The sequence below is a fragment of the Arachis hypogaea genome, chromosome 20 (genome assembly GCF_003086295.3).
Source record: "Arachis hypogaea cultivar Tifrunner chromosome 20, arahy.Tifrunner.gnm2.J5K5, whole genome shotgun sequence".
Lineage (NCBI taxonomy): Eukaryota > Viridiplantae > Streptophyta > Magnoliopsida > Fabales > Fabaceae > Arachis > Arachis hypogaea.
In genome coordinates this window covers 131,712,147-131,784,235 of record NC_092055.1, presented here as the reverse complement: position 1 = coordinate 131,784,235, position 72,089 = coordinate 131,712,147, and the positions used below count along the sequence as shown (strand labels likewise).

The 72,089-nt window shown below is 33.8% G+C and overlaps 3 protein-coding genes across 4 annotated transcripts; 1 reads left to right on the top strand and 2 right to left on the bottom strand.

Moving 5' to 3' along the window:
• Positions 1–37,850: 37,850 nt before the first annotated feature.
• Positions 37,851–38,991, bottom strand: LOC112785233 (UDP-galactose/UDP-glucose transporter 3-like). The gene is made up of 2 exons (XM_029296359.2): positions 38,876–38,991; positions 37,851–38,532 (listed from the first exon to the last, which is right to left on the bottom strand). Exons 1-2 carry the CDS (start codon positions 38,980–38,982, stop codon positions 38,127–38,129), a joined length of 513 nt encoding a protein of 170 aa, XP_029152192.1. The 5' UTR covers positions 38,983–38,991; the 3' UTR covers positions 37,851–38,126.
• A 16,870-nt stretch (positions 38,992–55,861) lies between these two features.
• LOC112785202 (transcription factor MYB88-like) lies at positions 55,862–59,074 on the top strand. 2 transcript variants are annotated; one of them, XM_072230252.1, is made up of 8 exons: positions 55,862–56,312; positions 56,610–56,675; positions 56,875–57,137; positions 57,215–57,381; positions 57,556–57,701; positions 58,076–58,210; positions 58,277–58,479; positions 58,615–59,074. In XM_072230252.1, exons 6-8 carry the CDS (start codon positions 58,164–58,166, stop codon positions 58,785–58,787), a joined length of 423 nt encoding a protein of 140 aa, XP_072086353.1. In that variant the 5' UTR covers positions 55,862–56,312; positions 56,610–56,675; positions 56,875–57,137; positions 57,215–57,381; positions 57,556–57,701; positions 58,076–58,163; the 3' UTR covers positions 58,788–59,074. The 2 variants fall into 2 exon arrangements, with proteins under 2 accessions (XP_072086353.1, XP_072086354.1); XM_072230253.1 differs by having other exon boundaries at positions 55,961–56,312; positions 57,787–58,210.
• A 2,036-nt stretch (positions 59,075–61,110) lies between these two features.
• Positions 61,111–62,515, bottom strand: LOC112784031 (uncharacterized). The gene is made up of 4 exons (XM_025827118.3): positions 62,316–62,515; positions 61,909–62,232; positions 61,740–61,841; positions 61,111–61,665 (listed from the first exon to the last, which is right to left on the bottom strand). The coding sequence occupies exons 1-4, from the start codon at positions 62,424–62,426 to the stop codon at positions 61,309–61,311; spliced, it is 894 nt and encodes a 297-aa protein (XP_025682903.1). The 5' UTR covers positions 62,427–62,515; the 3' UTR covers positions 61,111–61,308.
• Between the last annotated feature and the right edge of the window lie 9,574 nt (positions 62,516–72,089).

Genomic DNA, 72,089 nt, shown 5'->3' with positions numbered 1-72,089 from the left:
TAATGTGGTAGGAAATACTTAGGCTAGAGGCCCTAAGATAGGTATTGAATTGTTGATGTTATTGAATGGTTGAGATATATGATGTGATCATATATGTGATTATAAATATTGATGCCTTGATTGTGTGATATATGAGAAATGCATGTTGTGATATATGCTTGATGGATGATTGAGGTTGAATTGATGGGTGATACCATGTTGATGGTGAGTATGATGTTGATTATGTATAATGATGGTTGATTGGAAATGGTATTATTGGAAATTGGGATGAGGGAGGATGTATGACATGATGTTGTGTTTGTCCTTTAGCCATTTGATTGAGAAGTGTTAAAAGGGTTGGATGGTGATTTTGGAAATTTGGTAAAATGTCAATGTGTGAGTTGAGGATGGCTTGTTGTTGATTTTGGTACATTTTGAACGATTTCAAAGAAAAGGGTTGAAATTGGCATGTTTTGATTGATTTTGAAAAGAGTTGAAAGTGGCTTGTTTTGAAAATGGCACTTTGTGGTTTTGTATGAAAACATGGTTTTTGGGCATACTTTGACGGGACATAACCTGGACTACGGATCTCTGATTTGTGCCAAATCTGATTAGAAATGAAATTGGATCCAGGATGTCCATGCCGTTCAAAGAACGGGTGAAAAATGATTTAAAATGAGAGAGTTATGACCGTCGGAAGATTGGGGGTTGAATCTGTGAATTCTGCAGCTTTTAACTTAGAAAATTTTTAGCAGAATAACCCTCCGCGCGTAGGCGCACTTGGCGCGTGCGCGCCATTCTTCCAGGAAGCACCATCCACGCATGTGCGTGGTGTGCGCGGGCACGTCGATGCGTTGCGCCATATGCCCAGCTATTTTCCAGAGAGTTGTGCCAGAATTGTGCCAGTTTTGTGCCTGGGCGCAAGAGCACCCACGCGTACGCGTGGCTGACGCTTGCGCGCCGTTTGGATATTTTTCAACCCGCGCGTTTGCACGTATGACGCTTGCGCGTCGATGAGTTTTTGGCCATCCGCGCGTGCGCGTGGAGTGCGCGTACGCGTGGCCCTGTTTTCATCCCAAAGTTGATTTTTGAGTTTTAAAAGCCAAATTTCATGCTTCTAAGCCTCCGATCTCACCACTTATATCTTAAATCATTATGATATGCCTAGCATGAGGAAAAGGGCTAGTGAATGTGGTAACTTGCGAGTGAAGCAAGGGAAAAATGAATGATCAATGAGGATCAAAGATGATTATGTGAGATGCGGAGAATGGCGGTGGAAGTGCTTGTTGTGCCATGGGCCGAAGGGTCGTAATTGTTAATGAATTGGCTGGTTATGGATTTAACTGTGAGCCGGATGGCTAGATTATTGTCGTGTTACGGCGGAGCCATGATTATGGCTAAGTATAAATGCATATATGCTGTTGAATGAATTGTGAATGTTTGCACTTCCACCATCGGAGATGAGGGTTTCCCTGGGAGGAAGCAGTGGCTAGCCACCACGTGCTCCAGGTCGAGACTCGAAGCTCTTTTGACCCTATGTCGTAAGTGTGGCCGGGCACTGTGAAAGACCCGGATGAGCTCGCCCCCGTAAATATTCACCAGTGAGGGTGATGGATATGGATCATGATTATGATCAAGTTTATGATGAGTATAACTCGAGTTGGGGATGCGCGACAGAGGGACAGTCCAATGGTTAGCTACCAGGACTTGTCGGGTTGGCTCTATAACCGACAGATGATATCATCAGCCACTAGGGACAGGCATGCATCATAAGCATACTACATGAATTGTTTGAGATTGCCTATTTGACTGCATATTACTTGCTAATTGTCTAAATGCCTTATCTGTTCCTATTTGTAAATTTCTTGTCTGATATAACTGTGTTTGCTATATTATACTCCTACTGGTGGTTGGGAGGTCTGAAGGAATTGGAAAGGGAAGTATTAGTTAGACTGAAGAATCTTTAGTCAGTTGCCACTTACGGTTTAGCTTGTTTATAAGCTTTGATATTATCTGGAGGAAGTTCTAGGATTGCCTTCGGCTTTCCTCTATTATTATGTATTATATATGTGGAAGCTGTTACCGTGCTGGGGACCTCTGGTTCTCACCCATGCGGATTTTGTGGTTTTCAGATGCAGGACGTGAGGCTTCTCGTTGAGGCATGCTGGAGACTTCTGGATTAGCGAAGATCCTTTGTTCTCGGGACTCTGTTTTGGGTTATATATCTTGTTTAGACACTTTTATCTCCATTAAATAATACAAACTGTGATGACTTCTCTTATAGGAGGTTTTGGAGAATAGGTTTCTGTATTTGTATCCCTTTGGGTTTTTCTTGGGGTTTTCCTTATTTTATTATATGTATATATTGCTATGCTCGGACCGGTTATCTTCGCAGCCGGATTTTGAGTCTTGATATTCCTGTTTTTGACACTCTTTATATATATGATCTCGCGTTAGCTTATCCCTGTTCGTTACGTTATCGATCGGAGTGTTGCGCTTTCGAGTTACGGTTTTTTGTTTACCCCCTTTTCCTACAAAGGCTCCTAGTTATAATCAATCATTCATACTACTATACGTACTAAATTTTTATTTTAGAGGTCGTAATACCTTGCCATCTTTGAATTATGACTTAAGCATAAGACTCTGTATGGTGGGGTGTTACACTCTGTAGATAAAAAATTAAACAATAAGTTTTTAGGTATTATTTTCATGTGAAAGAGTTTAATTTCTTACTAATAATTAATTTTAATATTCATTATCTAAAACTTAAAAGAATTTACTGTGTATATTTTTATATTTGATTAGGTATTAAGTCTATTGCACAAAAAATAATTAATTTTCATACTTGTTATTTAAAAATGATATATTTTCTCTCTTTCTCTCTCTATATATAATTAAGTATTAGTATAAAAAATTATATTAATAGTTATAAAATTAACTCAAAATTAATTTTTTTAAATAATTAAATCTTGATTCTAATTATTAATTATAACATTAGTATTTTCTCTAAATTATATATAATAAATATTTAAAAAAAATAAAAAGATAATTAAAAAGATAAGCAGTGAAAATTTAAAATTAAATAAAAAATTATATATAATAATATTTTTTATGTGAATAATATTATGAAATTATTTTTAATTATATTTAATTATAAATTTAATATATTTTTTATAATTTTATAAATTTATTTGGATTATATTATTTTATTAATTTTATTTTTTGTAGAAATGAAAGGTAGAGAGATAGAGAATGAGAGAGAAAAATAAAAAAAATAGAGAGAGAATTTATTAATTTTGCAGAAAAAAATTATTTTAAATGGAATAAAAGAATATTTTATGATATATTTTACTTTGTCAAATTAATAATAAAAAATATAAATTATAAGTTATATATAGAGTGGAAAGAGTATAGAGAAATAGAGAGGGGGAGAAAGATAGATAAAAAAATGGAGGAACGAAATTTATTAATTTTAGAGAAAAATATTTCATCTCAATTTTAATAAGAGAAAGTCATGTGACACATTTTAGAAAAAAATGTTTCTGCCTCATCAAGAGTGGAGTTTGGTTCCCCTGTTCAAGTAACTCTGATATTCAGATCTTTGGCTGCAGGGATTCCCAGCTCACAATTTTCGGAAAGTGTAAGTTACCCAAACACCTTGGGATTAAACAATTTTAAGACCAACAGAAATACTATCACAGTAATAGTAACAACTAACAAGTATTAATATACTGTTAATAACATTATATATTTGGAAACCCCACTGAACCAATGTTCCTACAATATCAATAATCAATATGAATCAGAAGCAGGACTTCGAGAAAGCTATTAAATTATCCATTCCAGCAGTAACATGATAATGCAGTGCAATTTAGGTGTGGTGTTGGATCAGTGGAATCAAATCATATTTTAACTGCAGTAAGCAAATTATAGATCCAAAGTTATCAATAAAGAATAAATTGCTACTTTCTAGTTTCTAGGTCCGTTCCGATGCAGATGAAGACAGCATCCAAAACATAGGTCAACTACATAGCCATGAAGCATATTTTGTTATCTCCTCCTAATTAGTTTCATCTGTATACTTGCTATGAGCAATTAGCCAATTAGTCGTGACCCTTTTTCTTGTCATGCATTCCAATTTATCAAAGTTTGAAGCTAGACTAACCATTTGTTCTTGAACTTCTTTCAGGAAAGGAACTTCTTAAGGAAAACACTAGGAGTGGAGTCTCCATCTCTCAACCCAAGTGCTCAACCATCACAACCGACACCCTGCAAAAGAGCCCTACTAGACAGTTTACAATCATAGATCCCAATATCCATAGGTTATTTTCCCCTTTCTGAATCCTTGACATCCTTCTTTGCCTAGTTTGAGAAACATTTCAATTTTATCCTGCCCTAAAACTTTGAAAGGCATACCCTTGGTAAGAATGTAATGGTATGTTCTTGCCATCTTCAACATATCTAACAATATCCTTCCCTTCACTCAAGGGTTACCTCCTAGATAATGGCACCAAAAATCAGTGTGCTTTTAGAGTCTGATTCTTTGGTTTGTTTTTCTCCAATCCAGCATTTTGCCTTTTTTATGTACAGAGCCTGGTGTGTTATCATTAGTCATCTTGCGCATATGTATACATTGGCATATCGCCTTTCCTACTACATATAATGAACAAAACATAAAGAGAAAAGTTGCAAAAAAAGGGGGGAAAAGAAGTGTGTAATAGAGGATTTTCATTAATTAGTTGGAACCTAGATTCTTATTTGTTTGTTTTTGGTGTACATAGATTATAGAATAAATTATCTTCCCCTTTTTTTTGTTTCTGATGTACTGAAACTTAAGTATAATTGAGTGGTATTTTGGTTTTGGTGTGCTCAATGTTGTGTATCTATTTCTTACACAACCAAATCTAGAGAATTCTTCAAAAAAGTAATCCCAATTAGGCATAAACAAATTCTCTCACTCTCTGAACATGAAAACAGACATGTACATTGTGCTTTCATACAGAAGAAGAAAAAAGGATTCTAGACAAAATTATGTACTTACATAAGATAGAAGGACCCTGTGTTGTGTTGTGGCAAATTCATGCTGCATGCAGATTGCAGAGCTTTCCTTCATGGAGTGCTTGTTGTGCTGTGTGGAACAAGAGTTCATCTTAATGAGTTAGTTCCATGGCTGTTGATGGTGGTTGTGAAGTGGAATCCAGAAGGCATTACATAACATAATATGAAAAAGGCATTAGCTCATAAAGAAGGAGGGAACAATCTACAAAATAAAGCGCTTTCCTTTACTCTTAACTTTCTTCATTAAAGGCAAACTGCACCTATGACTCTTTTGATTACACAGTCAACATTTTTAGTGAGTTTTTTGAAAATCTGTAGTGCTCTTCATATAATTCCATGCAAGTATGCAATTTCAAGGGTGAGAAATTTAGATAAGATTTTTAACTTTTAGTATAAAATAAGTGCTTTTTCAATCAATCCTGCAGCACTCTCTATCCAACAAAAATGTCTTTTTAGCAACATATTTGTCATCTAAGAATTCTAAAGTGATGCTACTAGCTAATTCTATCTAATTGTTATTTTCATTGACTTGCAATTACTATTATTTACAATTTTCAATAGATTTTCTTTTGGTGTCACAGATTCAAAGTCTAGATTTAAGTTACAGTTACACAATCATATGTTTTCATAGAACTTTATGAGACCCTTATCTTAGGGGACTGTGTTTTAGTTTAACTGTTGTAAAAGAATTAAAGAAATGATCTTTTATATATTTAATTTAATACCACAAATAAGTAATAACACAAATAAATATTTTTTTTTGAGTTTGTATTTCCATAAAAGATTTTAGTGTATTTAAAGGTGAATATGTATATAATAGCATAACGCATCCCAACTATAACAATCATAGGCTTCTCCATTTTTACATACATAGAGATGGTAAACAATAAGGAAACATTTTCCCCCAAACTTCACCGAATATATATCTTTCATGTCCTATAAGTGAAAATGTGAAATGATGTGAAACAAAAATAGAAAGCTTAAACACAGTGCATCTCATAAATGCAACTTAATATGCCATTGGTAATAACATGGTGTTCCGCCTAATCTGATTCTATTTGAACCCAAATAGACATAAAAAAAAAAATAACTCTATACCACTTTGAATTGATTCGATATATATATATATATATATATATATATATATATATATATATATATATATATATATATATATATATATATATATATATATATATATATATATATATATATATTTATTGTGGTATTGAAACGATTTGATTTATCTTAAATAAAATTCAGCTTTCCTGGAGCATGAAATAGTGCTGGTGATATACATATACTGACCTGGAATCAGTTTTTGAAGATTTTGCCAGTACCTCCAAGCAGACAAGAAAACAAAAATAACCGCACTTAAAAACCAGTAAGACACAGAAATAAACAAATAAATCACAGCCATGCACTGGAAGATAGGCCCAAAATCTCTAAAAAAAGCTTCTTTCCAGAATGAAGAACCCATATAATGAAAAAAGCATAGTAACAAACTTGGGATGGTTGTGTCCAAAAAATAAAAAATTAATGGTTAGTTTATTAATCCGTTTAAGCAAGTGTTAGGATTTGAATTTGCCTTGTGCGTAAAGCAACTCATTGACCTTAAATGGAACTTCGTTCGGCAATGAATTAGTTCTTAACTTGATGGACGAAGGATAAAGTCACCAACGGAAAAAAAAACAGATAATCATAAAATTGATAACTTTAGTATCAAGCTTAGTCATCATGATTAGAAAAAAAAAAGCTTAGTCATGAATTTTAAGGCTACATAATCGAGGGAACAGTCCCGTTAAGACAACAAGTAACATACTTGAATGCTTCAATTCCCATAGTTGGACCAATAGTGTTGGTAATTCCACAACTCCAGTAAAACCACCAAGGGAATTGTAAGATCTCGAATTTTCATAAACTAAATATTGTTATTTAATGATTTATTTTATTTATTCAAGAATATAATTTTCAGAAATTTATATATTAATTGAGATTTTCTTATTATTAATTTAAAAAAAAAATAGTGATTGAAAAATAATGAGAGTTTTATCTGCTTTAGTTTGAATAATGAGATTTTGAATTTTATTTTATGATTTAAAGGAAATTAATTTAATTATCTCTAGTCATTGAGTTAGAATATCTATTTGAAAATAAATTTGTAAATTAATAATTAAATAGTAATTTTAAATATATTATTGTTGGATTAAAATTTGGTTTTTAATTACTCTATTATCCTAATTTTATTAAAATTACTAAATTACTAAATTACCCAAAATCTCTAAAACCCACACTCTCCTAACCCTAATTTTATTACATTTCCCCCTTTCCTCCTTGTTTCAGCGCCGCCATACCCTTTCCCTTAGCATTCAGTAAACCACCCTTTCTTTAGCTTCAGTAAATTAGGAAAAATAAAAGAAAGAAAGAAAAAAAAAAAGAAAGAAAGGAGAAGAGAAACGAAGAGAGCAGAAGAGGGAAGAGAGGGCTTGAGAAAGAGAAAGGGAGAAGAGGAAGGAACAGTGGCGCCTGAGGAGAGGGAGACCGCCGCTGCAGCTGCGCGCCGCCACCGCGTCCCGCTGCTCGAGCCACCACCGCGCCGTTCGTCACCATCGCGAGGAAGCTCAGAACCGAGGGAGAGAGCTGCGCGAGGAGGAAAGGGCTTGCGCCAGCCACGTGAACCACCGCCACGTCACGTTTGTCGCCGTCTTTGAGGGTTCCCGTCGCCGCCGTTGTCCTCGCCGTGAAGCCGTCGCTGTTGATGCAGCTATCCGTGCCGTTGTCATCGCCGAAAGGAGCTAGCATCGTCGCCGTCCATGGATGAAGCAGAGGAGAGAGATCCGTGAAGAGGGGAGGACCGCGACCTGTCCAGCCGCCGTGCTCAGTCGCCAGCGCCGTCCTCGTCCGAACCATCATCAGATCCGCCGCTGCTGAAGCTTCTGGCCGCGGCTCTGCGTCGCTGGAGCTCCACGCTGCCGCCACTGCCACCAAAAACCACCACTGAGGTCTAAATCTGTTTGGGTAAGCGATGCGTTCTGAAATCTTTTAAATTAGTATTTCTGTTTTAAATTGTTTGAGGATCTGAGGTCTTGGTATCGTAGGATCGAGTTACGGGTCTTGATTGCTGAGTTCTATGGCATCGGGGCTGCTGTTGCTCCGTTTTCTCGATCATTCGTAAGCCCAGTAAGTCGTTCCTTGTTCCAAACTCCTTTTAGTTGATGTTCTGTTATAGATTAATGAGTTTTACGCAACATTAATGTTTTAGGATTGAGCTAAGGCTGTGTTTAGAGGCTGTGGCTGTTGCTGGGACGGTCGTTATTGATGTTGTTGCTGTGGGATAAGAATAGAAATGCAGTTTGTCACGTAGTTGAATTGCGAACGAGGTAGGGGTTTTTCTTAAAATCTAATTTATATTACAGAGTTGTGATAAATAGATACTAAAGTGAGAGGACATATGCCTGTGATTATAATTATCTTATAAATGTGGTTGTTTGCTGGACTGAATGATTGATTGCTTGATTGCTTGAGTAGTTTGTGATTGCTGAAAAGAAATTAGTTTGAAAGGTTATTTAGTTGATTATTATGGGAAATGGTTTTTCTTGGTTTTGAAGCTATTTTTGATGATGTAAAGGAATTGGCTTTGGGAATGGTTTGATTTTAAAAAGAGATTTATTATGGGCACTGATTCGCTTTGAAAATTATTTGATATTGGAACTAGCCGAATCCTTGGAAATGATTGAGGTTTTGGAAAGGTTTGAGAAATGTTTGGATGGGACCCGAAAAGGGTGGCAGAATCTGAGTTTTAGAGGAGATGCTGCCGAAATTTTATAAAATTAGAAGTTTCATTTGAAGTAGTTATTTTAAAAGGTTTAATTTTAAGCATTATATGATTTAAGAATACTTCTTTTATCAAAGAAAAAGTTATGTTTTGGATTGGGAATTGTTAGAGAACGAAACGGAAAGAAGGATGATGAGGATTTATTTGAAATATGATTTTTGAATGAATTTGGAAAATGGGATATGGATTGACGAATGATGATGATATTGAGAATTGCTTAGATATTGATGAATAATGAATGAATTATTTATGTGGCTTATGAATTTGAAATATCTGAGATACGAGGTTCCCTGGATTAAGTGCCGTGGCTTGCCACCACGTGTACCAGGTTGAAAACTCGATACTCTGTTGACCCTACGATGTAAGTGTGTGACCGGGCACTATATAAATTCCCGGGAATGTTACCCCCATTGAGTAATATTGATTATTTGAGAAAAAGCTATGCATAGACTCTTGGGGATGTGTAACACCCTACCATACAAAGTCTTATGCTTAAGTCATAATTCAGAGATGGCAAGGTATTACGACCTCTAAAACAAAAATTTAGTACGTATAGTAGTATGAATAATTGATTATAACTAGGAGCCTTTGTAGAAAAAGGGGGTAAACAAAAAACCGTAACTCGAACGGGCAACACTCCGATCGATAACGTAACGAACCGGGATAAGCTAACGCGAGATCATATATATAAAGAGTGTCAAAAACAAGAATATCAAGACTCAAAACCCGGCTGCGAAGAGAACCGGTCCGAGCATAGCAATATATACATATGATAAAATAAGGAAACCCCAAAGGAAACCCAAAGGGACACAAATACAGAAAACCTATTCTCCAAAAATCCCCTCTAGAAGGAGTCATCACAGTTTGTATTATTTAATAGAGATAAAAGTATCTAAACAAGATATATAACCCAAAACAGAGTCCCGAGAACAAAGGATCTTCGCTAATCCAGAAGTCTCCAGCATGCCTCAACGAGAAGCCTCGCGTCCTGCATCTGAAAACCACAAAATCCGCATGGGTGAGAACCGGAGGTCCCCAGCACGGTAACAGCTTCCACATATATAATACATAATAATAGAGGAAAGCCAAAGGCAATCCTAGAACTTCCTTCAGATAATATCAAAGCTTATAAACAAGCTAAACCGTAAGTGGCAACTGACTAAAGATTCTTCAGTCTAACTAATACTTCCCTTTCCAATTCCTTCAGACCTCCCAACCACCAGCAGGAGTATAATATAGCAAACACAGTTATATCAGACAAGAGATTTACAAATAAGAACAGATAAGGCATTTAGGCAATTAGCAAGTAATATGCAGTCAAATAGGCAATCTCAAACAATTCATGTAGTATGCTTATGATGCATGCCTGTCCCTAGTGGCTGATGATATCATCTGTCGGTTATAGAGCCAACCCGACAAGTCCTGGTAGCTAGCCCTTGGACTGTCCCTCTGTCGTGCATCCCCAACTCGAGTTATACTCATCATAAACTTGATCATAATCATGATCCATATCCATCACCCTCACTGGTGAATATTTATCCATCACCATCACTGGTGAATATTTATGGGGGCGAGCTCATCCGGGCCTTTCACAGTGCCCGGCCACACTTACGACATTAGGTTAACAGAGCTTCGAGTCTCAACCTGGAGCACATGGTGGCTAGCCATTGCTACTACCCAGGGAAACCCTCATCTCCAATGGTGGAAGTGCCAACATTCACAATTCATTCAACAGCATATATGCATTTATACTTAGCCATAAACATGGCTCCGCCGCCACACGGCATAATCCAGCCATCCGGCTCACGTTAAATCCATAACCAGCCAATTCATTAACAATTACGGCCATTCGGCCCATGGCATAACAAGCACTTCCACCGCCATCCTCCACATCTCACATAATCATCTTTGATCCTCATGGATCATTCATTTTTCCCTTGCTTCACTCGCAAGTTACCACATTCACTAGCCCTTTTCCTCATGCTAGGCATATCATAATGATTTAAGACATAAGTGGTGAGATTGGAGGCTTAGAAGTATGAAGTTTGGCTTTTAAAACTCAAAAATCAACTTTGGGATGAAAACAGGGCCACGCGTACGCGCACTCCACGCGCACGCGTGGATGATGCTTTCTCGAAGAACGGCGCATACGCGCCAAGTGCGCCTACGCGCGAGGGGTCATTCTGCTAAAAATTTTCTAAGTTAAAATCTGCAGAATTCACAGATTCAACCCCCAATCTTCCGACGGTCATAACTCTCTCATTTTAAATCATTTTTCACCCGTTCTTCGAACGGCATGGACATCCCGGATCCAATTTCATTTCTAAATAGATTTGGCACAAATCAAAGATCCGTAGTCCAAGTTATGTCCCATCAAAGTATGCCCAAAAACCATATTTTCATTCAAAACCACAAAGTGCCATTTTCAAAACAAGCCACTTTCAACTCTTTTCAAAATCAATTAAAACATGCCAATTTCATCCCTTTTCTTTGAAATCAATCAAAGTGTACCAAATTCAACAACAAGCCATCCTCAACTCACGCATTGACATTTTACCAAAATTCTCAAAACTACCTCCAACCATTTTAACACTTCTCCATCAAAAGGCCAAAGGATAAACACAATATTATGTCATACATCCTTCTCATCCCAATTTCTAACAATATCAATTTCCAATCAACCATCATTATACATAATCATCATACTCACCAACAATATGGCACCACCCATCAATTCAACCTCAATCATTCATCAAGCATATATCACAACATGCATTTTCTCACATATCACACAATCAAGGCATCAATATTCATAATCACACATATGATCACATCATATATCTCAACCATTCCACAACATCATCAATTCAATGCCTATCTTAGGGCCTCTAGCCTAAGTATTTCCTACCACATTACATATTAGATACGGGAAACCGAAACCATACCTTAGCCGATTTCCCAAGCTCAACCGGAGCACTTCCAAACCACTTGTCCACAAGCTCTCAAGGTATCAACACCTCCAAGAACAGATTTTATCACACAAAACCCTCTTCCAAGCTTTCCAAAATCACCAATCAAGCTCCAATATTCACATATACACAACCTAAGCCACAATCATCATACCCATACACAACATCTCAATGCCCAAACCTCATAGAACAACAAATTACACTAGGGTTGAGAATCTTACCACACCCAAGGTCCAAAGAGACAAGATTAACCTTCTCCTTCAAGAGAGTTGGGTCCTATAACATCAAAGAACCCAAAATCTCAACATTTTTACTCATGAAACTCGAAATCAAGGGCTGGAATTTCGAACAGTAAAACGTGGCTTACCTCAAGATTAATTGTATGGGTTTTGTAGAGCTCTCCGCGGTGAACGCGTGGCCGCAAACGGAGCGGCAATCGGAGCTCTAGATCAAAAGTTATGGTGGTTTGAAGATCAAGTGAGAGATAGAACTTGAGAGAGTGTTCTTCCCTCCATGGCCTCCATTTCAGCGTGTTTAGTGTCTCAAATGAGGAGAGAGAGTGCTGAAAACTAGGGTTTTGGTTTAGTTTAGTTGGGCCAAGGGCCCACTTTGGGTCCGGTTGGCCCGGTTTGGCCCGTTCGGTCCAATCTTGGTCCGATTTCTATAAAATTGGAACCGAAATTCTCGTCTCAATTTCCTCTATCATATTAAGCCATAAAAATAACATTTTTGGCTTTCTAGAATAAATTCTCATTTATGGGTTAATTAGCCGTTAATTAACCGGATCTTACATTCTACCCACCTAATTGGGAATTTTGCCCACAAAATTCAAATTCAAATTCAATTACTTGAGAATAAGTGCGGATAATCCGTTCGCATCTCCGACTCAAGTTCCCAAGTGTGTTCCTCAACACCGCCTCGACTCCAAGCCGCTTTGACTAATGAAACCTCTTTTCCACGCAACCGTTTGATACTAGTATCATCAATTCTGACTGGAGCCACTGGAAGCGTCAAATCTTCTCTTAACTGAACCGATTCGGGTTCTAACACATGGCTAGCATCAGGAGTGTACTTTCGAAGCTGCGACACGTGAAATACGTCGTGCAGGTTTGAAAGATGGGGTGGTAGAGCCACCCGATACGCCACCAGCCCAATCCTCTCCAAGATCTGAAATGGACCAATGTATCGAGGATTCAACTTCTTTGCTTTAATCGCTCTACCTACTCCTGTGGTCGGAGTAACTTTTAGGAAAACATGATCTCCTGCCTCAAATTCTAAGGGCTTCCGCCTTTGATCGGCGTAACGCTTTTGATGACTCTGCGCCGTAAGCATCCTATCTCGGATTTTCTTGACTTGTTCAGTGGTCTCAGCTATCATTTCCGGCCCCAACAAACCTTTCTCTCCAGCTTCATACCAACATATTAGAGATTGACATTTTCTCCCATACAAAGCCTCATACGGAGCCATTCCGATGCTCGCATGGTAACTATTATTGTATGCAAACTCTACTAACGGCATATACCGATCCCAACTCGCCGGTTGGTCCAAAACACAAGCTCTCAACATATCCTCTAGTGTTTGGATCGTCCTCTCGGATTGACCATCTGTTTGAGGATGGTACGCTGTACTCAAGCTTAATCGAGTTCCAAAAGCTTTCTGAAATGCACCCCAGAACCTCGAAGTGAAACGAGGATCTCTATCAGAGATTATAGTAGCAGGTACACCATGGAGTCTCACAATCTCCTTTATGTATAACCGAGCTAGCTCCTCAAGGGTGTAAGTCATCCGAATGGGCAAAAAGTGAGCTGACTTCGTCAGTCGGTCCACAATCAGCCAGATAGCATCAAAACCAGTCCTAGTCCTTGGCAATCCTGACACAAAGTCCATTGCAATACTTTCCCACTTCCATTGCGGAACCTCTAAAGGTTGCAACATCCCAGAAGGTCTTTGATGTTCAATCTTTACCTTTTGGCAAGTTAAGCACTTTGAAACATATTCCGCCACATCATTCTTCATACCCGGCCACCAAAACATCGCCTTTAAATCATGGTACATCTTAGTACTTCCCGGGTGAATGGAGAATCCGCTTTTGTGTGCCTCCTTTAAGATATCTTGCCTCAAAGTACCAACATCCGGCACAATGATCCTACCCTTGAATCTCCATAACCCATCTTTTTCTTCCGACACTCTCCACTATTTTCCTTGCTCGATAGCCGGTAACACCTTCCATAACGCTTCATCATTTTCATGAGCCTTTAGGAGTTCGGACTTAAAGTCACTCGAGATTTCTAATCGGCTCAAACACAAGGTTCCAGATACTTCTCGAGCACCAATTTTTAGACTCTCGAATCCCTTGAGCAACTTCTCCTCTTGAAGCATCATCCAAGACGCATATAACGACTTTCGACTTAACGCATCCGCCACTATATTCGCCTTTCCAGGATGGTAATTTAACTCAAAGTCATAGTCTTTCAACAATTCCATCCACCTCCTTTGTCTCATATTAAGCTCTTTCTGATCAAAGAGGTATTTCAAGCTCTTGTGATCGGAGAAGACTTGGAACTTAACCCCATAGAGATAATGCCTCCACACCTTCAAGGCAAACACAACCGCAGCGAGTTCCAAATCGTGCGTAGGATAACTAACTTCGTGAGGTCTCAACTGTCGTGAGGCATACGCCACCACATTATGATGCTGCATCAGCACGCACCCTAGGCCCTTTAACGATGCATCACAGTACACCTCAAAAGGCTCGTTCGGCTCAGGTAACACTAACACAGGTGCAGTGGTCAACTTTTTCTTCAATGTCTGAAAGCTCTCCTCGCACTCAAAAGTCCAAACAAACGGAGTGTCTTTGCGAGTTAACTTTGTCAACGGCAAAGCTAATTGCGAAAAGCCTTTGATGAACCTTCGGTAATAGCCAGCTAAACCCAGAAAACTCCTTATCTCAGTTACTGTGGTTGGTTGCTTCCAATCCATCACAGCTTCTACCTTGGTTGGATCTACGGCTATTCCCTTCTTACTCACCACGTGACCCAAAAACTTCACCTCACTCTTCCAAAACTCACACTTAGACAGTTTCGCATAGAGTTTCTTCTCCTTTAAAATCTGCAACACGGTCCGCAAGTGTTCCGCATGCTCTTCTTCAGTCTTGGAGTAAATTAGTATATCGTCAATGAAGACAACCACGAATTTATCCAGAAACGGACGGAACACTCTATTCATGTAATCCATGAATACTGCAGGAGCGTTCGTCAACCCAAAGGACATTACAGTGTACTCGTAATGACCATAACGAGTCCTGAAAGCGGTCTTAGGGATATCCTCACCCCTCACCCTTATCTGGTGATAACCGGATCGCAAATCGATCTTAGAGAAAACCCCAGCTCCTTGTAACTGGTCCATGAGATCATCAATTCTCGGCAATGGGTATTTATTCTTTATGGTGACCTTGTTCAGCTGCCTGTAATCCACACAGAGCCGCATACTTCCATCTTTCTTCTTTACCAGTAACACTGGAGCACCCCACGGGGAAACACTTGGTCGGATAAAGTTCTTACCCAACAATTCCTCTAACTGAGACTTTAGCTCGGCCATCTCTAACGGTGACATCCTATAAGGAGCACTTGAGATTGGTCCCGCCCCAGGCACCAATTCAATAGCAAACTCGACCTCTCGGTTAGGTGGAAATTCCTCAATATCATCGGGAAACACTTCCGGAAACTCACACACTACCGGAATCTGATCCAACCTTTGATCATCACCCGAAACACCCGCAGTTAACAATAGGATACCCTGACATTCGGTTCCAGAACAGTTCACCATCATTGAATTCAAGTAATAATTATTCACCACAACCGGCCCTTCTGTATCCTCCGGCATAAAGTACACCGACTTGGTAGAACAATCAAGCAGGACATGGTTTTCGGATAACCAGTCCAATCCCAAGATAAGATCAAGACCGATCATCGGTAAGCAGATTAGATTATGGACAAAATCACGCTGCTTGAACCTAAACGAAACTTTCGGGCATCCTAGTCTAGTTACCATGGCTTCATGGGTAGCATTATACACTTTTAAGTCATAACCTAAGGTTACGATCTTCAACCCTAACTCATGGGCTTTCTCAAATGCAGTGAATGAATGCGATGCTCCCGAATCAAATAAAGCATTTAAAGTTTGACCAGCCATTTCACAGTTACCTCGAATGAGTGTCTCGGATCCCTCTGCACCCACAGCTGAGGTGGTGAACACCCGACCAGTCTGTTGTGCTTTCCCAGCACCTTGTTTTTGCTTCTCTGGACAACTTGCGGCTTTATGCCCCGCCTTTCCACAATTGTAGCACAAACCCCATCCGGCCTTGCATGGTACTCCCGGATGGTGACTCCCACACCTAGTACAAGCTTGATCATTTTGAGGCTGCTTCCCAAACCTCCTCCCTTGGGAGTAGTTGTTGTTGGGCCTCCTAAAAGAACCTCCCCTCTTGAAAGGCGGACCTCTAGGTGCAACGCTCTTCCCTCGGTTCTGTAAAAATGATCCTTTGTGACTTCCTTTCTCAGCGGTTGCCCTCTTCACACACTCTTCAGCAACCCTACACTTGTTCACCAACTCGGAGAAAGTCCTAATCTCCATTGGTCCCACTGAACTGAAAATATCGCTCCGGAGTCCTCCTTCGTACTTAACACACTTCCATTCCTCATATTCCACCGGAGTCCCTTGACACATACGAGAGAATCTGAACAGCTCCTCAAACTTGTCAGTATACTCAGATACGGACATAGTACCCTGCTTCAGCTGCAACAATTCAAGCTCCTTGGCCGTCCTAGCAGAAGTCGGAAAGTACTTCTTATAGAACTCCTCTTGGAAGACATTCCAGGTGATATAATCATCACCCTGCTGCAGGAGGCGTCGGATTCCTTGCCACCAATGCGACGCTTCACCAGTGAGCAAATAGGTAGCGAACTCCACACGCTGCCCTTCAGGTACCACCTGCGCTTGCAGTGCTCGTTCCATAGCTTGAAACCACGTATCGGCTTCAGTCGGGCTAGTAGTTCCCTTGAACTTCGGTGGATTAACCTTCAAAAAGTTCGCCAGTGTCATCGGACCCTGAACTCCACCTCCGTCATTACCATGGTTGTTCATCTGTTGACCAAGAGCCTCAGCAGTGGCTTGCATAGCAGCAGCCATGTTCTCCAACGCAGTCATAAAGTTCACCGGGTCATTAGGATTAGTCTCCGGCGCACGAGCATTCGTATGTCCTCTCCCACGGCCTCTACCGCGTCCACGAGGCGCCATCTGGTTCCTATACACACCAAACAATCGATATTAAGTTGATCAGTCTCAATATCAGAAGTTTAGTGCTTCAAAGTCCCAAATGCATGCTCATGAACGTTTATGCTAACTATATCAAGTAGATATACTAACAGCACATAACACACATACAGAGAATGCACAGAAGCATAGTCAGTCCATTCCTCAGGCTCTACAGGAACGAACTGCTCTGATACCATAATGTAACACCCTACCATACAAAGTCTTATGCTTAAGTCATAATTCAGAGATGGCAAGGTATTACGACCTCTAAAACAAAAATTTAGTACGTATAGTAGTATGAATAATTGATTATAACTAGGAGCCTTTGTAGAAAAAGGGGGTAAACAAAAAACCGTAACTCGAACGGGCAACACTCCGATCGATAACGTAACGAACCGGGATAAGCTAACGCGAGATCATATATATAAAGAGTGTCAAAAACAAGAATATCAAGACTCAAAACCCGGCTGCGAAGAGAACCGGTCCGAGCATAGCAATATATACATATGATAAAATAAGGAAACCCCAAAGGAAACCCAAAGGGACACAAATACAGAAAACCTATTCTCCAAAAATCCCCTCTAGAAGGAGTCATCACAGTTTGTATTATTTAATAGAGATAAAAGTATCTAAACAAGATATATAACCCAAAACAGAGTCCCGAGAACAAAGGATCTTCGCTAATCCAGAAGTCTCCAGCATGCCTCAACGAGAAGCCTCGCGTCCTGCATCTGAAAACCACAAAATCCGCATGGGTGAGAACCGGAGGTCCCCAGCACGGTAACAGCTTCCACATATATAATACATAATAATAGAGGAAAGCCAAAGGCAATCCTAGAACTTCCTTCAGATAATATCAAAGCTTATAAACAAGCTAAACCGTAAGTGGCAACTGACTAAAGATTCTTCAGTCTAACTAATACTTCCCTTTCCAATTCCTTCAGACCTCCCAACCACCAGCAGGAGTATAATATAGCAAACACAGTTATATCAGACAAGAGATTTACAAATAAGAACAGATAAGGCATTTAGGCAATTAGCAAGTAATATGCAGTCAAATAGGCAATCTCAAACAATTCATGTAGTATGCTTATGATGCATGCCTGTCCCTAGTGGCTGATGATATCATCTGTCGGTTATAGAGCCAACCCGACAAGTCCTGGTAGCTAGCCGTTGGACTGTCCCTCTGTCGTGCATCCCCAACTCGAGTTATACTCATCATAAACTTGATCATAATCATGATCCATATCCATCACCCTCACTGGTGAATATTTATCCATCACCATCACTGGTGAATATTTATGGGGGCGAGCTCATCCGGGCCTTTCACAGTGCCCGGCCACACTTACGACATTAGGTTAACAGAGCTTCGAGTCTCAACCTGGAGCACATGGTGGCTAGCCATTGCTACTACCCAGGGAAACCCTCATCTCCAATGGTGGAAGTGCCAACATTCACAATTCATTCAACAGCATATATGCATTTATACTTAGCCATAAACATGGCTCCGCCGCCACACGGCATAATCCAGCCATCCGGCTCACGTTAAATCCATAACCAGCCAATTCATTAACAATTACGGCCATTCGGCCCATGGCATAACAAGCACTTCCACCGCCATCCTCCACATCTCACATAATCATCTTTGATCCTCATGGATCATTCATTTTTCCCTTGCTTCACTCGCAAGTTACCACATTCACTAGCCCTTTTCCTCATGCTAGGCATATCATAATGATTTAAGACATAAGTGGTGAGATTGGAGGCTTAGAAGTATGAAGTTTGGCTTTTAAAACTCAAAAATCAACTTTGGGATGAAAACAGGGCCACGCGTACGCGCACTCCACGCGCACGCGTGGATGATGCTTTCTCGAAGAACGGCGCATACGCGCCAAGTGCGCCTACGCGCGAGGGGTCATTCTGCTAAAAATTTTCTAAGTTAAAATCTGCAGAATTCACAGATTCAACCCCCAATCTTCCGACGGTCATAACTCTCTCATTTTAAATCATTTTTCACCCGTTCTTCGAACAGCATGGACATCCCGGATCCAATTTCATTTCTAAACAGATTTGGCACAAATCAAAGATCCGTAGTCCAAGTTATGTCCCATCAAAGTATGCCCAAAAACCATATTTTCATTCAAAACCACAAAGTGCCATTTTCAAAACAAGCCACTTTCAACTCTTTTCAAAATCAATTAAAACATGCCAATTTCATCCCTTTTCTTTGAAATCAATCAAAGTGTACCAAATTCAACAACAAGCCATCCTCAACTCACGCATTGACATTTTACCAAAATTCTCAAAACTACCTCCAACCATTTTAACACTTCTCCATCAAAAGGCCAAAGGATAAACACAATATTATGTCATACATCCTTCTCATCCCAATTTCTAACAATATCAATTTCCAATCAACCATCATTATACATAATCATCATACTCACCAACAATATGGCACCACCCATCAATTCAACCTCAATCATTCATCAAGCATATATCACAACATGCATTTTCTCACATATCACACAATCAAGGCATCAATATTCATAATCACACATATGATCACATCATATATCTCAACCATTCCACAACATCATCAATTCAATGCCTATCTTAGGGCCTCTAGCCTAAGTATTTCCTACCACATTACATATTAGATACGGGAAACCGAAACCATACCTTAGCCGATTTCCCAAGCTCAACCGGAGCACTTCCAAACCACTTGTCCACAAGCTCTCAAGGTATCAACACCTCCAAGAACAGATTTTATCACACAAAACCCTCTTCCAAGCTTTCCAAAATCACCAATCAAGCTCCAATATTCACATATACACAACCTAAGCCACAATCATCATACCCATACACAACATCTCAATGCCCAAACCTCATAGAACAACAAATTACACTAGGGTTGAGAATCTTACCACACCCAAGGTCCAAAGAGACAAGATTAACCTTCTCCTTCAAGAGAGTTGGGTCCTATAACATCAAAGAACCCAAAATCTCAACATTTTTACTCATGAAACTCGAAATCAAGGGCTGGAATTTCGAACAGTAAAACGTGGCTTACCTCAAGATTAATTGTATGGGTTTTGTAGAGCTCTCCGCGGTGAACGCGTGGCCGCAAACGGAGCGGCAATCGGAGCTCTAGATCAAAAGTTATGGTGGTTTGAAGATCAAGTGAGAGATAGAACTTGAGAGAGTGTTCTTCCCTCCATGGCCTCCATTTCAGCGTGTTTAGTGTCTCAAATGAGGAGAGAGAGTGCTGAAAACTAGGGTTTTGGTTTAGTTTAGTTGGGCCAAGGGCCCACTTTGGGTCCGGTTGGCCCGGTTTGGCCCGTTCGGTCCAATCTTGGTCCGATTTCTATAAAATTGGAACCGAAATTCTCGTCTCAATTTCCTCTATCATATTAAGCCATAAAAATAACATTTTTGGCTTTCTAGAATAAATTCTCATTTATGGGTTAATTAGCCGTTAATTAACCGGATCTTACAGGATGCACGTCGGGGGACAGTCTAAGTACAATTCAGACTTGTCGGGTTGGCTGGATAACCGACAGATGAGCCTCATCAGCCATAGGACAGGCATGCATCATATGCATTTGTATGCTTTGCTTGAGTTTGAACTTGTTTTGGTTTGCCTAATTGCTAAACTGTTCGTAACTGCTACTTGGACTATTTGCTGTAATTGCTGCCTACTTGTGTTTTCTTTGTCTGCCTTGCCTGTGTTTGTCCTGACATGCTACATTTGAGATTGAACTTTGGTGCTATATTAATGATTGTGTTGTTTGATTGCGTGGTTGGTTTCTGATTGAAAGTTTCTTATAAGAAAGGAAAAGTTTCAGATTTCTGAAAGATTAAACATTGTTTCTTTGAAAAGGTTTTGAACAATTACCTATTGGTTTTTAAAAGATTCATAAGGCAATAATAATCACTGAGCTTGAAAACAGTTTTCTTATAAAATATCTTCTTATGACAACTTTGAAACTCCGTGGTGAGACCGTGTGGTTAGGTTCTCACCCCCCTACAGCTTTACCTTTTCAGGAACCAGATGAAGAGGCATTAAGAAGAGTTATACTGCGCTTGGTTTATAAGATGTTGTATTAATTAGATTATTTTCTTCCCTCGTCTTTGTTATTATAAGTTTGTAAGAGGGATAGGAATTGTATGTTTTATATGTATATTATATTATGAGTTATTATGTAAGGAGTCTTGTATATGAATCTATGCCTGTTTGTATTCTTCTTAAGATAAAGTGTTTGTTTCCGGTTTTCTAAGAAATCAGCGATACAATGTCGAGTCACAGGCTCCTATGTTAGTATTTAGTATGTAAAGTAGTCATAATACTTCTTTCTATCAGAGTCGCGCAGCCGGAAGCGTGACTTCTGATAGTGAGGGTGTTACAGGAATCACCACTGCTCCCACTTGACTATATCTTAATCACCGTAAACTTTTTCTTAGGTTTAACTAACATGTATTAATAGAATGTTTTAACAATTATTCTCCACATATAAGTCATTTACACATATAAGTTCATACAGGTCATTTATATTCTCGCACCCTGCACATAATTCTTCTTCTTCTTCTTCTTCTTCTTCTTCTTCTTCTTCTTCTGACACTTCATCTTCTTTTTCTTCTCCTTCTTTTTCGTTATTTTTCTCTTTCGTTATCGTCATCACCAATACCACCAACTCCTCCTCCTCCTTCTCTCATTGGACTTTTTTCTCCTTTCTTCCTTTTCCTCCTTCTTCTCCATCATCTTCATCATCATGATCATCATCATTATAGCATCGTTGTCTTCTTCTTATATGTATCGTTGTTATCGTTATTGTTATCGTTATCCTAGAAATTTTGCCATATTGATGATGTTGTGTGATCCAAAATTTTTGCCATAGAATTTTCTCAATGAGTAATACCCAAAATAGGTCTCCAAAGATTTTGCGGTCCAACAGATTTGTCTCTCAGAAAAATTAATTAGGTCACAGGTTCCCAAGATATTAGATATATGTCATATAGGTTCCCAAGTCAGGTTGAACCGGTTAACACGACATTCTCTCTCCTATGTGGAGGTTGTAGGTGTGACGTGTCAGGTAAAGCAACACGCGTCGTGCTCAGGACACATTAGTCCCCGGACACGTGGCTAAAACGATGTCGTTTTGGGACAACGCCAAACGACGCTATTTTGAGGGGACAGATACGTCTCCACTGTTCCCTGATTCTCAAAACTTTGATGTTTTAAAGCCAAATAGGTCTCCTAAAATTTTTGTTATAAGTCAAAAAGGTCCCTTAATAAGGGGCACCTATCTACCTATCTACAATAAGGGGGATATACAAAATTACGGAAACTATAGAGGGATCAAGCTCATGAGCCATACCATGAAGTTATGGAAAAGGGTGATAGAACGAAGGTTGAGAAAAGAGACATAAGTAACAGAAAACCAATTTGGTTTTATGCCAGGCAGATCCACCACCGAAGCAATATACCTGTTAAGAAGGATGATGGAGAGGTATCGTAGTAATAAAAAGGATCTACATATGGTGCTTATTGATTTGGAAAAACCATACAATAGGGTGCCAAGGGAGGTCTTATGGAAGGTTTTAGAAAAGAAGAGAGTAAGGATCACATATATTCGTGCAATTAAAGACATGTATGATGGGGTCACAACAAGTGGGAAAACTCAAGGTGGTGAGACAGAGGAATTTTTTATTGGTATAGGATTACACCAGGGATCTTCCTTAAACCCAAACCTTTTCACATTAGTCTTGTAAGTACTCACAGATCACATCCAAGAGCCTGTGCCATAGTGCATGCTTTTTGCCGATGATATCATCCTTATGGGAGAGTCAAGAGAAGACCTAAATAAGAAGTTGGACTTATAGAGAGAAGCTCTGGAAGTGTATGGTCTGTGCATAAGACGTAGCAAGACGGAATATATGGAATGTAAGTTCGGTCTGCAAAGGAAAAACCCTAATATAGAGGTGAAGATTGGAGAAAATATCCTACGAAAAGTTAAAAGTTTTAAGTATCTTGGGTGCATCATATAGGATAATGGAGAGATTGAACATGATGTAAATCATAGGATCCAAGCAGGTTGGTCAAAATGGCAGAGTGCATCTGGTTTTATATGTGACAAAAAAGTGCATTTAAAACTTAAAGGTAAATTCTATCGCACTGATATAAGACCGGCTATGCTTTATGGTACAGAGTGTTGGGCGGCCAAAGGGAAGCACGAACATAAGCTAAATATGGCAGAGATGAAGATGTTGAGATGAATGAGCGGTCATACGCGATTTGATAAAATAAGGAACGAAGATATAAGGGAAAGAATTGGAGTAGCATCCATTGTGGAAAAGATGGTAGAATCGCATCTTAGGTGGTTTGGGGATGTGAGAAGAAGACCGACAGAGCACCCAGTTAGGAGGGTGGATGAGATGGAGGATGGACAAGGGGTGAAAGGCAGAGGAAGACCTAAAAAGACCATCCATAAGATGGTCAAACGAAATCTACATATAAATGGTCTCGCTATAGACATGATACATGACAGAACTCAATGACGTCGTTTGATTCATGTAGTCGACCTCAACTAGTGGGACAAGGCTTTGTTGTTATTCATCTTTCCTTTCTTGTTTTACCTTCTCAAGTTTCTTCTTGTTTTACTCTTTCTTAACAAGAATAAAAACAAAAAAATCAGACAAAGAAGAAGAAGAAACACATAATGCTACAAAATTACTTGAAAGAGAATGAACTTACATTCATTCAACTAAAAGAAAGAAAGAAATAAGAAAAAAAAAAGAAGAAAAAATGCAGCATTAGAGAAAATATTTTTTTTGTAGTTGCAGCAAATTTTGGGGTAAAACTAAGACATTTAGGTGTATTATTTAAGAATTTTTGGTGGATTTGTACTGATAAATTCTACATAAATCAAAGATCTTCCTCTTCCTCTTCCTTATCTTCTGCTGCTTCTTCTTCCTTTTTTTTATCATCATCACCATCTTCTTCCTTTTTTTTTGCTTTTTCATCTTTCCTTTTTTGTATTACCTCTCAAGTTTCTTCTTGTTTTACTCTTTCTTAACAAGAATAAAAATAAAAAATCAAACAAAGAAGAAGAAGAAACACATAATATTGCAAAATTATTTGGAAAAGAATGAACCTATATTCATTCAACTAAAAGAAAGAAAGAAATAAGGGAAAAAAATGAAGAAAAAATGCAGCATTAGAGAAAATATTTTTGTGTAGTTGCAGCAAATTTTGGGATAAAACTAAGACATTTAGATGTATTGTTTGAGAATTTTCGGTAGATTTGTACTGATAAATTCTGCATAATTCAAAACTCTTTCTCTTCCTCCTCATCTTCCTCATCTTCTGCTGCTTCTTCTTCTTTTTTATATCATCATCACCATCTTTTTTTCCTTATTCATCTTTCCTTTCTTGTTTTACCTTCTCAAGTTTCTTCCTGTTTTACTCTTTCTTAACAAGAATAAAAACAAAAAAAATCAAACAAAGAAGAAGAAAAAACACATAATGCTGCAAAATTACTTGGAAGATGATGAACTTACATTCATTCAACTAAAAGAAAGAAAGAAATAAGAAAAAAAGAAGAAGAAAAAATGCATCATTAGAGAAAATATTTTTGTGTAGTTGTAGCAAATTTCGGGGTGAAACTAAGACATTTAGGTGTATTGTTTGAGAATTTTCGATAAATTTGTACTGATAAATTCTGCATAATTCAAAGCTCTTCCTCTTCCTCTTCTTCCTCCTCATCTTCTGCTGCTTCTTCTTTATTTTTTATCATCATCACCATCTTTTTTTTCTTATTCATCTTTCCTTTTTTGTTTTACCTTCTCAAGTTTGTTCTTGTTTTACTCTTTCTTAACAAGAATAAAAACAAAAAAAAATCAAACAAAGAAGAAGAAAAAACACATAATACTGCAAAATTACTTAGAAGAGGATGAACTTACATTCATTCAACTAAACGAAAGAAAGAAATAAGAAAAAGAAGAAGAAGAAAAAGTATTAGAGAAAATATTTTCTGTAGTTGCAGCAAATTTTGGGGTAAAACTAAGACATTTAGGTGTATTGTTTAAGAATTTTCGGTGAATTTGTATTAATAAATTCTGCATAATTCAAAACTCTTTCTTCTTTCTCCTCCTCATCTTCTGCTGCTTCTTATTCATCTTTTCTTTCTTGTTTTACCTTCTAAAAAAATACATAGTATTGCAAAATCAATAGAAAGAGGAGGAGAAAAAAAGTGCAGCAACAACAGTAGCAATAAAAAGAACGACGAAGAGGATGAAACATGCGAAGAAGAAGAAGAAGGAACGCAAAGAAGAAGGAGAAGAAAGAGGAGGAGGAGGAGGAACGTCATGATTTCACGCGCGCGTTATGAAAATAGATTTTATTGGTTTAGGGTTAACTTGTATAAATTTATATACCAAAAAAATTTGTATGTGTAACAGATCTCATGGTTTAAATGTTTTCATTTAACAAATAAAAAATAAATGTATTAAAAACTTAATCCTTTTGTATTTTTTTTAAGTCTTAATTTATTATCTTAACATGTGCCTTAGGGCACAAGTTAGATAAAAAAAATTTCTTTGCAATATCAAATTAACATAGGCAACAACGCCGAAACACACACACAGCACAAAGCAGAACAAACAGAGCAGAGTTTCTTTCATTCTACAATCTACACTATAACTTGCAAAAAGGAATGAACAAAATAAATAAGATATCTAAGAACAGAGCCTCACTTATGTAAGTCCATATCAAACAAACCACATTCTGCGCCAAGTTCAGAAATGCAAGGTGCTCAAACCTCTCGCCATTTTGGACCAAACCGCTTCAGAGACCTGAACCATTCCAAAAAAGAAACCAAATTTAGAAAAGAAAAATAAAACCGAAAAATTTAAAGAGTTTCCTAAAGAACGCCTTAGTAGATGTAGCCATGTAGGCAAACCAAATGCCAGTGACGTAGAACGCCAGAACCAGGACACGGCGGAGGCCGGCTCCGTGAGCCTCCATTAATGTAACGACAGCATTTTGAGGTTTATGAAGATGAATCGTGAATGAATGCCACGATATGTGCGAGTGTTTTGGGCATAGTTGTAAAAACCGAACCAGATCGACCGATTTGATCGAAAAACCAATAAACTAGACCCTAAGCCGGTTTGGTTATCTCTTGGACCGTTTAAGGAAGAAAACTGGTAAAAACTGAAGAAATCGATCAAAATCGGTGAGAACCGGTACAAACCGGTCTAATCGAATCGGTCTGTTGTGAAAATTTTCCAAAATGCTAAAGCTAATGTTCGAACCTAGAACCTTGGTAATGCAGCCTCTTTCTCTTACTGCTCAGCCACCATGCTTCCTACTATTACATATGACAAATAATAATTATATAGTATACATTCAACTACATAATTTTATAAATATCTAATTTAATTTAATTTTTTATTTTTTATTTTTTGAATTAATTATATTTTAATTATGTGTCATTATTAATATAAATATAAAGTTCACTAAAAATTTATTAATTTGCTTGATCTATTTCAATGCTAGTATTGTGATTAAGATTATTTGTTTTGATGCTAGTGTTAAAATCTACTGATATTATAGTTAGATGACACGCTTTATGAATTAATTGTTACTCTTATTGTGTCAAATTAAGAAACTATTATAGTAGTACTGACAAATTCTATGTTTTTCTATTAATTATTTTTAGAATTTGAGACTTGATTCTTCATAAAATGTTAGTGTAGATATGTATTTTAAATTTTAATTTTAAGTTTTTTATTATTTTTATTTATGTGAGACTAGTTTTATCGGTTCAACCAGTAATTTATCGGTTAAACCAATAAACCAATGAACTAGTAACTTGACCGGTTCAATCACCGATTTAGTTCTGACAACTATGATTTGGGAGAAATTCATGAGTCCCTATTCTTTATTAATAGATTTTTTTTGTCAACTGCCATTACACACATCCCTTCCTTTTTTAAATGGGTTTCATATATCAATTTTCTAGACATAGCTAGGATTTGAACTCATTGCACCTCCTAACAAGACAAACATAGTTGCCACTAAATCAAGTCTTACTGTGCTTCCTTTATTAATAGATTAATTACCTTTTGTATTTTTTAAAATACACAAAATATTTTTGCATTAAATGTTTATGTTTACAATATGAATAAATTAATCTCAAAAATAGCACAAAACAGTTTTTAATAAGTTTAAAAAATCTCAAAACATTCTTTAAAAAATGTTTAAAAAATTAAAATAGTCCTTTAAAATTATTTATATATAATTATTTTTAAGAACAAATCACGTATATAAACCATTGGCATGAAAAAATTACGTGTATCAACCAAATGAAATTACCTTACGTGCATGTCCCTAAAAAGTATATCTATATAAATCGAATGAGGTGCATTCTATTTACAAGAATCAATAGTAAATCGAATTAGAGTATTTGATTTAGTGTGTTCAGCTGTAAATTGAAACAGGCAGTATCGATTTACTAGGGGAGCACATAGTATTGAGCTTACATCATAGAAATTCAAAATATACCAGTTCAAATTAGCACATAGTTTTCGGATTGCTGGTAAATCGAATCAGGGACGTTTGAATTAGCATATGATTTTTGAATTAAAGGTAAATCGAATCAGGACAGTTCGATTTACATGGAAGGTGGCTCGAAGGTAAATCTATAACACCTAATTCGATTTACTCTTATTCTCGCTATATATGGAGTTCGAATTTAGTTCATTCGAATTACATTTCACCTCCATACTCCACCACATCCGAAAATCCAAAGAAACTGATGCTATTCTACAAGTTTGATATCGTACAAATGGAGGACGACCCAAATCGAATCTATCGGTTGGATGGAGTCGCGCATATTGGTGGTAGCGTGCATGATGAGGTTAGTAAATTTTTATTTTTTTTTAATTTAAAAAATAAATTATTGTTAATGATATTGAGTCACTTAGAACTTGATTATTAGAATTATTAGAATGTCTAAACTTAAAGTAGTAGCTAGAGTATTGATTTAGGAGTGAGTGTGTTAGAGGATTGTTAGTGATATTAAACCGTTTAAAACTTGAAGTTTATAATTAATAGGCTTTGTAAACCTTGATTAGTAGTTAGAGTATTCATAAAGAGGTAAGAACCTTTAAGTTAATTTCGATTTCAAGCTTCGGATTATGTAGGTAGTAGAAGATTGGCCTAGAGAATAGAATAATTTAATTTATTTTAAAAATTGAATTATAAAATGTTATATTAATGATGTAAGACAATTATAGGAATACACTAAAGGGTTTAGGGTTATGCTGTAAATAATAGATTAACTATGTTTTGTTAAAATTTAATGTAAATATGGTTAAAGTATTTTTCGATTAATATTAGCCGTTTTAGGTGAATGTTGTTTTGTAAAGTGTTATGATTCTAAGACAATTTTTCGATGTCATGCAACCCACCGCTGTATCTCGAGCATGAGAAGGCAACATGGTATGCCGTTACATGATGAGAGGATCATGCCGTACGTCCAGATGGCTGGCTTGGCCCATCTCGCGAGGCTCAACGACCACTGGTTTAGGTTGGATGAGCCGTTAGTCAGTGCATTTGTGGAGAGATGGCGTTCGGAGACTCATACATTTCATATGCCATTTGGTGAGTGCACGATTACGCTACAGGATATAGCCTACCATCTTGGGCTCCCGATCGACAGACAGTACGTTAGCAGTTGTCTGATGGACTTCGAGCGGTACATCGAGGGAGGCCGTCCAGCATGGACTTGGTTTGAGAAGTTGTTGGGTTGTTGCACCGCCGGACTGCTTCGACAAGTTCACTGTAAAGTGCACTTGGATGCAGGAGACATTCAGTCATCTTCTAGAGCGCGCAGACGAGAAGACAGTTAGGAGGTACGTGAGAGCATACATGATGATGCTATTATCAACACAGCTCTTCGGGAACAAGTCTGGTACACGCCCGCATGTGTATTCGGTGGCTGCCATACGTGGTGATATTAGAGGACATGGGCGGATATAGCTGGGGATTTGCCGCCCTGTCGTGGTTATACAAGTGCCTATGTCGTGTGGCCAACAAGCACGTGGTGAAGTTGGCAGGACCACTGCAGCTCCTCCAGTCTTGGATCTTCTAGCGATTCCCGGGTTTTAGGCTTGGCGGGTTTGTCACAAGGTACAAAGTTGATTATTAGTTCTTTTCTGTGCTCCTATTTTTTCCGATTTTTTTGTCACTTGCTAATAACATTTCTTGGGTGGTAGGTGGTCTGGTTATCAGCTGACGTCGAGCGAGAAGGGACCTCGAATTGCGCATTGCAGACTGCATATAGATTTACTTCGTCTTGGCGATGTGAGTACGAAACAGTTTAGTCTTTTATTCTTGACTTATTTTGTGTGGTTACTGGAGATGAATCTTTATGTTAGACCCGATTGCCTTTTCAGTTCGTTTGGATGCCGTACAGCTCGCCAGACGTCATGCAGGTAGTGCATCCCGAGATATTAGAGTCACGTCACACAGCGTTATGGATGTCTACGACGTTACCCGCACTGACATCGATTTACTTTGAAACGTACTAAGTATGCATAAATCAAATGTGACTAATTTGATTTACTTGGAATGTAACCATGCATGCATAAATCGAATGAGGCTAACTCGATTTACATGAATAGCTACTAAATCGAATTTCACTGTTTCAATTTACATAGAACTATGCTAAATCGAGTTTGGTTGCTTCAATTTACATAGAAATGCCCTCTAGGAAGATAGACGTAACGATTCTCTTTTTTGGTGATTTGCGTAATATTAAATTGGCATTGATTTATCTAAGTGATTTGCCCTATTTTTAAATTAATAAATTTTAATTTTTTAACTTTTTATCTATTTATCTCAAATTTAATTATTTATATATATATAAAATTTTATGTATTTTCAAATGCTAAATTATAAATTAATTTTAAAATTAAAAAATTTAAAATTTAAATAAACTCATATTTATTTTTTATTATGTAAATCTTAATTTAATTTTTAAGTATCATATTTTATGATATTTTTTAATAATGAAAAAGAGAATGAGTTAGCGAAGAATTTTTATGTAACATAAAATTTTTCACATAAATAATGGATAATATTTATAAAAAATCTTATGAAGATAATACTTTGAAACTTGCATGCAAATAAACTCATCTATGAAATTAAATTGGTAAGTTTTGGTCAATTACAAAATTAATGTGAATGATTTACAAAATTTCAATGCAATGTGAAAACTTCTAATACTTTGCAACACTTAAAGAATAAATGTCTTAGCAAATTCAAGTGTTTTGTTCATATTTTTTTAAAGTTTAGAATTTGTAAAGTTGATAAAATAAGTTTACAGTTAAAACTATTTGTGCTACTATAATTAATAGTTATATCAAGAAAAATTATTTTTTTCACTTATAAATATTTTTTTAAATTTATTTCGTGTCAGTATTTTAGGAGTTTAAGTATATAAATAATGATTTTTATAATGCAACGACCTCTTAAATTTAGTTATTATTATTATTATGGTGTTTACATCACCTCAATGTAAGTATCATATGTTAATAATTAAATAATACTATTTCTTATAACATTTTAATCTTAATGAATAAAATTATTTTTTAGTTTATATTTTTTTATTTTTTGTATTATTTGTTTATTATGTATATTTTTAATAATATTTTATTATTATGATTAATAAAAATAAAGTAATTACTCAAATTAGTCCCCGGAATTTTTGAAATTAGACACTTTAGTTATTCGAATTTTAAAATATACAAAATTATTTCCAACGTTTGTTTCTGTTAGACAATACAGTTCCTCTCCATTAGACAATACAGTCCCCCTCCATTAGTAACTAACAGTAATTGCTGACGTGGAACGTTAACTCGCACATGCGGCCGTTAAGTGTCCACGTGTGCAAGCTAGACAATCAGTTCCCAAAGTTAAATACAAAATAGCCTTTAAAAATCTTGAAAATATCAAAATAGTCCTTAAATTTTTCTTTTAAATTCTAAAACAGTCCCTTTGAATATTTTAAATCTTTTTCAAAAGCCAACATCTTATAATATTTTTATGAGTAATTACTCAAATCAGTCTTCAAGAATTTTAAAAGTAGACCTTTTAGTCCTTAAAAAAAATTAATACACAAAACATCCCCAATGTTTAACTCCGGCAAACAAATCCAGTCCCCAATTCATTTTTCGGAGGAATAATTACCCAAATCAGTCCCCAAAAATTTTAAAATTGGACATTCTAGTTTCTAAGAAAAATTAATACCCAAATCAATCATCAACGTTTTTCTCCGTCAGACATAACAGTCCTCGTCCATTTTTCAACATGACTCACTAAATTCTTCAAGTATTTATTAGAAAAAGAATATTAGTAGATATTATAATCAAATTAACTTTTAAGGTTAAATTAAACCTATTTGGTTTTTAATATAGTATTTTTTTTTAAAAATTATTGAACCATCCTCACTGCATACATAATTCTAAATCTAATAAAAAGAGATGCACTAAGTCTCATATTCTGTTAAATTAAAAGCATATTATTGTAGTTTGTTTAGTTTTATATCTTGTTTATACGTTTCATTTTGTTATGTTGAATATTCTCTAACTTCAAGCCAAATATGTCTTTCATTAAGAAGTGGTCTAAACATTGATTATATACATGTGTATGCACTTAAAATTGTAAATAAATATGTTCATACAATCATTATCATTGAAATTATTTGATATTTTTGGATTTAATGTAACTTAACTTAGTGTAATAGCTAGGAATTAAGTATAATCAAAGTTATTTTTTTATTTTCACTTGAATCTCAACTTGATTACCAAATTATCAATTAACTCAAAAAACTAACTAAATTTCTATTTCATAATAAATACCATACTAAAAATCAAATAGGTTTAACTTAACCTTAATTAAAAGTTAATTTGATTATAATATATACTAATATTTTTTTTATAATAAATACTTGAAGAATTTAGTGTGTTATCCGAAAAATAGACAGAGACTATTATGTCTGATGTAAAAAATGATGGAGATTAATTTGTGAATTAATTTTTGTAGAAATTAAAATGTCTGATTTTAAAATCCTTAAAACTGATTTGGATAATTATTTCACTAAAAAATGAACTAAAGACTGATTTATTAGTCAAAGTAAAATTTTAAAAATATTTTTGTGTATTAATTTTTTTTAAAAAAAATTAAAATGTTCACTTTTAAAATTTTGGATTCTGAATTAGATAATTACTTTTTTACCTTCGATGTTATCTTTTTTAACCTTTACAGTTTACTCTATGGAAAATTTAGAGTGACCGGCCAGTGATAGCAGTGAATAGCCAATAACAATGAGAGATAAAAACTGTAGTGATGTTGAAAAGAACAAGAAAAAAAAAATGAAGGGACAAATAGTGAATATAAAAACAAAAAATAACTTTAAAAAATTAATTAAAATTAACTATTAAAAATTAATTTTTTAGCTAGACTCTTCATCTCAATTTTTGTTAAGATTAGTATAATTTTTAACAACTTTCAGCATAAATAAGAGGTTATTTAATTAGAAATAAAATTAAAATACTAAAATTAATCGTAAAAAATTATCAGTTTATTATGATGATGAATTTAACCATAAAAATATTAAAACTAACTCGTGATTATAAATGATAAATTTTAATAGATAGAATTATTCAAATCCTAAAATACTATAAAAAAAATTCTCAAAAGTTATCAGTTTTTTGACACATTATTCTAGAAATTAATTAAGAATTTAAAACAAGTTAACTCATCGTAAATTATTAAAAAGTAAAGTATCACTTTTGTTCTTAGCGTTTAGAATAAGTCTCAAAATTATCACTAACATTATTTACTTTATTTTAAATTAGTCCAAAATCGCCCCCAAAAAAAAGTTAGTCCATTCTTTTTTCTTTCTCCAAATTTACTTTAATTTTAATTAACCATAAACTCTAACCCTACACATAATTAATCTTACTAAATATAACCTAACTTTAATCCTAAACTCCAATTCTTATGTCATCCCATCTCCCATCTCCAACTCTCTCCACCATCAATCTCAGCCTTACACCATCTGTCATCTACCAGCACGCAACAACATCCACTGTCACTATCATCACTACTAGCATCATCCTATTTAAAGGTGTTCAGATTTAAATCGATCCAAAAAAAATCACGAAAGTACACCAATTCAAATCAAAAATTGAAACAAACTGCTCAATTTTAAATTTTTTAGATTTTGGATCGGATTTATTGCGGTTCGGTTCGGTTTACAATTCTGCTTTGCACAATCAAATCGAACCGAACCACATATATAATGATAATATAAATATTAAATATAATAATAATAATAACAGTATAAGACCCTCCACCTTTTCTCGTAGCACTTAGGCTATGTTTGGTTGGAAGAAAAAAAATAGAAAGAAAGGAAATAAAAAGAAAAAAAAGAAAGGAAAGAAATTGAGTGAATTTTTATTTTTCTTAGATGTGTTTGGATGGAAGGAAAATAAGAAGGAAAGAAATGTTATAAAAAGACAATTTTACCATTGTATTATAAAATATATTAAAAAAAGTGAAGGGATAATATTAGAAGTAGAGAGAAAAAATAAGTTTTCTCTTCCTTTTCTTTCCAATATTGGAGCCTACCAATTTTTTTCCATCCCTTTTTCTTCCTCTCTAATTTTTCTTCTTAACCAAACAATAAAAAATAATCATTTTCCTTCTCATTTCCTTTCTTCCCTTTTCTTTTCTTCCATTTTTCCTTCAAATAAATATAGCCTTAGCAGTAGCACAGTGCCGCACACACAGTCACACACCCCATGCTCATTTCCTACAAACACAAACCCTAACCTAAAGTGGAGCATCTTATGTGGTTGATTCACATAAAAATGGTACTAGCAATATTAAAAGTCACTTGTTAAATCAGTGTAAAAAATTTTTTAAAAAAATTCACTTGATTCCACACAAAAAAATACTTGTTATGTAGCAACTTAAAAAAGAAGAAGGAAATGGGCTGGGTAATTGTTTGACTACTATATCATTTAATCCTAATTTATGTAGACAAATCCTTGCTAAAATGATAATAGTAGATGAGTTGTCTTTTAGATTTGTCGAAGGGCCCTTCGTTATTTCATGAGTGTTTTGCAGTCAAAATTTCGTATTCCGAGAAGGATTTCAGTTACTAGGGATTGTTGGAACTTGTTCATGAATGAAAAACATAAGTTGAAGAGTGTTTTTATAAACTCAAATCAAAGTGTGTTTGACCACTAATTGTTGGACTTCTGTATAAAATGTAAACTATCTTTGCCTCACTGCACATTTTATTGATCAAGATTGGAAGTTGCAAAAGAGATTTCTTAACTTTTGTATCATTAAGAATCATAAAGGTGAAACAATTGGTAGGAAGATAGAAAAATGTCTTTTAAAAATGAGAATAAGTAGAGTCTTTAGCATCATAGTTGATAATGCTAGTTCAAATGATATTGCCATTTATTACTTGAAAGGTAGAATGGAGGATTGGACTTCACATCCTTTAAAAGGTGAACATTTTCATATTAGGTATTGTGCTCATATTTTGAATTTGGTAGTGAATGATGGTTTGAAGGATATGCATTCTTCAATTAGCAAATTAGGAATGTTGTTAGATATGACTGTGCTTCTCCTAGTCGCATGGATAGGTTTAAAAATTGTGTTAAAGAGGCTAGGATCCAAAACTGCTCTTGTGTGCAATTAGATGTCCCACTAATTGGAATTTCACTTACATAATGCTTGATAGTGATTTAAAATTTCAAAAGGCCTTTAAGAGATTAAATAGAGGGATGCTGAGTTTGTAATGATAAAGGGGGCATTTCAAAGAATGAAGATTGAGATAATGCAAGAATCTTTGTGAGATTTTTGAAGATTTTTTCGATGTAACAAAAAAAGTCTCGATTACTACATTTGTGACCTTTTCTTCATATTTTCATCACTTTTGTTTAATTCTTAGTTCTTTGAAGACTTGGGCTAATAATAATGACATATTACTTAAGGGTATGGCTATAAAAATGAAGGCTAAGCATGATAAATATTGGGGTAACTTGAAGAATATGAACATAATAATTTTTGTTGCTGTGGTACTTGATCCTAGATACAATATTAAGTTTGTTGAGTGGAGTTTTCAAAGGTTGTTTGAGAAGGAGGATGCTGATTTTTTATGTGGTAAGGTGAAAAAAGTATTCAATGACTTATTTAACAGCTATAAAGTTGCTCTCAATAATGACCAAGCACACCAATCTGCACAACACAGCTAAGATGTGGAGATGGATGATGGTGCCTTTGATGATGTTCGCTTTGCAGTAACATTTGAAAATGATGTACAAGCAAGTGAGAGTGTCAACACAAATGAAATAGATTTGTACCTCATGGAGTCCTTGGAGAAGCAACATTTGAAAATGATGTACAAGCAAGTGAGAGTGTCAACACAAATGAAATAGATTTGTACCTCATGGAGTCCTTGGAGAAACCAGTTAATCCAAGTAGTTTTGACATTTTAACTTAGTGAAACGTGAGCTCTAATAATTACAAATATTCTCTTCTTAGTCAAATTACGAGGGATATTCTAACTATGCCTGTATCTACGGTTGTTTCTGAATTTGCCTTTAGCACTTGAGGTAAAGTGCTTAATCAATATAGGAGTTCTCTTATCCTAAAAACTGTTAAAGTTTTGATTTGTGCACAAAATTAGTTTTGAACCAATTTATTGCCAATTGATCTTGAAGAATCTTTTAAAGAATTTGAAAAACTTGAAAAAAGTAATATTCTTTATTATTATGTTTTATTTTATCTGCAAATATTGATTAACTTTACTACTTGATAATATGTTTAAGTTACTAATATTTATTTTATTATATTTTATTATAGAACTTGAGCCAATTTTTTAACTAGTAGATGAAGAAGACTCTGGTGATGAATCTAATTAGTGATCAATGCTTCACCTCTCAGTTTGGAGTTTTTTATGTTATGTTTTTATTAAGACTTGTTATGTTATTTAATTTTGTGTTATTGAGACTTGTTTTTATACTAAAAAATTATAATTTTATCAAGACTTGTTGAATTTGTTGAATTGCTTGACATGTTACTTTATAATGTTTATGAGATTTATGTTTTATTATTATGTTGGGTTGTTGGAGAGATTATAATATTTATGGGATTATTAATACTTTAGTAGTGTGCATTTATACTATGTCAGGTAGCATTAGCTTTGAAAACTAAGTTATTTTTTATTTAAAAAATTGCAAATCCAAATTGATCCAAACCGCTTGTAATTGGATCGGATTAGTTCGGATCGAATTTTCAAAAAAAGTTCATCCAAATCAAACCATACCACACATAAAATAAATATTCGGATCGAATGACTTTTCTTTTAAAACCGAACTAAACCGCACCGTAAACACCCCTAATCCTACCACCACCACCAACATCATTTACCACCATTCACAACAGTGACTCTTAATCTAATTGTATGAGTATAAGCCATCAACTCTCTTCAGTTCCAATAATACCCAGACATATCAAATGGACTCTTGTTTTTGTTTTTCTAAAAACCATGTTGATTTGAAGGAGCAACATCTCAATCATTGCATTTAAAGACTCAATTGAGAGTTGGAATAAGACAATGGCTAAAAGTCAACAAGAAAAAAAAATGATATACAAGTTGCAACATACCAAGATCCCTGGCGCTTTCCATCTCAAAGTTAGATTCACCAAATCCTTAATTGAGTTAATTCGGTATCATACATATCAGTGCAGTAATTGACATCATTTATATATAAAGAAAGAGAAAACTAACATGAAATTACTCTAGGCAAGCCAATAGTCTCGGGGTAGAAATAAAATTAAACTAGATAGGGTCATTAGGCTGCTTTATGTGTAGAATATCGGTGCTCTCCTCATTGGCTGATACTTTAATGTGGTGACATGTTTCTTCTACAAATCTTCGCTTCTCTACGCTCTGCAGAAAGAGGCAAAAATATGAAGCTTAATTTAGCTAAAGAGAACAGCATTTCATCACACATCAATTCAAATAACAAGAAAATTATTTTCCAACATGATTATACACAGATGCAACATCAGAATCTGCTGTTTCTATCAAGAAAATGAGGTAAAGTACACGTTATGAATCCCATGCACAAATTCTACAAAGAATGATGCTAAAATATTCTCCTACTGTAATGCAGCAGGGCTCATATCACTGATGATGGAGGGAAGATCAAGTTTGGAGATAAATCACATTTACAAGATGGAACTTGGATAAATTTTAATCACAAAACGGTAGACAATACTTTAATCCTAATCATTTAATAGTTTCAACGAAACAAATAAGGAAGGTGCAAATGAGTGGATTTTATTTCAAAATTTAATCCAAACTATTTATTTAGTTCTGATGGCTTATTTATATTCTCTTATTTCTCATATAAAGATAGTTTGCTATACTCACCTTATAGAAAGTAGGCAAGGAATTGTACATAAAATGAAGTTTTGGCATGTAAAAATAAATATATGAACCAAGAAGAAATGAAATATTTAACCTTAACTTCTATTTCTAAAAATAGCATCTACTCAATTAGAGTTATTACTTATCAATATCAAATTACAACGGGTGTAATGTTAATTGAATATAGCCATTATTCCATTCCGACATACCACTTATCCACAACGGAATGAGATATAAACTACATTTACATTGAGATCAAATGATAGATGGATGGTATATTGCCCGGAGTACAATTACAACTATATTAAAGAAACATTTCTATGAAATTCTTATAAATCTAAATTGGGTTCATCAAAACTTTTAAGGTTATCAAGATATAACAATGGTTGATGGGCAAATGAGCCAACACCAACGTGTGAATTCAAATTTGCTGAAGGTTGCTCCTCAAGTGGCTTTTCTTTTCTGCAGTCGTTGTAGCTTCTGCCACTTGAGGTAGATCTGGTATGACAATCCAGTGAATACCATACAAACACAACCCCATTGTTTTGTTGAAAGCGGATTTCCACTCAACAGAGAAGATACCACAATGCTAACGAATTTGCGAGTGGTAGTAATGGTGGTGTTAGCCAAAGAGCCAAATCGGCTTATTGTCAAAAAGATGAAGTTTTGGCCCACAGCACCACAACAGCAGAAGAGAATAATATCCCATGCTGCCTCTGGATGCTGTTTGCAGAAGCGAACAGCTTCAAATCCACTTCCACTGGGCCAGCCAAACATGTAAATCATATTGTATATGGTTCCCCATAAATTCATTCCCAACATAATATTCCAAGCACTTGTTTTAGGGTACCTGAGTAACAAAAACCAGTAATTGCATTAAATTAATAACACTTGCTATAGTCTTAAATATGAATCATCTCCCATTTTAAAATCTAAACATTGCTGAAAAGTTAACATTCAAACACCCGAAAAATAGAACTAAAAATTTTTTACATTTAGCGTCATTATCCTCATCATAATTTTACTTATACACATCATTATCTTGGAATAATGGGGAAAAGTCAGAGTCAGTGAATCAAGAAGAGAGGGGAGGGGGGAGGGGGAGGCATTATGTCAAGGAAGGACAAGAATCCAAAAGTTTTGCAGTTTACAAGCAATCAGACAGATCGAGGAACAAGGTTTGCTTATTTTACCTTGCTTTTAAGGAATCCTGAGTTGCATTTATAAATCCATCAAATGTAAGGTTCAGGAAACATAGTCCATATCCAAGGGTAGCATTTGGATGTGCTAACTTGCTCATAGTCTTTGAGATAGTATGCCAATAAGCATAAGCAAAGATGAGAAATTCGAAAGCTAAGCTGCATTCTCAATCCACATGAATTTTTTATACGCAACATGGGAAAGTGTATCCCTATAGTAATATTTTCTGTATTATTCTGATAAGTTCCTAACCTTTAAAAGCGCAAATGTTGATACCCCTCCAACAACAAGGAATGTACAGACGTATTCTGGAAAAGTGTATCTTATACCATACACTATAGTACCCATCAACATAACTGTATCATGGTAAAGTGAGTACTTGTTATGAAATATAAAATAACTACTAAAATGTAAATAACTAGAGGATGGTAGAACGCTTTTTTATAAAAAAATGACCATAGGCTTCAGGCTTCTCCATTTTTACATACTTAGAGGTGGTAAGAAGTAAGGAAACGATGTTTTTTTTTTTTTTACAAACTTCACCAAATAGATATTTTTAATCTCCTATAAGTATATGAAAGGATGTGAAACACAAATAGAAATGATTAAACACAATGCATTACTACTCATAAATGCAAGGTTACTATGAGATGGGTAATAACATGGTGTTCCACCTAATGTGATTCTATTTGAACCCAAATAGACATAAAAAGGCTATACCACTTTGAATTGATTTGAATTATCCTAAATAAATTCAGTTTTTCTGGAGCATGAAATAGTGACAGTGATATACATATACTGACCTGGAATCATTTTTGAGGATTTTTGCCAGTACCTGCAAGCAGACAACAAAGCAAATACACCACCACCATTAAAAACCAGTATACTGAAGACACAGAAATATATCACATCCATACAATGGAGGTAGGTCCAAAATCTCTAAAAAGGCCTCTTTCCAAAAAAAAAAAAAAAACAGTTTGAAGAGCTCATACAATGAAGAAAAGTAACATGCCTGAGCCGGGTAACTAATATACTTGAGTGCTTCAATTTCCATCGCTGGACCAATAGTGTTGGTAATTCCACAACTCCAGTAAGACCACCAAGGTGCACCACCACTACTCCCACTTGACCATATCTTAATCACTGTATTATTATTATTTTGCAATATCAAAATAACATAAGCAACCACACTAAAACGCGCATAAACACAAAGCAGAACAAACAAAATTTCTTTCGTTCTACACTGTAACTTGCAGAAATGAAAGAACCAAACAAAGAAGTAAAACAGGGGCTCACTTATGTAAGACCATATCAAATAAACCACATTCTGCGCCAAGTTCAGAAATGCAAGGTGCTCAAACCTCTCGCCATTTGGACCGAACCGCTTTGTGGATCTGACTCATTTTAAAAGAGAAAAACGAATTCAGAAACGAAAATTTAAAAATTCGTAACAGAAATGATCGAATCAGCGTGTCTTACAGAGTTTCTTGAAGAATGCCTTGGTAGATGTAGGCAGACCAGATGCCGGCGACACAGAAGGTCAGAACTAGGACGCGGCGGAGACCGGATCCGTGAGCCTCCATGAATGAAACGACGGCGTTTTGAGGTTTATGTACTTTAATATGATGATGAATGAATGCCACGATATGTGTGTGCTTCGGGAGAAAGACGGGAATATAGGAGGGTGGGATCGGTGCGCGCCAACTTACGTCGAAATTCCACGTGGACATTTTTTATTGGTTTCATATACACAGTGGCTCTGCTCATTCGCTGATGCTATAAAATGGTGACATGTTTCTTCAACAAATCTTCACTTTCATAGAGCTGGACCTTTATAAAATTTTAGATTATTAATATTTTTTCTTTTTAAATTTAGCTATTTAATTTTTTACACTAAAATATTAATCTTTTAATATTTTTATGAAAAATAATAATATCATTAATTCTTGATAATATCATTACTGTATTATATATTTGTATAAATTTATAAAAAATAAATAATATTATTAGAATAAGAGTGTTATTATTTATTTATTTATATATTATTTATCTTATAATTAATACAATTGTATTTTTTAAAAAATAATTTAATTAATTAAATCTTTTGAAATTAATTTAGAGATAATGTAATATTTTAGAAACAAATTTAACTGTTAACTTTTATTTTTGTGCTAACCAAGAGGTGCATTAAAATTAATTACTTTAGGTGTATATCAAAATTAATTATTAAAATAAAATATATATGTAATATAAAATACATTAGATTTTCAGCTGCTTTTAACGTGTAAATAATATTTTTAATTAAAAATGTGCTTTTAACTTAATGGTATGTGTTAAGAGTTTGTTTTAGGTAAGTTTTTAAAAAAATATTTTTTTGAGTTTTTTTTTAATTTTATAAAAAAATAAAAATAATTTTATGTTTGGTTATTTTATGAAAAAAAATTTTATTTATTAATTATGATTAAATATACAATTTTGCTAGAGAACCGGTTCAGCCAACTCCTGTTAACTCTTTAATAGGCTGGACCTCGAAATTCATCTTAATAAAAATAAATTAATATATATAAATGTTTCTTTTACTAAGTATCAAAATGTTTCTTTTTCATACTAAATAAATGTTCTTTTATATATTTTTTGAATTTTTTTATATTACAAATGTGAATGTCTCTATTTCTTTAAGAATTTCATAATTTTTTTTAAATTTTATAGATATCTAATTATTTTGTCAAAATATAACTAGATATTTCTTTTGTTAAACATTAGGATGTTTTTTTCATATTAAATAAATATTTTTTTATATTTTTATAATTGTTCATGATCTCAAATCTTCATTCACTTGAAACTATGGTAGATTATTTCGGCTTCTTGAAACCTTCATGGTTGAAACCTTCACTCGCCATGAAGGAGTCAACACCTTTATTATGAAGTCTTTTATATTCCAATCTATTTGCAATGATGTATCTTCTAACAAGCAAACAATTCCTGCAAATATGTAAAGAGAACAAAGTTAAATAAATACAAAATAACCTTCACTGTTGCAAATGAACATAGGCATAGAGATCAATTTCCCTTTTCCCACCACCAATGATAAAAACTACCCGATACTGAAAATCAATTTCATTAAAAATACTCACTACCAGTGAAGAGAGCCTGACGGTGAGAGAGAGAGGAGTCGGTGTGTGGTTGTTAGAGGGAGATAGATTAATGTGGGAGAGGAGAAAGGTTTTTATAAGTTTTAATTAGGTTTATTTAATTAATTTTAAATTTTTTTTAATTTTGAATTTAAAAAATTTAAAATTAATTATTAATGTAATTATAATTAAATTGTTCCATTCTTAGTTGATTAAGAGTTGTTCCATATACTTTTTCTTAAATATAATAATCTAAAAGTAATTTTTGTTTACTTATTACGTAAAAATATTTTTTTTAAAAAAATTAAAAAAAAATAAATTATAACTTCTCAAAAAAATTATTTTCTAATATTTTTATTTTTATTATTATAAATTTATTAAATATATTAAAAATAAAAAAATTATTAAAAATTTTTTTACCAATTTATTAGTGCTCAAACAAATACTAATACTAAATGTGTGTTTAAATGTGTGTTTGGATTAGAGTTTGCAAACAAGAATTTGTATAAAATTGATTTTATAAACTTTGATTTTGATAAAAAGTAAGTTCGTATTAAACGTGATTTATGTTTAGTAATTTTGTATAAAAACGGATTATAACAAAATGAATATTGTTTGGATTACATCATTCAAAATTACGTTTAGACAAAAAATACTAAAAAAAAAGACATAAATTTATATCATTCAAAATTATATTATTTTAACACTATTTGACTATAATTTCTTTTAAAAATAATTTAAATTTATGTGTTAAAATTTAGTACTCCTTTTGTATTTAATTATTTCTAATGAAATTTATATTATAAAAATTAACAATAATAAATAAAATATATACTAATTTAAAAATATATAATAAAAAATATACAAAGTCAAATAAAAAAATAAAGTTCTATTAAAAAATACGTATTAATAAAAATGATTAAAAAAATTTATATAAACAATGAATACTAAAAAATCTATTAAAAAAAATACAATAATATACCTAAGTGAACATTAAAAACATTCTAAATAAAAATATTCATACTATTAGCAAGAAAAAAAAATAAAAATTAATAAAAATTAAAACTTTAACAAAGAGTACTAATAATAATATTAAAAAAAATATTTGTTTATAAAGCATAGTTATAGCTATAAAAAAAATACTTAAGAACTCTTATGATTATTTTTTTGGTATCTTTTATTGTAAATGAGATTAAATGACAAAATTAGTAGAATGTCAATTAAAATTAATTGATCAAGTGAACACAAAAATTAAATGCAAAAGTTACAATTAGTTGCTTCTGATAAACGGGAGTTCAAATAAAAAATTATGTTCGCCTTTAAAGAAAAAAAAGTTAACCAAACAAAAATTATAAAGTTCAAAAAAATTAAACATATTTTTTATGCTTCCAACGTGTTTACCAAACATTAACACAGCCTAAATCTTCATAACTGAAATCTATTCCCATGATAGCACCTTCATTATTTTTCTCGCACACACACCTAAACCACCACATCTCCCTCTTTTCCTTAGCCTTCTCATCTTCCCTCTTCTTCCAACTTTTTTTTAAATTCTGAATCTGATATTAATTATTTAATTGTATTTTATGGTGATTATTTAATTGTATTTTATGGTGGTGGCATGACATACTGAAATGCGGTTTTCCTCCTCATCAAACATGGAAAGAGCTCAAGCGACTTTAAACTAAGAATATGCATATTAAAATATTGAATAGGATTTAAGTTCAATTTGAATAAATAATTTAATTAATTTTTTTTAAAAATAACTTAAACAACAAATTTTTATATTAAAAATAACTTATAAATAAATTATTTTGTATTTAATTTTTTAATTCTAAAAGTGTTTATTTAAAAACATATAAACATAGAATAGAACACCAGCATCTCACATAATTCATATAAACAATAACACGAGCAGAATTCTTTAAAAAACACAATAACAGTAAGGGTAATTACAACAGGTTACTATTATGTATTGAAAATAAGTCAAAAAATTGAGTCCAAATACAAAACAGAGAAATAGAGCATTTCAATTCAGCAGGTTACTCATGAAAATTACCTGAAATCCTGAACACGGTGAAGAGATTAGGGCCTAGGGGTGAGAGATTGGGGGTTTTCCACCAGAGAATCCAAGCAGCTGCTGCTAGTGTTGCTCTGGTTCTTGAGCATCAAGGTTTTCCACCAGAGCTCGCCGTCTTCGATTTTATCCAGATCCAGATCCAAGATTCAACGCCATAACAGCCTGCTCAAGGATCTGAACATTGTCGTCAATGTTGACGAGAAAATCGACCAGCGCAGGCAGGAACGGCGGGGGTGAACGGCAGAATAGGTGAGAGTCTGAGAGATTGGGGGTCAGGGGGTGAACGGCGGGGTGAACGATTTCAGAAATTGGGGATGAATGGGTGAGATTGGGGTCAGGAGATTTGGGTTTCACTTTGTTTCAGGCTTTCACATTTCAGCGCCGTGAAGGAAGGAACAAGGAAGGAAACAGGGAAGGGACGAAGGGTGAAGTGCAAAATGTGAAAATGAGATTAGGATTAGGTTAGGTGGCTGCAACACAAAGTAACTAACGTATATATATTTTTTATTTTTTAATTTTTAATTATTTTATGCGAATATGCAGATTCGCGGATCGGATACGCGGATACAGCACAGAAATCTGCGATCCGATCCTTAAGACCATCTCCAGTAGGCAAGGTTGCGAGAACCGGACCGGTCAATAAACCAGTGAGGTCACTGGATCAATGGTTCACTGGTTCGACCGGGATTGAACCGGAGTTCAACCGGTTTAATTAAATATTAAATAAAATTATTAAACTTAATAAAATTCAATAATTTATAACTTAATAAAATTTAACATTTCACATAATAAATTATCCATTACTTAAGATTAGAGGTTCACAAACAACTTCAAACATCAAAGTTTATAACTAAACAAAAAATAAAACGTACATAATGACAAACCCATAGTGTTCTACATTCAAAAGATACAATTACTAACTTTCTATACACAAACAAGGACTATCCCTATGGTTTCTATACACAAACAAGGAGTTTTCTAATCAGATATGGCAAATTTCCACAACAAAGAATAGAAAGATATTAGGCTATTAGCAACACCAAATTTCATCCAGAACACACACACACATAGACAGGCAGACTATTGCTGTCAAAACAATACAGATTACTTTCTTAATCGTTATTATTAAGGAACACAATTTGCCCTACTTTGTCCAATAGATTTGCTCACTTTATTAGGATTTACTGATTTAGCATGATTCAATCTTATCCTCCATAATATGAATATCAAACACTACAGAATATTACAGAGAAAAAATGGGCAAGGAAGATATGTAGCTTTTCAAAAAGATTAAGGCAATCTTGGTTATCTTCAAATTCAACTTTAGCCCAATTTAAGCAGCAAAAAATTGAAGCATCAAAATTAAACAGATATAGGAACAGAAACATCAAAGATAAACATGAAGTCATGAACAGAAAGGAACATGAACAGAGAGCAACATGTTTTCTGTGATAGAGAAGAACAGGAACAAGAACAGAACCATGAACAGAATCATGCCCGCATACATGAACCGAGGTGGAAGGCAGAGTATTACCGGCGAGCTGGGCGAGGTGGAGAGCTGGGCGACGACGGTGGAGGTGGGGAGCTGGGCGACGGTGATGGAGGAGAGGTGCGACGGTGGAGGTGGAGAGCTCGGCGACGACGGTGGAGGTGGAGAGCTCGGCGACGACGGTGGAGGTGGGGAGCTGGGCGACGGCGATGGAGGAGAGGTGCGACGGTGGAGGTGGCGAGCTGGGCGACTACGATGGAGGAGCGGAGCTCCGCGATGGCGATGGAGGAGAGGTGCGACGGCGATGAGGGGCTGTGGCTTGTCGGAGGGTGAGAGGGTGAGAGAAACTGAGATACTGACTGAGGGTGGTGGCTGGTGGCAATTAGGGATTTATGGTTCGTGGCTGAAGATAGCCCTTTTCTCTTTTTTTTTTCCTTCAAAACGACGCCGTTTTGAAGTTTAATTTTCAAACCAATAAACCGTGAAAAAACCAGACGGTTCTTCCAGTTCACCGGTTAACCGTCAGTTCGACCGGTTTTTTCACCGGTTTTTTGCTAGCCGGTTTCTGACCTTACCCGGACCGGTTAGGTGACCAGTTTCTGATTTTTCCGGTTGAATTGGCCGATCCGGTTCGGTTTTCAGAACCATGCCAGTAGGGAATTCATTTCAGTCCCTATTTATGGCTCACCTGTCATAAAAAGTGATTCCACATTAAATTTTGCGTCATAACCAATAAATAGGAACTCAAAGAATCTCTCTCTTCTCCATTAGAAGAAACTAACTTTAATCCCTATTGTGGTCCCACCTAATTAGTTAATTAAAATAATTAAAATTAATATAATTATTTTTTTATAATAATATTATTTAAATTTATAAATTTAAAATAATTTAATATTATAAAATATTAAAATAAATAACTTAAATTTGATTAGTATTTTAAATTTCATAAATAAAAATAAATAATCCAACTAAAAATTATTTTATAATATATAAAAATTAAATTTATTTTTTATGTAAAATAAATTTAATTAAATATAATTTAATATAATAATATAAATAATATTTGATATTGATTTAACATAATTATTTATATTAATTATAATTTAATATAACTAATTATTAAATAATTAATATAAATAATTAATTAAATAGATATATAAATATTTAATATATATATTTAACATATTTTTTATTTTTTTTATTAACTTACCACATGGCATGATTTTATTGGTTGTTGCAAGTTCTTATTTAGAGGGACTCTTAACCTTGATTCCCGTAAAGAGCCATCTTTCTCTTTTCACTCCAATGGTAATTGAGTCTCCATTAGGGGTGCACATGGGTCGGGTGAAGCCGGATTTTATGTGACCCAGATTCGGCTTGAAATATACACCGGGTCTATTTATTAGGCCCGAACCCGACCCTAGACCCGATGAAACCAATACACTTTCGGGCCACAATTATACCGGGTGAAAACCGGGCCGTTAACATTACATTACGTTGATACCTTCTTGTAAGCTAGCATGTAAAAATATCCAAATTTTCAAGACTTCAACCATTAGTTAACATGGTAAAATTCACTTAGAAAAATATAACAAGAACCAACCCCTTTTCAAAATTAAAGCATAACCACAATCAATACTAAAGCATAACCACATTCAATACTAATATTGTCTAATAATACCAAATATTTAAATCAATACAAATAACACAATTTTATGTATTAGTCTAAAGTCTTATGCATTCTAAATATAAAACATTAATTTATAGTCTTATAATGACTAATAACACAAAATATTAAAGTTTACAATACTTAAATTCCACATAAGAATAGTCATGATCCATCACTAATAATACAAAATATTGATTGTGTATGATGACCGGGCCGACTTCGGGTGACCCGAGCTATGGCCCGGATCCGACCCGAAATAATGACCGGGTCTATTTTTAAGACCCGTACCCGACCCTAAACCCGATGAAATCACACCAAATTAGTCCTTAAAGTGTTCGGAACCGAGCCGGACATTCGAGCCAGGCCGAGTCTGTGCACCCCTAGTCTCCATATATAAAAAAAGAAACTCTATTTCTTACTATTGGAATTGGTCTAATAGGTGCGGATCGAATGATCCAATCCATAGACAGCCTTAGGTAAAACATTATCACTATTGTTTAATGGCTTTGGCTGCTTTTAAAGTGCATTTATTTTATTGAGTTCGTTACTCTTTTGCTATCCACCGCCAATATTACTTTTTAGAAAAATGACGGTTGATTAAAATTTAATTGATTACTATTAAAATTAAAAGATAAACTATTATTTTTATTGACAAATATATATTCAGAATGTAGGTACATTTATTTACGAAAAAATAAAAATAACTTTGTACAAAAAAGGATTTCAGTTAACAAAAATATTTTATGTCTAAAAAATTATTCAAAATTTTTAGTTTATTTTTCCTAAATCTATTCTATCCTTAATTTTCAACACTTCTCTCTACTATAACACTCAAATCATTTTTCATAGAACTCTCATCTTAGAGAATTGAAAAAAAAAAATGATATAGATGACTCCAAAACAAATGATAAAAGTGACATAAATAAATCAGAGGAAAAAGCAAAAAAAAACCTAAAAATTTAAGGCTGAACTCAATTTATAATATAATGATAAAAAAATGTGTGGTAGATTTTTTATATAAAGAAGGACTAAAAAAAAAATCAAAATAGATGATTGTGTTTAATCTAAAAAAAATCGGAAGAAGGCAAAGAGCAACGAAAAGTTAAAAAAAAAAAAATTTTACGAGGTATAATTAGGGGATGGCAATATGTACTCTATCTGTGTGGGTACCTAATTTGACTCCATCCGTTTGGATAAGGTTGCCAATCCAATCCGCAGCGGGTAGGGTAGGGTGCGGGTTGAGTATCAATCCTACCCGACCAACCCGCACTCTATATATGTATATGTTATATACTTATATAAAAATTATGTTTTAAGTGGATGTTGAACCAAAGACCTCTCACTAAATACAAAAGATCCATAACTACTAAAAAGAATTATTAATTGATAATTTAATTTTTTTACATAAAAATCAATTCTATTTTAAATTATCATCAAATTATATATTTTTGGTGTAATGCACGAAGTTTAACTTCTAAGAGCTTGAGTGTTTCTGTTATAGGTGTTTTCATCTATTATTTAATTTTTGAAAAATACTATTTATAAACCAAAATCAGTCACTAAAATCAGCCACCAATATATTTGTGTATAAATATATGTGTAATTTAATTTATTTTCAATGGGTATTTGTATTCTAATATATATTTAATATTAGTAGCTGACTTTGATGGCTGATTTTGATATACACGTAGCATAAACTCTTATTTTTTATACTTGTGTTTTGGAATCTTGGATTTTGTTGTGTTTGGTTACGAGGGAGTTGTTTGTTTCGGTGTTTGTGGGTGTTGGTCTGTAAGTTTGAAGTGCCTCTTATTAGGTTTGTTGTGGTTTGGTTGGCTCAACTAGTTTGTTTCGTTGAGCTTTTAACTTTACTTTCCATTTGTGGTTGAGTATTCTAACTAACAATTGAAAAAAAAACAATAAAATAAATTAGGTTAAAAGGGATCATTTAACAATTTTAGATAATTTTTAAAGATTTAAATATTTTTATTAATCAAAATTTATCTTTTATGAATATAAAATTATTTTTATTTTTTTGTAATTAAGTTTGTTATTGTTTCAAATATTAGTGGATAAAAATAATAGTTTATCCAAAACTAAATAACCCACAAAACGTGATTTCAAGTACAGGTTAATTTGTAAATATTTTAGGGCTGATGCAAATCAGGTTTATTATTTTGGTAATTAAATTGAATCTAATTGGATTAATAAATAAACTTAAATTGATAAATGAAAATCACAATTATTAGAAAAAATAAATTATTAGATTGAAATAAAAACCAAATTAATATAATACAAATAATAAATTTATTGATTTTACTTTTTAAATCAATTCAAATTATACTGTAAATAATTTTTTTTAATTGTTCAAATGACCCAATTTTCTTATCATTATAAATGAAATAGATATTCATATATTTCACTTATATTGTAAACGAGATAAGTAATATTATTTTTACTTATTTTATTTACAGTAATAGAATATAAAAAAATAAATAATTTTAAAATAATTTAATTTATTTATTTTAAAAAAATTCCAATACCCGCTAAAGCCCAAAAATTAAAAAATATGATCTATAACTACGATTACAAGATCCAAATAATATCAATTTTAGCAAAATTTAAGTTACCAAACATAAATCACTTTATGTTTCATAATCAATCTTGACTAAAATTTATTTTAACAAAATCAATTATAAAACAATAAAAAACAAGCATACTCCATATTTTCTATGACTAATGTAATTAAATTCTATAGAAGAAATGAAAATCATGCATGAAGTTGTGGTTGTACATTATTTGGCATGAATATAATGAAAAGATGAATAAGACGCATGAAGTCATAACCATTAAAATTTCAATGCAAAAGAGTGGGCGGTGTAGCCTAGATTGTTAAGTGTCACGCACAGTCTCATGTCGAGATTTTTAATTTTGATATGGAGGTAGGGTTTATGTATAAGTGTTATGGGAAATTTGGGTGTATCGCCGAATTGTGATGGCGGCCGAACTGAAATCGGACGGACCGATTTAAGACATTGAAATCGGACGGACCAATTTTCAATAATCGGACGGTAGTAAATCGGTGGGTCTAATTTTCTGCATGCTGCCACGTGGCGAACATGCACGCCACTCCTGCCTTGGTTTCGTTCAAAGAAAGCAACTTTAATAGCTTTCCAGCTTCCTTTACTTTACCTTTCTCTTTCACTCTCATCTCTCTCTCTTTGTTTCCATCACTCTCATCTCTTTTGCTCTCTGTTTTTCAATCCCACCACCATTGTTGGACCACCGAAAATACAAGAAAAAATTAGAAAAATACTAAAAAGAAAAAAGATCAAAGATATAAATCAATCAGTGTTTCATATTGTTAATTATCTTGGACATCCTAATTATATAAGTTTCTATTTTTTTAATATTTTGATTTAGCAAGTAAATAATAATAATAGTGATAAAATTTTACTGTTTTTAATAGCAATATATATTATTATAGCATTAAGTAGAGATTAATGATATATATATATATATATATATATATATATATATATATATATATATATATGGTTACTGTTAATGATATATATGTATGATATGGTTATAGTTACTATTAGATGTTAGACATAGAGATTGAACTAGAGTTAATTAGTTAGTATTTATCCTTTTAAAGCCTGTACAATAGTTAATGAATGTTAGATTTTTTATTTGATTTGGGTTTATCATGATTATTATTGAATAATATGTTGAAATGAAATGAAGATATGTATATAAATTTAAAATTTAATTATTATTATTATTATTATTATTATTATTATTATCCGTGGAGTATAATCGTAATGAAAAATTTTATTATTATTATTATGCGTGAAGAATTGTATTTAATTATTATTATTATTATTATTATTATTATTATTATTATTATTATTAATTAAGTTTAATATAATTTAGACAAATAATTAGGCACATTTATTACTATGTTTGTTTACAATAATGTATATATGTTTGATAAGCAGATTATATTATTATAAGGGACATGTAAGGGAAATTATATTATTATTAATATAGTTATGTTACACTGGAATTTATAAAGGAAATGTGATCTTGTAGGGTTTACGGATGTTGATATGTGATCACTTGAAGTTGTCCGATTCGTACAAACTAAATTGTTGAGGGTCCATTTACGGGAGACGGGTTTTTATTATGTTTCCCAAATTGGGGTAATTCAGTGTCAGTCAGCAATGATTAATGCTCTGATTGAGAGATGACATCCTGAGACGCACACATTTCATTTTTCGGTTGGTGAGTGTGCGGTGACGTTGGAAGATGTGGCAATGATTCTCGGTCTGCCGACAAATGGTCTTCCGGTTACAGGACAAACAATGAGTTCTTTTGAGGTGATGGAGGCCGAGTGCTTGCACCAGTTTGGAGTTGCACCGAGGAAGGAAGAATGTAGAGGAAGCTTTATAAAGTTGACGTGGTTTAGGGGTTTGAAAGATCGCATAGTGTTGACTGATGATATTCACATTCAGATGTATGTAAAGTGTCACATAATGTTGTTGTTTGGTACTATTTTGTTTGGAGATAAGTCTGGTGCGGGGGTGCACTGGAAATTTCTGCCGTTGCTCCGTAACTTCTCGGGGATCATACAGTTTAGTTGGGGTTCGGCATGCCTTGCGCACCTGTATAGATCATTGTGTAGGGCAACTCGTGTCGACTGCAAGGAGATAGACGGTCCTTTGACACTTTTGCTTACTTGGGCTTGGATCCGGCTACCATTTCTTGCGCCGATTTCCGGCAACCTCCGATTGTTTTCGATTGCAAACAGGTAAAATGAATTGATGTATGAATTGACGAAAACAAGTTAATTAAGAGATTGTCTTACGACAGGTGGCGTAATTGGGATCGTGAAAACTATGCTTACCGATATCATTCCCTTCCCCACTACAGGAGGTTGTTAGATGATATACAAGAAGGACATGTATGTCATTAAAAAATATTACATGCATTCGTTTTGTCAATGAATTTATAGTTGTGTAATCATCTGATATTTTCGGTGTGTCCAGTTTGTTTGGCAGGCTTATGGCATTGGACACGTTGGTCCAGACCTGATTCCCTTAGACATCCGTCATAATTCTGTTATTTGGAGTGTCACGGTGCCGCTTATATCATTCGAATGTGTCGAGTGGCATGCAACTGATAGAATCAGGAGGCAATTTGGCTTGAGCCAGGGTGTCCCTAATCAAGAGTGGGATCTAGGTGCATCACACGGTGAAGTACTAACTGGGCCTAAAAATCAAGATTGGGCAAATACACACTCTTTCTGGGTGATGCAATGGACCAACCGGTACAGTCACGTTCTAGTTGATGAAATGCGTCCTCCACATTATTCCTTGGACATTTACATGCATTGGTACCGAGGAACTTTCGGTGATCACTTGCAATTGTCCGACCTTGTAGTACAAGAAAATCCAGAAGGTCCCCCGGTTGATAATCAAGAGAATCAACAGGAACAACCAGCGGCACCGGCACCGCCACATCCACCTTCACCCCCCCGCCACCTCCACCGCCACTGCCACAGCAGGATGTTGAGTATTTTGCTCCATATGTTCCTCACACGAATCCGTCTGATTATTTTTCACCGTCAGTACCGGTACATCAACAGTATTGGGGTGGTCCACAGTTTGAGACAGGGGAGCAAGCCTCGCTCTCCCAGCTGCTTGGTTTCATAGCTAGTTCAGGAGCAGGTCACTCACATTCAGGTAATTATGTGAACATCCCGGCCGACCACAGGCACGTTCGGGTGGTGTTACTCTAGGTAGCAGGTCATTGGATTTGAGACCTCGGGATCGCGTTCTATCGAGCCATATTTACTTAGTAAACAGTGGACTAGACAGTGTAATTAAACTTATCGATATTGACGATGAGCTTCTGCAGGTACGGCCTTGAACTTCCTCAAGAAATTCGACTCAATATGCCAGATACAGAACATATGGAAAGCTCTAGGAGGAGACCAAGCCCCATTACTCCGATCAATAGCTGACTTGATAGAATCGTGTCGATCAGAGATAAGTCCGACACCATCACGTGTGACCACATGTTGACGAAGGTTACTTAGAAAAAAAGTACCATGCATCAGAGGTCTCCCCCTCCACTATGGCAAATGCAATAGGCACGATGTTGTTATTACCATCTTGTGAGACTGCAACCAACAAACAACCCTTGTATTTACCATACAAATGAGTCCCGTCTACCTGCACTACTGGCTTGCAATGTCTGAAGGCCCTAATACAAGGGTAATAACTCCAAAAGACTCTATGTAGTACACGGATATCAGGAACCAAGTCATCCCCCTGGTACGCAGGCATTGTTTCATAGTGAACCACTGCTGACGGCTCCTTGTGACACATGGCCTCAAAACATATGGGTAAAGCTTTGTACGATGCCTCCCAACCTCCGAAAATTGACTCAACCACCTTCTGCTTTGCTAACCAAGCTTTCCAATAGTTGATGGTGTAGTTAAACTTCGACTGGACTTCCGCAATGACTGATTTCACCTTCAAAGATGGGTCAACCTCAACCAATGGCTTAATTGCTTCTGCAACTGTCTTGGAGTCCAGTTTCGAATGGTCTTGAGAAATTGTCGACCTGGTACAAGTGTGACTACCATTGTACCTCCTTATCTCCTAGTAGTACTTCTTCTGCATTTTCGTAACCTGATCAGCCAATCACAACATTTGCTATATTGTGCATATTTAGCATAGAATGTCGCCGGTTCCGGCTCATAAACCCGATAGTCTACCCCTCTACGGATGGTATAGTCTTTCATTGCCTTGATTACTTCCTCCCTTGAACTGAATTCCATCGCCACCATAAATTCACCATCGGCCACAACAGGAAGCTCTGCCACAATCGCACCACAAGATATATATTTTCATAAATAATCATTAAATATATATATATCTTAACAATTAAAATCCTCCTATAATAGTCTTTACATTCGCTATTCTATCTATATAGAGAACTAGTAATTAATAAATTAATCAAATGGTATGGTCACAAACAGCATACCTGCATTCATATATTGCGGAAACTCCGGTGCATTCATTGCTTCCAAGTCCAACGACCGCATGAAAGAAGGCTCCTGAAACGGAAGCGAGTTTGCTAGTGAATTAGCAACCTCCGCCACATCTGCGTTCATGGTGCCGTCAGCTCCATCTTCGTCTTCACCTGGACCAACGATCTCATAGTTACTTTCAAAATCCTCCTCGCTATCACTATCATAATCTTCCAGTTCAATATTTCGGTCCGCTTCAGATTGCTCGAACTCAATATACAACTCGATGCACGATATTCGCTGGCGATTCTCAATATACATTGAAAATATTTCCTGTATACTCGCTTCATCTGTCACGTATTTCGTCTGAAAATGAACGAATCCACCAAATACAGGTAAAGGATACCTGTACAAAATACACGATATTCTTCTAGATCTTTCTGAATGTATCTTCTCACAAATCACACATTTCAATTCATCCAATGACAACGTGAACAGAATAACAACATCTAATGAATTTTCACATACAAATTGAACTCCCTCATATGTTTCTAATAAAATCTGTCCATAACAATAAATTTTTAATACAACTCTATCATCCATAATATTATACTACTTTAAATCGGACTCACTCTCAATAAAATCTAACCTACAAAAATAAAGAAGGATGAGAGAAGAGGAAGAACATAACCTAAATGCAGAGACTAACGGACTGAAGAAGAAGAAGAAATGGGGGTTCTGGGTACAATCTTCGTTTATGTATGCATGACTCACTAAATCGGACGGTCCGACCGGTTCATTCACAATTTTCCACGCATTAGAAATCGCTGCCACCGATTACTTTGCAGCTGATTTACCGAGCAGCAAATCGGTGGGTCCGATTAAGGTGCCAAGGGATCAAAAAAAAAATTTTTTTTTTACCACAAATCCCTGGGACCGATTTGTGGTCTCTTGGATTCAACTGAATTCGGCCAACAACAAATCGGTCCGTCCGATTACATGTAACACAGACCAACCAACCCATAAATCGGACCGTCCGATTTGAGTTTCTTTCTCCAGCAATAAATCGGACGGTCCGATTTCATCTCCCACCTAACTCCAGCTTTCCACCGTCACAGCCTTGTATAACACGCACAATCTCCATAACGCCGGGTTACTCACAATCGGTTATCATATAAAAAAAAAAAAAAAGCCTCTCATGTCACCTTAAAATTCACAAAATTTCAAAATTCATATAGCCAAGTAATTATGTATGCATGCAGCTGTTGTACATGGTTACTATTATATATACCCTTAACATTTTTACTATAAAAAATTACATTAGTATCAACCCTCACTCAGATTCCTTGGACTTAATACTTATTTTGAATCATAGTATTATAAATAATAAATCATATTAAAATAACCTTACGATATACTCCAATGCATATGCATATATAATTAACTAAGATAACTTAGATTATACATACATATGATTTGATCACACATGGTAGTATTACATAGGTGCAAGCTGTGAAAGTGGGGCATTATTATTATATAAACTGCACTGTGCACACTAGACACTTGACACTGCACAAGTCACATTGCAGGACCCTCTCATCTCATGGAATTCAGCGTTACATTCAAACTTCCCCTTATACCCGCACACTAACCTAAGTTAAACTATATTAATTAATTAATCCTGCTCGCTTGCTCCTATTAGTTTAGACTTTATGTTTTCTCTCCCTCTGATTCTTTCTTGCAAGAAAAGAGAACCACCCAACTCATAATAAACTCATAAGCTGAGTGACCGTTTTGAAAAGTTGGAGAGAGAACGAAAACATTGTTGAAATATGATATGAGACAGATCAATCTTACTACTTTGGTCTTAAAGTCTTTGGTTCAGTTCCAACTTCCAAGTTCCAACACTCCACAGTGTTGTTGCTCACTTTCATTGGTTCTTACCAGATTTTTTTTTTCTTTTAGTTTAAGTCAGATGGTATCACAACAAACGGCACAAAATTTCATATAGTTGAGGTACAATTTTATTTTGTGTCTACCTAACAAATTTTTGAGTTTGAACCTACCCTTATTTTCACCTCATTTGTGTATCCCTCAAAGTTTCTGAAATTTGTTTAGATCCAGCACTTTTTTCTGGATTATTAGTTACACATTAGCACAACATCAAATAAATGGTTGGTAGTTGGTACTTATTTGGGTTTGGAGAAATTCAAGATTTTGATCTAATCCCATTTACCATTTGACAATCCACTTTTGTATTATTCACTGCCCATTTTCTATTTTTCTTCATTTCATGTTCTTCTTTGACTGCAGAATATAGAGATTGAGATCAAAGGAGGGTGTCTGAAAAGTTAGTATCCGAGGCAATTTTTTTAGAGGGTAATACTCCTTTATATTATTATTATATTTTTCAGTTCTCACCTTTTGGTAATGTCTTTTGGAAATGGAATTTATGCTTGTTATAGGTAAAGGCCAATGAAAGAGAAAGAAGAAGTGGTTCGACCTTCTTTTTTTGCCCCCTTTTTTCATTTTTTTTTTCATCCACAAACCATAATAGCTTTTATATTATTTTACAAAGGTGGAGCGTTTGGTTTTAGCATGCAAGCAAGAGAGCCACCTCAATAGAAAAACACCTTTGAGAGACAAATCAAAGACATGAAGAAACAGGAAGAACAGTGTAATAGAGAATTTAAGAAGAAGGGTCACATTGTAACCTGCAGCTTTAGCTAAAGAGAACAACATTTCATCACACATCAATTCAAATAACAAGAAAATTGTTTTCCAACATGCTTATAATACAGATGCAACATCAGAATCTGCTATATCTATCAAGAAAATGAGGTAAAGTACGGTTTATGAATCCCAATACACAAATTTACAAAGAATGATGCTAAAATATTCTCCTATTGTAATGCAAGAGGGCTCATATCACGGATGATGGAGGGAAGATCAAGTTTGGAGATAGATCACATTTGCGAAATGGAACTTTAATAAATCAGCATCCAAGGACACCATTCGCAGTATTAGCTCAAAACTCACAAAACATAAACAATTTGCTAGACGAGCTTCAAATTTGCAATGCCAAGTTTAGTAGTTCTGGGAACTATCTCCAAATTGAATTTTATTAGTTACATACATAACATGATTCTCAAATTTTGAAACCTAAAGCATAAAACAAGTTGCAGTTAAGATGTTCAGCAAATGTAACTTTGGCCATCCTCCTATTCTAATATTAAACTGGTTTATTATGCCTTTGCAGCTCAAAATAATAAAACTTAAGGAACATTCCTAAAAAGGGATGACCCAAAAATAGATGCATTAATGCAACAAGCAGAGTTGCTGAGCTCACTAGCTCAAAATATTGATACAGAGGACATGGACCAAAGTCTTGAAAACACGTGGAAGGTGAACCTCCATAATCTCTTGGCCTATATTGTTTTGATTTTGAGCATTGAGCACGTTATGATTTTGTCATAATTGAAATATGTAGTTGGTTTCATGAGCACAGCCTCTAGTAGAGACAACATATTTCTAGTCTCTAATAAAAGTTCAGCATCAACAGAACCAAAGCAGAATCATAGAAGTCACATTTGTAGCATCAAAATGTAACTATAAAGTACTAGGCATTTCTCTAGTCATGAAGATGGCAAGAGACATGAATCATTAAAGGAAGTTGACCTTGCCTTTAAGAAGTCTGAAGTAACTGTCATTCTTGAGCAGATATGAGAAATGCCATTACTTTGTAGAGTTCAACTGACACTACTTTGGATTGGTGCTAGGTTCTTCAAGAGTTTTTGAACCGAACCAAAGAAGCAAACAACCCGAAATGCAAGATTCAAGGTTTAAAGCTTGCTTATCTTAAAAAATATGGTTGAAGAATTGAGTAGTAATGAGGGAGGCCAGCCATGTTGGAGGTACTTTAAAAATATAATTTCTTGTATGCTTAACAAGAAGACTAATATTTTTTTAATATGATTCAGGCAAATGGATCTGTATGAAGACTCTCCAGCCAGTTCTGAATACAGTACAGGATCAACTATCCTCCCTCTCTCAGCTGGTGACATTATGGAACACTCTTCACACCGGGATATAGAAACTGAAATGAAAACCACACAAATTGAAGATAAGAAAGAAGTAGATGGATGTGAGAGAGGTGTTCTAGTTACTGCAACCCTGGATCAAGGTAACATAATTCATTATTAAGAATGAAAATTCTATCATTTTTCTAAAGTATATTACTTTTTCTCCTTCATGTATTAATACCCTTATCATTTTAATGAACCAAAATGCTAATAAGATATACATATTTCCATACTAGATATACTACCGAATTCGGAAGAACAAATAAACAATGATAGCGCTGTTTCTGCCTCATCAAGAGTGGAGTTTGGTTCCCCTGTTCAAGTAACTCCGATATTCAGATCTTTGGCTGCAGGGATTCCCAGCCCACAATTTTCGGAACCCAAACACCTTGGGATTAAACAATTTTAAGACCAACAGAAATACTATCACAGTAATAGTAACAACTAACAAGTATTAATATACTGTTAATAACATTATATATTTGGAAACCCCACTGAACCAATGTTCCTACAATATCAATAATCAATATGAATCAGAAGCAGGACTTCAAGAAAGCTATTAAATTATCCATTCTAGCAGTAACATGATAATGCAGTGCAATTTAGGTGTGGTGTTGGATCAGTGGAATCAAATCATGTTTTAACTGCAGTAAGCAGATTATAGATCCAAAGTTATCAATAAAGAATAAATTGCTACTTTCTAGTTTCTAGGTCCGTTCCGATGCAGATGAAGACAGCATCCAAAACATAGGTCAACTACATAGCCATGAAGCATATTTTGTTATCTCCTCCTAATTAGTTTCATCTGTATACTTGCTATGAGCAATTAGCCAATTAGTCGTGACCCTTTTTCTTGTCATGCATTCCAATTTATCAAAGTTGGATCGGTGTGCGCCAACTTACGTCGAAATTCCATGTGGACGTTTCTTATTGGTTTCATATACACTGTGGCTCTGCTCATTCGCTAATGCTATAAAGTGGTGAAATGTTTCTTCTACAAATTTTCACTTTCATACCTTTACTAGAGCAGAACCCATGCTACCCGCGGGCATGAACAAAATAACTACGCACACCCTCTATGTAAAAGCCAATTAAATGAATATAATTATATAAATAATTTATCTTTCAACAAAAAAGTTGCATTCCATTGGGTAACAATTACATGTTGTTTCAAATTAAAATTTTAAGTCTTTTTTTAGATTTGACTTTGGACAGAACAAATGTAACAACAAATAATGACATTATTTGCTAGACCAACAATGATTCATTAAGGAGATGATATATCATATTTAATACGGTAATAAAAAGAATAACATTTTTATAAATAAATATATGCAACTATAAAACACATAATGTAAGTTATGTTCATAGTTATTAATTACTATAATATAAAGAAAATTATAAAAAAATAAAAACAAAAATTTTTTTTATCACAAAATAGACAACTTATCTTTTCCAATGTTTAGCATCCCATTATGATAAATTATTCGAATCTCTGGGTAAAGAGTTGAAAATCATCGCATATACACAGTTTTATCACATCTATTATTACATTTTTAATACGTCTTTTTCTTGTTGAAAAATTATTAAAATATTTTTTCAACTTCTTTTACACCAATCCTAAAATTATTCTTTTGAATTTTAAAATTCAATTCTCTTCTCTCCGATCCTAATTAACTTATTATTTTCTTGTTAATAATAAAATATAAATTTCGATAATTAATCACATGTCCCAAAAATAAAATAATAATGAGACATTGGTACAAAGCCTTTCTTTAACTCACTACAAGAATATGGCCGATTAGCTACTACAAAAAGAGTCGTAAAATCATCGCTAATCTGACGCAAAATATAATTTGTGACAGATTAGCTACCGACTAGCAACTAATGGTTTCCTCGCTAATTACAAGTCGCAGATCAGTGACGCAAACACAATAGTCGCTAATTCATCGGAAAGTTTTTTAACTACCGAATAAATAGTCGCAAATCAATCACTAAAGTAAAAGCTAATTCCGCAGAAGAAATTGACTAAACGGTAGTCGCTAATTAGCGATAAATTCTACTGCAGCAGATTCATCGCTAAATACAAGCTAACTGCGTAGACAAAATGGGATGGTTGGTTGACGCTAATTAGCGAGGAATTTTTTCGAACCTAACTCGTCGCAAGTTGTCCGCTAATATGGTCGCAAATCTATCACATTGTGTAGCAAATCTATAGCTAATCTTTGAAAATCCTTAATCAAATTTGTAGGAATTTTGTCGCTAAACCAAAGCTATTCGAAATGATAAAGTAGAGTTATGAAATAGTCGCTAATTTGCTAAGAAATAATATGTAGTCAATTAGTTGCAATATTATCGCAAAATGTCATCGCAAATTCCTTTTAAAATAGTAACAAATCGATAGGTATCTCACAATTGTTTCAGTCGCAATAGCGTCTTTAATTTGTCACCATCATCAACAACGAGTATGTCGCTAATTTTACTAGAATATCAGTTAGAATTCCAATTTTTTCGTTATACTAAAATAAATATCATATTATTTTTTTATTTTATTGATTGAAATGAAAGATTATAATGCATAAAAATAAAATTAGTTCATAAAAATTAATCATGTTTAAAAAAAAAATCAAACCCAACATATTTATTAAAATAAAAGTCTAATGCAACATCTCCAACATAGATACTTCACAAATAAAATACCAAAACAAGCTAAATCTAACAATATCTGTAACTATAAAATCAATCCAAATAATTATTTATCAACTAAGTAAACTATCAATAAAAGTAAGTCAACTTCTATAAAAACTGAAAATGAAACAAATTGCCTAATTAATTATCTATCAAACAAATAAACTACGATAATAAGCTAAGCCTAACAAAATGCATTAACATAAGCCACCTAATCAAATATTATTCCCAGCAAAATCACTCTAATGGTTCTTCTCTTGGGGGAATCCTGGAATCTTAGAAAGGAGAGACAATAAATTACTCTGTATAGCTTCATTTACAACACTAGGCAACACTGCATTTATAGCACTAGGCAATGCTTCTTTAATAGCCTCAGTGATGTCTGTGTGTGAAACTGACTTGACTGTAGAAACACCTGTATCTTCAGGTAATGGCACATCTCTATGATCATGAATACCAATATCCAAACTGCGGCCTAACCCATGAACTCGTCCTTTCTTGTTGGTTCCTGCAACTTCTGTCCACACGTCAGGATCAACTTCAGGTTGATCTATTAAATCTTCTCCATATTTTTGTGATATTGCCTCTCCATATGAGTCCTACAGTAGAAAAATAAGGACATATTATTAAGAAAATTAAAACTAAATTATACTACAAAATTAAAGACACTTACAATAATTTCCTTGGATACTTCAGAAACATATTCTCCACTTTTTTTCTTATGAACATCATCATATACTTCAAGGAAAGATACACGACGCTTCAACTTAGCTTCCTGCAACAACATTTATTAGAATATACTATCATAAATCATTTGTTATAGACAATATTTTTCTTTATACCTTTCTTCTCTTGTGTTCGCCAAAACTGATAGACCCTGCAGTGTGTAGTTTATGAGCAGGCATAGCAGCCCTATTTTTTTGACCGGCCACAGACTTGTTTTGCCACTTTGAATCTAACCAATGATCAACTAATCCATTCCAAACATCAACTTTCATTGCTTTAGGTCCATGACCCTTAATATCAGCAATACTAGTAGAGTTTGCCTCCTTAAAAGCTCTATCCCTTGCTCTTTTCAAAATATCAGGATAGCGGTCATGCATTGTCTTATTCCAAACAGTTCTTGCCATAGCCTTATCATAATTTGATGCAAATTCATGTTTTTCCTAAATTTAAAGAGGGAAAGAATTAGCAAATACTCAATCCAATTATTTGTAAAAAATCATAGTGAAACATTATAATTACTAACCAGAAAACCTTTAAACAATTCGTCCTTCATGTTTGGACAATAATCCTGCCATCTTGGCGCTGGAGAAGGCATCCTACTTAATAAATCTTTCGTGATGTCACGAGTTACCATATGATCTGTAAATCTCTTCCTACATTAAAAAATACACAATTATCAAAAATAGTTTAACACACAATAACATAGATCATCAAAGCAACAACAAATTCTAGACTTAGCTATACTACTCATAACTTTAAAGTAATTCATAAAAATAAAATAGATCAAAAGAATATAAAGCTCCCAAGAGTGCAAGACTAAAGCAGCAACCATTATTATCTTCATGCAAGCAATCCCAACAAACAGTTTTTCAAATAAAAATCAAGTTTATCAAATATAGAGGGAAAAAGAAGTGATCTCATTCATCCCAAACATGTCTTAAAAAGTAACGATAATAAAGGAGTAATAAGCAAAAATAACAACTTCAGCATCACTATAATTTAATTTGGAGATTGCATGTTCTTCTCTGCTGCCATCGAAGCAAGTCAAGCACCGTTGTGCCCTCAAGAGTTTTGGGAGTGAGGTGAAATAGCTGAGGGCAAGAGAAGTTAGGGTGTTTTGGTTTTGCTATCTTTGATTCTTCTAATTGCTAACTAAAACGGCACCGTGTACTTGTATAGTTTTTTTCTTTTTTAAGATGTATATAAATATAATTTAAATTAACTATTTAATTAATCCAAGGCAAATAAATTAATTTGTCTTATTGATTGTATGGTTAACTATATTTATATATTCGATTAAATTGAAGTCATAATTACATTAATATTCAACAAATTAAATAAAGACAACAAAATTAAATTAACATTCAACAAAATTTAAAAAAAAATCCGGTTATGACGGTTCATTATTTTTAATACAATATAATGTTAATAATTTATTATAAAATTATAATATAATATCATTATTTTTTTTTCAAAGATACAAATAAGAAGAATTACTGATATAATAATGATCTTGTTAAGATTAAATAGAAATAACATTTGAAAGCAAAAAAGAAAATACTAAATATATAGAATTCTCCGAAATTAAAGAACATTAATTTTGACATGGTAATTTACTTTTGTACCTAGAGAATCACCAACTCTAAAGAAATGGTTGAGACCAATTGGTGTAGTAAGTTGGATACTTGGATAAGATGGAATAACCCAACCTGCTGAATCTCCAACTATGAATTGAGTTTTATGCCGAAGAACAGTGACAATTCTCTGCTAAAAGAAGCAGCAATGATAAAAATGACAAAACAAAACATTTCTTGTGCTTCAATAGCATCATCTTCAACTTCTCAGATTAGAGAATGTGACACAATTTTGAGAAACAAAAGTAAGAGATAGGTAAGTAGGTATATTTATTGATTATGGATTTATGTGCAGAGGCTAGTGATCAAAACAAAGAGGCTAGTGATCAGATTAGTTGGTTTAAGTTATTTTATATTTATATTTAACTCCATGGAATGTGATACCAAAATAATACATGTGATGTATGGGGGATTTAAAAATGGGGTTTTGGAAAAAAGCTAGGAAGATTTGTTTTTATTTTTATTTTTTATTTTTATTTTTTTGCTTAAAGATAAGAAATATTATAAATAATATTTAAATACATGAAGAATAAGCATTTTACTATTACTCTACTAGAATAGAAATCACACTAAAACTTATAATGATAAAATAAAGACTCAATTATAATTTTATCAAATTTTTAATTAGGTCTTTATAGTTTAAAGTTTAGAATGGAGTCCCTGTATTAGATAAATATTTTAATTAGATCATTTCTAATTATTTTTTGTGAAAAATACAAACTCTTTAAATTTTTGTTTTTATTTGTTATGTAGAATGAAATATAGAATATTCTAAAAACAAATATTCTAAAATTATTGTATTTTTCTGAAAAATAATAAATAATAAAAATTTGTGATTTAGGGATTCCTAATTCAACCAACTTGTTTTAAAAAACCTATTAGCATGCATCTCAGTGCATAGTAATTTTAATGATATATGGGCAAGCATTATATCCAAGAGATATGTATTCATTCAAATCAAAACATATGGAACTCTAACCGTGTGTATGCTTTAATATTAGGAATTAATTTCTTTCATTTAATCTGCAACTGTTACTGCGTTATATGAATTAATTAATGTCCTTACTAATTTCAACACGATTTAAGTATAATATTAAAATTATTACGTTGTTATTATATGTAACAATTAAGATGAAAATTTTATAAATGTTTGTAAATTTATTTATTTTCTCAATTTTATTTAATTTAAAATAAATGTAAAAATTTAAATTTAAAAAAATCTTTTTTTATTTTATATTTAATATTTTAAATCATCATTAGTCATTATTCTTTCGAAATTTTTAATTTATATTTTCATTATTTTTTTTCTTCATACACATATTTATTATTATTTTTTTCATATAAAGTGGAAGAAAGATAGAAAAAGATTATTAATTTATTATATGTACTCAGTAGGATAATACAGAAGAGAAGACAATAAAGATATAAGTTATGTGTAAAATAAAAAGGGTAAATGACCTTAATTTGTTTTTATTAAAAATTAAACTATAATTTTATATATTAATAAATATACAAATTTATTTAATTTTTATATATTTATATTTATTATAATATTTTTAAAATTTAATAATGGTGCAACCAGCAGCATGATGAAGTTGAATTTAACTATACAAGGTAGGGGTATAAGATTTTATTGACATTATTTTTTCTGAAAGAGTAGTAAGAAGATAAGTTAAGAACATGCCAACTAAGTAATTAGTTAGATGATAGTTATACAATATACAATAATAATAAATATTTTGTTAGCTTATTTTTTTAATGCATAGAATAAAATAATTTTTTTAATTTTAAAATTATTAATTATATAAAAGAGTATTATATTTGAATCTCACTTTAGTGAAAAATTCACGTTGAGTTCATATTTTTATTAAGTATTATTTATCATTTTTATTAAGTATTCTCAATATTATTATTATTATTATTAATTTTTTATTTACTTTGTCCAAAAAGAATCAATAATTTATACATTATAATCTTATTATCGAGAGTACTTAAAAGAGTACCAAAATATGTTATTTTATATGTTATTTTTAATTTAATAAATAAAAATTAATTTTAAAAAAGTCTCATAATTAAATATTTTGTTAATTTTTTTTTTAATGCATGGAATAAAATAATTTTTTTAATTTTTAAATTATTATTGATTATGCAAAGTATTTTAATAAAACCATCAAATTTATTCGAATTATGCACGAAGAGAAATGCATGTAAATCGAAATAAGTAAATTCGATTTACAAAACCATCAAATCGAATCAAATGGTTTCGATTTACGTTGGGCATGAAATCCGTTACCTAAATCGAATCTTGTTAATTCGATTTAAACGTTGTTAGAAATCGAATTCACTAAATACGATTTATTCACTTTTCAACCATTTACGTAATTCGAATTAACTCATTTCGATTTTTATTCTACAAATCGAATCAAATTGATTCGATTTACTACGTGTTTCGCTAAATCAATTCGATTTATATAAAAACGTAGTTTGAGACTTTGACGTTGTATTTTTTGATTTGGGATAATCAGGACATATTGAAATGCATTAAGTTTATTAAGGTCATTTGCCCAAATAAAAAGGTAACGGTAAAAAGAAGAAGAAAGAAAAATTAACTGATAATTATATTTTTGACCAATTTTTAAAATGACAGTTATATCATTTAGAGATAATAATAATGATACATGTATAAAGAATAAAAAGAGAAAAGAATAGTGTATAATATGATGAGATGATATAATCAAAATATAAATTAATAATTTTAAAAAATAATAAAATTAAAGATAATTAAAGATATTTAAGATAAAATTGAAGTAATACATTTTTTATCTATTAAAATTATGGATGAAAATAAAAAATGCTTTGCATATAAATTTTTAAATTTGCTTCTAATTAAATAGGATTGAGAAAATAAATAAAATTTAATAACATTTATAGGTAACTAATCTTTAAATAATATTAGTAAGTGTTTATATTGATTTAGTTACACACAATAACAACCTTATATTTTTTTAATCTTATTTTTTAATTTAAATTTATTTGTTTTAAAGATTTTACATGTTAAATAATTTAATATATTTTATCTTTTTCATAATTATTTACAATTATTAATATTAAATTTATAATTTTAAAAATAAAAATATAAAATTACTTTCTTAAACTCAATAGAAAAAGTGGCTGAATAGGCACGATAGTGCCGGATGAGCCGCTAATTAAAGTAATGACGGAATGAGAACTAACGTTTTTCCTCACAAATTAATAACAACATGAAATAAACAAGTAAAGTCTATCAGTTGTTAAGCGGTCACTATTTTCTCACTAAATAAGCTTTTGATTAGTGACTCAATTGCGACAAGTTACTTCTAAAACTTTTCGCAGTTGGCTTTGGAGTTGTTACAACTCTTCGACGGATTTTTAACAAGATTAGCGAGTAATTTGCTACAAAATAGGTAGGATATAGCTTCTGCTTTGCGACAAGATTGCAGTTGCCAAGTCGCTCGCTAAATTAAACTTGCGACAACTTAGCGACAAATGTATTTCGCCCGCTAATCAGCGACTTGAAATCAGCGAACGAAGTATGCCAGTTGTTAAACGGTCGCAAATTTCTCACTACTTAGGTCCGAGGCGCTCAGTATCCGTATTTTCACTTTAGCGACTAATTAGCAAGGAACACTTTCCTAGCTAAATGATTTATCTGTTGCGACGAGTTAGCGACGACTATTTTCTGTCGCCACCCTAATTTTGAATTTTACAATATTATGCGACATTTTAGCGAGAAACTAATTGCTCGCTAAAAATAAAAATTTTGGTGACAAATTAGCTACCAAATTGTCCATCGCAAAATGTATTTCAAGTCTTTGTGACGGATTAGCTAGGAATATTGTTTCTCACTAATTACTCTTTTCACACAAAGTTTATTTAGCGACGAACTAGTGTGTGAGTTGTTTCTCGCTAATTATATATCAAACACTTGCGACGGAATAGTGATAATAATATCCCTCGCTACTTTAATTTTATTTGATTGAATCCCTAAGTGACTGATTTGCTAGAACATTGTCACTCGCTAATTAATTTGTGACAAATTAGCGAGAAAATTTTCCTCGCTCATTTTTTAGCTATAAAAGTTAATTTGCGAGAAACAGACTTACTCGTAAATCTCTCGCTAATCAGTGGCTTTTCTCAAGTTTGGATATTTTGTGACCGCTCATTGTTTTTGTCGGTAATGCGTCACTAATTCCTCGTAAGTTAGTGACGGATTAGTGACAAAAAATATTTCTCGCAAAAAATCATCGCTAATTTGTCAAATTCTTGTAGTGACTCTTCTAATTTAAAAATAGAATAAATATGGTAAAAAGTTCCATCAAGAAGAGGACTAAATAAAAAAAAATTAATTAGCAAAGTTAGATGGCCAAAAAAATTTTTCAATAGTAGAAATTTAGTACTCCTAAATAAAACAATTAAACCTTGTTCCTCCAAAAAATTATAAACCTTGTTTGACAAAGCTATAAACTAATAAAATCTCTTTCAAGGTTAATCATTCAATTTTCTTTAGAATCATTCTTCTAATTTTCAAATTTTGATAAGAAAAACAAATTAAATTTAGAAAAACTAATATTCAAATAAAATTACGCTAAATAAATAAAAATGAGGAGGAATAAAAAGTAATATAATAGAAATTTCTAAACTTTTAAATGAAAAAAATTATTAAAAAACTTGTTCAAACATAAATAGTGTCTGAACGTAATATTTTTCACAGTATAACATAATACTTTCAAACACAAAATGATAGCTAACTTAAATAAATGTAGAATTTTACAAACTTATTTTTTATCATCTACACAGGTAAAGTACTCCCTTGAACTAAAAATAAATAAAAATAATGAATACAGTTTTTTGCCCAGAAACAGAACAATAAAAAAATTATATTATGGTATCTAAATTATATTCCTTTGATTGATGTTTTCTTGGGGTTCACTTAAGTATTAACGATTAGATTCGATCACAGCAGTTTGTGGAGTTATCATTAATGTTGCAACAAGTTTATGGTGAGGTTGCAATCATCGAAGACTTCAATGCCATCACAAACCAGCATGAAAAAAGAGGGCGAAAATGAGAAATCCCCTGCTTTCATGGGATTATTCACAGTTGTTTTAGGTTACTCATTACTATTCTGGCCTCTGCCTCGACCACGTCCGCGTCCACGAGTCATCATTTGGTTCCTGTTCACACCAAACAAGTGATATCAAGGAGGTCAGTCTTAATATTTTAAGTCTAATACTTCAAAGTCCCAAATGCATGCTCATAAACAAATATGCCACATATATAAATTAGATATCCTAATTATCATATACACATAAGCAGGGTATACCCAGAAGTATAGCCAGTCTGTACCTCAGGCTCTATAGGAATGAACCACTTTGATACCATAATGTAACACCCTACCACATAAAGCCTTATGCTTAAGTCGTAAAGTAAGGGTGGCAAGGTATTACTACCTCTAAAAGAAAAGACTTATATGTATATAATTAGAAGAAATTGTAACCAGGAGCCTTGAAGAAGAAGCTACGCAAGAACAAAACCGAAAATTTGCGTCACACTCGCACAGATACACATAAAACGGATAGGTAAGATCAAGAGGAAGGCTAAAAATATTATATATACATATTAGGATTCCAAAATATAGATAACAAGCTCCGAACTCGACCTGCGAAGCTAAGGTCGGCCAGAGTATACAGACATATATATACATAACCCAAAGTTTTTTCCAAAACATAAACAAAACATCTGTTTCTCCAAAATCAATCTTTGAGGGGGCAGAAATAAAAAATATACATTGAAGAGTCTATATACATTTATGTATATAGCCTAAAACAAAATATGACAGCCCAAAAGATAGCTCTTCACTTGTAAGGAGGGTCTCCAGACGCTCAACGATGTGCCTCTTAACCTACATCTGAAAAACAATATCATATGTATGGAATGAGAACCGGGGATCCTCAACATGGTAAAGGTGCCCGCATAATTAATATATAAGGTCTCGGGAGAGCCATAGGCATTCCTAGAACTTCGATACTCAGATTTAAACTTAAAGAAGCATACTAACCAAAAATTCGGAAATCTATTTATGGATTCTAATTCTAATCTAACTTTAACATAACATTTCACTTTCTGTCTCCTCTAACCTTCTGAATTACCCGTGGAACATCCCCCCCCCCCCCTTTACACCCTCCACCAAGAGGGGTCTCTCAGAAAACATGCACTTACAATTCAAGTAAGGAAAACACATATAGAATACAAATATGGTTAATAGGCAATTAGTAGATAAGCATAGTTAATTAAATAATTAGGCAAAGCAAGATAATGCACACTCAAGCAAATTATACAAATGAACATGATGTATACTTGTCCTATGGCTTATGAGTCTTATATGTCAGTTATATAGCCAACCCGACATGTCCTAGTATCTAACCATGGACAGACCCTTTGTGCGCGTTTCCCCAAGCTCAAGATTATCCATGGAGAGAACTCCATTCTCAATCATGTCTCATTCAATCTCAAATTCGTCATTATTGTTTCCATAATTACCAATTACTTCTCTTTCAGCATTATCAACACCCTATTACATAGTTAATCATTTCACAGCTCTCCTTCAATGTCTACTTAACCTATTCAATATGCTCACCCTAATTCTAAAGTTTAACAACTCACCATGAGACCCTAATCAGGTGTTAAAAAGGTTTGGAAAGCTAGAAAATAGATTTTAAACTCAAAAGTTCAACTTTTATCCAAAACCACCAAAGCATAAGTTTTTCCAAAATTTTCAATTCAAAGTCCATCATATCACAACCCAAAATATCCCCTCATGTCTCAAACCATATTCACATGCTTTCCAAATCACTTCACAACATACCAACACTCAAAACCACACAATCTATTCAATAAATTCATTCATACAATCTCACCAAATCAAACACTAACCATTAACACTTCATATCAAATGCATATATCAAATACATATATCATATCTACTTCCCATATCTAGCCACAATGCACATTAGACTTCCACAATCATTTCTATATCTATAGAACATGAACAATTCACATAATTCAGCTTATCCTATAGTCAATTAACCTAAGTTTTCACGTGACATTAAATATTAATTACGAAAAACCAAAACCATACCTTGACCAATTTCTCTCAAACTTAAAACACCACAAAACCCCTCTTTGCAAGCTTTCTAACCTCCAAATTAAATTCAATGAGTCTTGGCCACCAAAGCTTAATTCCAGGCGTTCTAATTTACCAATTCAACTTAAATTCAATCTAATCTATAAAAATCACCACAATTAACACTAGGGCTCACAAAATTCGGCAAACCACAAGGTTTTAGAGTTTTCTTACCTTACCCGTTGATGATTGGGGTAAGACTCAACAATTATCCACCACTAAATCGAACCTAAATCATCAAAAACATCAAAACCTTCAATACCCATAACCAAGAATCATAAATTCAGTATAAGGGATAACTGGGAATGAATAAAAAAGTTTCTTACCACTCTTTTCAAATCAAATTGAAGAGAATTCTGAGGCGAACACGTGGTCGCTAACGACTTGTCAATCGGAACTCCGGATTGAAAGTTATAAGGATTTGAAATTAGAAGTGGGGGGTTAGGGTTTTTTCGCATTAATCTCTCTTCTTCAGCGTATCTCCAGGAGTGAAGGGGGAAGAAAGCTTGTTTTGGTGTTTTATAGGTTGGGCCTTGGGCCTGATTTGGGCCCGATTCAATCGGTTCGATCTGTTGGCCCGATTTTGAGCCAAAAATCTTTAAAATTAGTGTTAAAATTCGTATTTTAAATATTTTTTACTTCTCTAAACTATAAAATTTTAATTTTATAATTTTTTTGAGTAATAATTAATTTATTGGCTAATCATTTATTAATTTCGTAGAGTTTACAGTATGTGGTTCTGGAAGTTAGATTATTCAGGATATATGGAAGGACAAAGTGGGGGGCTCACCTATGTATAGCTTGGCCCAAAAAGTTAAGAAATGTAGGCACGAGCTTGTAGCATGGCAGAACAGGAGCAGATCAAATTCTAAAGTGAAAATTGATGAGCATCTTCAATAAATTGAGGAATTGCGAACCATAGGGACACATGGTGGTGAGGAGATGACAAAGTTAGAGCGTATTGAAAGATATCACAATGAGAAAATGTATTGGAAGGAAAAATGTATTGGAAAGATGTCCAGCTTAACTCCCATTTCATACATCAAGCCCTTGCTTCTTGTTCTTAAGGTAATGTATGAACTCATGGGCAATAAGGATATTATTTGAAATAAGCCTCCCTTTAATGAATGCACTCTGAGACTGACTAATCAAGTTGTTCATAATAGGTTGGAGTCTATGAACAATTACCTTTGACATGACTTTATAGATAATCGTGAAAAGACTGATAGGCCGAATTTGAGACATACTGCTGGCATCCGGAACCTTCCGAATAAGGCATATTTGAGTGCGATTAAATCCCTTAAGAATCCTCCCACCTACGAAGAAGCTACACACGACTTGAAAAACATCATCACTAACAATATCCCAGTAACATTGAAATAACTTTGCCATCATGCCATCTTCACCTAGGGAACATTGAGGGTAGATGCTGAATGTTGCT

Coding starts and splice junctions, on each gene's coding strand:
- LOC112785233 (XM_029296359.2), bottom strand. CDS start 38,982: ATGAGCAAGTTAGCACATCCAAATGCTACCCTTGGATATGGACTATGT. Junction 38,533..38,875: donor CAGGATTCCTTAAAAGCAAG/GTAAAATAAGCA, acceptor TTTGTTACTCAG/GTACCCTAAAACAAGTGCTT.
- LOC112784031 (XM_025827118.3), bottom strand. CDS start 62,426: ATGGTAACTCGTGACATCACGAAAGATTTATTAAGTAGGATGCCTTCT. Junction 62,233..62,315: donor AATTGTTTAAAGGTTTTCTG/GTTAGTAATTAT, acceptor CTTTAAATTTAG/GAAAAACATGAATTTGCATC. Junction 61,842..61,908: donor GCGAACACAAGAGAAGAAAG/GTATAAAGAAAA, acceptor ATGTTGTTGCAG/GAAGCTAAGTTGAAGCGTCG.
- LOC112785202 (XM_072230252.1), top strand. CDS start 58,164: ATGGTTGAAGAATTGAGTAGTAATGAGGGAGGCCAGCCATGTTGGAG. Junction 58,211..58,276: donor GGAGGCCAGCCATGTTGGAG/GTACTTTAAAAA, acceptor AATATGATTCAG/GCAAATGGATCTGTATGAAG. Junction 58,480..58,614: donor TACTGCAACCCTGGATCAAG/GTAACATAATTC, acceptor TTTCCATACTAG/ATATACTACCGAATTCGGAA.